The following is a 72,089-nucleotide window of genomic DNA, read 5'->3' on the forward strand; positions in this document are numbered from 1 at the left end:
GTAACATTGTGGATGAGGGTGACAACACAGATGAGGGTGACAACCTTGATTATGGTGACAACACAGATAAGGCTGACAACACAGAATAGGGTAACATTGTGGATGAGGCTGACAATGCAGATTACAGTGACATTGTGCTCCATAGATTGAGGTGACAATACAGATTAGTATAACAATGTGGATGAGGGTGACAAGGTGGATTAGGGTGACAACAAGCTCTGATATGGCAGTTGGATGGGGTCCCTGATCTGTGTGTTGTGGTGGTTTGTATCTGATCTATATCTATGACATCAGCACCAACCAATCACAGAAGACAACATGGTTAGAGAGCCCGGGCAGGTCTTGAGCAGTGTGGGAGAAGAATTTGTCACACACAAGATGGCTGCTTTCATACATATGATCAATGTTTTATTCTTCATGGATTCCAGCTGACACAGCCAGTGCCACTAAGAGGACTGACATTCCAGTGCAAGAAGGTGAGAATAGATATCTAATATTAGGTCTTATGTTAGAGTATAGTTCCACTTTAAATATAAAGTCAGGGGGAGAATCAAGGAGTTCAGAGTTCATGACAGCACTGGGTATCAGGGTAGGTTTACTGTGAAAATAGGCAGGGAGCTATCAAGCACATTAGCTTGCTTAGTGGGTGGAGTTACCGCCAGACACAGAAGTTTGGATCCCGATTCTAACAAAGTCTAATCCAAGTTCTCTATTCCATTTCATCTTTGCATTTAGATGTTTGCCTAAAACTCTGCTTTAGGCTCGAATGACACATATAACAAAATAAAAAGTGCAAATCAATGGCAGAAAAAATACAATAACGATACAAACTCATAAATGATAAATCGTTAAAAAAATGCTTTTTCTATTATATATTATTAAATGTATGGATAAGGGAAAACATATGCTCTGTTTTATTACTACCTATCTGTTGGTTAGAGTTTATTACTATTAATCTTTAAGGCACCAATTAGGTGTCATGGTAAGAAAAGGCAATTATGGGGTGAAAAAAGACTTGTATAACCCTAGAGTACATGCTGCCTAAATGTAAGACCTGGTTCTGGTGACAGGTTCACATTACTGCATTTCCAGACCAATAATGAAATTTAGAATTGCTTAGTAATCTTATATTTAAAACAATGATTAAAACTCAATTTTTACATATACTTTTATCATTTGTATCTATTATAATGCAGGTTCTAAACATTCTCTTATGTCAGCCTGCACATCTGAGCAGATTGCAGAAAAGTATGATTTTTATTATGCAGCCTTTGCAGAACATACAAGTAAATTCCTTTTAAATCAAACTAAAATAGCGTTTGTGAAATTACAACATAATAGTTTTTTTTACAATAGCCATATATCAAAGATGAATTGTGTGTTTTATTCTTTGAAGCAGAGTTGCCTCAAATACCTTTCAGCCTGTTAGAGGAAATCAGAGCAAGGTGCTCTCACGTCAATTATTTTTCATTCCATTAAACAGCCCTAGAGCAATATATTTACAGAAAAAGCATATGTCATTTTATTTCAGAAATATACCTTCATATAAGCTACCTGACATATAAAAAGTAAAAACCATGGTCATAATTATTGTATGTCTAGAGAAATGCAGAGTGAAAAAAATGGGCTTTGAGATCATGAGACTTAAACTAAGAATTACTAAAAAGTGGGGCATCATTTAAGAGAAATGACTTATAAAGAACCAATTAACATTATGACCTGGTTTCTTTGCATTCCTAAAACAGCTGATGTCAAACATCTAGAGCCTAAGAGTCTCAAACTATGGTGATGATTTACTGAAGAAATATTTTTTTTCCTTGGCCAAAGACCTCACTTAAAAAAACATTTATATACAGTGGTTTATCTGCACTACTGGCTGTAGCTGGATTTAGCTACATCTATATTCACATTATCATAGAAATTAATATGTGCAAAGGAAGAGCTGTAGGAGCTCACAGCAACCGATATTAGAATTTTAGTTCCACTTTCAAAATTTGGGATCGGGCAGGGGTTTATTGCAGAAAGGGACAGGCGATGATGATGTCCCAGTTTTACTTGACTGATCGCTGTCCAAAAAAGTCAACTGCCGATGTGCAGCGCAGCGTCAGATGCCAGTATACCAGGCACATCCTGGCTTCCCCGGCGGTTGCAAGGACTGAATGAACCCCTGTGTGCCTGCATGAAATATATGTCATTCGGGCTCCAACCAAGATATCTGAAGAGTAAAAGCAGGAAGAGAAATAGGAAGAAGATGGCAGTGCTAGCGATGGAACAGGGACAAGAAAGGTTTTTTTATTTATTTTCCCCTTGTCTGAGCATATTAGTTGTAATTAGTTTACATCCTAAAGCAATGAGTAAAAATCTAAAAAATATATTTTTTTTTCTGTGATGTCATAACTCTCTGCTGATTTTTGAAGGATAAAGTGACCTGTAAGAAGGAGTTAATGATACTAAACTACTCTATTTAATCTGATTTACTGATATGGCCTAGTATATGTATAGTTTTATGTGAAAAAAAGGCTGCAAGTCTGTTATTATTTTTTTCGGGCTGAGCCTATACATTAACTTTTGCATACATGTTTCTGGCATTTTTATCGTATGATATATGGGGTTATGTGGGGTGTAAATAGTTGAAAGTTGTAAAGGGAATTATGGGGATAGAAGCCACACTCCCATCAGTGAAATAATGTATCCAGTGAAGAAGGGTATACGTCCTTTTTGGGTAAATTACATAATTACCTATTATAGTAACTGAGCAGACATTTGAACACTCTGGTTCATTTCTCCTGAGCAACACCCCCAGCTAAGAATTTAGATGTTTCTAATTCCAAAAGCTGTTGTTTGCACATTTAGCCATATTTAGGGTTCAAAAATGTCATCATATAAAACTGATGGACTCACTCAAGGCAAGTGACTACTGGAAATAAGGCAGTTTATTTAATAATCATTCATCATAAACGTAATCACCATCACCACGTTTCATGTTCTAGTAACCATGCTGAGTGTTTACTCTGTGATTAGGTTTTCTGTACAGTTAAGCAACCTGCTGAACTTATTAAAGGATCTGTGACAAAACTTGTATTGAATAAATTCCCCTGTCTTAAAAGCTTTTAACTACAGTAAAGGTAAAAGCTAATAAAAACAGAGACAAACAATTTAAAGGATCCAAGTAGAGCTGAATAATTGCATCATGTGAAGTAAAACACAAGCACATAACTTTTTCCCCCATTTTTATGAGAACAAGCAGACACATATTTGTGTTAATTTGTGGCTGTCAAGCATGTAAAATGATAATTAGTATAATTGCCTTGCATAACAATTTTTGCTGAACTTGGGTGGAAACCAACATTGCCTGGAATACCTTTTTTTAAATATTGTGTAAAACATTTTTGTCTATTTTGTCTTACAAAATGAGGATAGCAACATGCTTCTGGTACAAAAGGATTGGGATAATTAGAATTGTAAAGTCAAGTTGAACTCTGCTTATGAAAATGCTGGTTCCTTGCTATCATTTTAATTTAGTGGCTTTAATAATTTTTAGGATTATTTAACCAAAACCTGGGTTATTGACCTCAAAACCCCCTAAAATAGTTTGCAGGTCTCTTGGAATGCCTGCTAAACCAATTAATTGCAGGTCAGTAGGAAAAAAAAAACCTCTTTGATTGATGGCCAGTGGAAGGAAAGCCCTCCTTCACAGTAATAGCAAGAATACCCCCTTTTAAACAACTACAGCGAAAACATAATTAGAGTCATGCAGCTGGCTCCACTAAGCCAATAGCCCCAGAACTATGCAGGCATCATCAAATGGGAGGGCAATTAGCCACAGTTAAAGAACCCCTAGAAACCTTTGTAGGAACCCTGGGGTTCCACAGAACCATGGTTGAGAATGACTGGTCAAGAAGGTTTGTGGCTGTTTAAAGAGTATAAAGAGTTTACTTTACATTCAACTAGTAAAAACGCAGCTTTTTTGGCAGCCTCAAAGGTAGTGACTCAAGGAGACATATGTAGGGAGGCTACCTGGTTTCCATTTTCAACATTCATAATAAATGATTGTAGTCCCTTGCAAGTTTTGGGAACAAAGCTATTGTTATGCCCATGCAGACTCCAAGTGTTTACCTAAAGCATTGTCTCTCCCAAGTCTCTAGTTATTTAGCATGCGTATACCAACTTGTTATATTACATTCAGGGTTATGCAATAACATTTAAATAGTAGTTAAAAGCTCCTTTCACATTGTATTGCATTTAAGTATATGCATTAACATAGAGTGTGTCATCACGCATTTATGTGTGTTGCAATGTGGTAAAAATAAACATTGTGGTGAGCTGGAGTGTGGGTGCATTAGGGTACATTTATATTATTTCATACAAAAGAACAGCACCATTGTTCATGTGTTACAGTAATATAATGGACAGAATTACCATGAATTTTACTAAACAATAGCAGAATGCATACCCCCCTCAGGACAGACCCTGCCCCACCAGTGAAAGACCCCCATCAGTGCAGTTTCTCTTCCAGTAACAGCCCCCCTCCCCTCAGTGTAGAACCCCGCCAATGACTTTAATACCTGTTTCACCACCTTTTAATGTGGGTCTGTATAAAATGCGTAGCCAGCCTGCTTCTCTATATCTGCCCATCCTGACATTCCACTATCATAAAAAGCCTTTCAGAAGCAGGGGCCCAGTTTCCATAGCTACCCATGTTCCTACAGCAATAGTTATATCCGATTGTCAGTTGGGTGATATCTAGCTTTGTTAGGAGATATGCAACATACATATAAAGCTTGATAACTGATCTCCGGTATACCATAGATTTTTATCCACTTTTTTTTTTTAATATTGTAAGTTTTGAAATTGGGGGGGGGGCATACAAATTAAAGGAATTAGGGTAGGGAACAAGGGAAGTGTTACCAACAAAATCAAGTCATAACAAATGAGTATAACAATAATGAGTATAAAAATAAATCCCATATGGATTGCAGGCTCAGGGCGGTGGGTGGGTTGTATCCCTGGAAACAATCAGCCCACTCCCTCATTGCAGGCTGAGACTTGCGATAGGAAAGTGGCCGGGTTCTGGCATTATGACGTCACTCAGGGGAAAGTTTCCTCCCCTTTGAGTGACACAGGACTAGTCCAGAGTCTGTAGATTTAGGGGTCTGCAAGCTCCAAAAGGTTGGGGACCACTGTAAGTAGTAGTAGTAGTTTTTGCTAAATAATTGGTATCCCTGGCTTCCAATATGTTCTCAAATTTAGCAACTTAATCTTGTAAAGTGTCTGTCAAGTATTCCATGTGATATATTTCTTGAACCCTGCCAAATAGTGCTTCTATAGATGGGGGTGCAGTTTGTTTCTGGGTTTTGGGAATGCATAAGGGAGAGGTAAACCTAAAAGATTGGGTCAAAATATCCAGGGAGGGTATGAAGGCAGGTGACCTTTAATAGAGCTGGTTGGTCTGTCGCCAAATGTTTGGATCAGGGAACAGTCCCACAAGATATGTTCCAGTGTGCCCCTGTTGGCCCACCAGTGTAGATTACCTTTGGGGAAGAGATGTGGAGCACTGCTGGGGTACCAGCAAAACAATATTTTGAAAATGTTCTCTTTATAGTTAGCACAAATACAGATTCAATTGGCTGAAAACCAAAGGTTCCATCATGTTTCCAACAGAACTCCCTGCCCAGGATCCTCTTACATGTTACCATGTACGGGAACTTAGTACCTGGGGTGCAACTGGCTGTGTGAAGTAGTTTATACACTAGGAGGAAATAAGGCCTTTGGAGTACAGACTGTCCCTAAAAAGGCTCTCAAAAGGGATAAGTGCATGAAAACCTGTGGTGGGACGGAGAGAAAGCGCATATTATTTAATTTGAAGGTAGGTGTAAAAATCAGACCAAGGTAGTTTGCATTTGTCTTGCAGTTCTAGGAATTAACTTTTTTTTTTCTATTGGGTGCATTATGTGTGGGAGTTGAAAAAGTTATCTCTCCAGGGCGATGTCATGTAGGAGGAAAGACTGTCTGGGATTTCAGGAGTAAGTACGATAGATATCATGGGAATATCTGGTGTAGTGAGGATAAATTTAACCTAGATTTCTTCCAGATGCTTTCATAGAAATGTGTAGGGGCAAGAAAGTCAAAGTCTGATAATGAGAGCAAGGAGCACCAAAACATCATATTCAGGTGAGCCGGTACTATTCATCTGTTCTCAAGCTACCACTAGACACATGGAGTATCCAGGGTAGACCAAGATGTCAGACACCGTAGATAGGTAGGTAGATAGTATTTATGTAAGTCTGGAACCCAAAGCTCTCTTAGCTCTTTAGGGGTACACATAGACACTTTTGCCAGGCGATGGTGTTTGTAGGCCCATATAAAACTGAGAATATCTACCTGAATTTTCTTGAGAATTTTCAGAGCGAAATTGGAAGCGTCTCAAAAAAATATAGTAGTTTTGGAAGTAGTGTCAGTTTTAATCCATCTATTTAATGCATCTCAAAAGTGTGAAAGAGAAATGTATGCAATTTTTATGTAGCTTACATTCCAGATGTGTGTACTCTTTGTTACCCTTATGATAATAGGTTTGTCTAGCCCAGCTTACTTTTCCCATAAACAGATCCTTAACCTGTGTTCTTATAGAGGTCACTTCACGCAGGAGAGAGAGTGAGGGGTTACGAATAAGCTCAGCCTCTGAGGCTCGCAACTTTTGTAGCAGAGCATCTCGTTGAGCTTTGGCATTCCACTTCAAAAGTGTAGCTAGTACTATGCAATGGCTTCGTATGACTGATTTGTGAGCCTTCCATAGGTTGGAGGTGTTTGAGACTGATCCTGTTTTTTCTTGAAAATAATGCTGTAACATAGAGCCAATAGGTATTTTGATATGTTCCTGTTTAAGGAGGAATTCATTTAAACGCTAATGACAGGTTCTGGGGGCAGAGGGGGAGAGGGAGAATTACATAGAGATGGGAGCGTGGTCCAACCAAGTGATTGGATATATAGATGTAGCAGTGCACAGTCATAAAAGTGGTTGATTTTACAAAGAAGTGGTCTAGATGTGTGCGAATCTTGTGAGGGACCGAATGGAAGGAAAGTTGTTTATCTGTGGGATGGTGTAGTTTCCAAGAGTCAAATAGGTGATGGCATTTGATTAGTTGGCAGAAGTTACCAGTGTGATCAAAATGTGTTTCTTGTAGAAATAAGACGTCCACTTCCATGCACTTAAACTCCCAGAGAGCCAGCTTCCTCTTATTATTTAGTTTAAAATATTTAGAGTCAAAATTCCCGATATTACATACAACCAACACTAGTGTAAACCTAAACCAGGCCCCTTGGGGAATTAGCCATGGTACAGGGTAGAGAGAGGCACATAATAGGGGACCATACCATAACGCTACCATGTAACAGACTTCAGGAGAGAAAAAAAGAAAACACAAAACAGCCCATAGGTAGGTCAGGAAACACTGTTCCACATTTGGTGGGAATGCCCAAGGATACACAGATTTTGGATTGCTGTGTTTCAGCTTGTATACACAGTGCTGGGAAGATCTACACCAAAAGACCCTAAGGCCACTTTACTAAATGTTAAACAGGAACACTGTATGTTTTCCCAATACTGCTTGTTACAATTCATTTTTACTGCAGCTAAACAGGTGTTGGCTAAGGCTTGATAACTGATCACAGTCAGACCAACGGTAACTCAAGTGAAACTGAAAATGTCCTGGTATCAAACCAATGAGAAAATGTCAGCTACCCTACATAACATATATTATACATTTCAGAAAATATGGAATGTGGATAACACATTATTTGCCACCTTATTTTTATTGGTCCCTATTAACAATTTATTTGGAGCATCTGCACCCTGACTTTTGCCTCACCCTAGCCGGACCCCCTCCTCCCCTTCCCTAGTTTCCCACCCCTCTGTGTAATGTCTGCATTTCTGTGCTTGTTAAAGTATACCATCAGGCACTGCCCTATATACCTCAGGTTACTTGCTGCTGACTGATGGACTATTGCCATAATTTACCTCTTCTTTATGTAGGGACATTATCTCACCGTCTATCAGTGACTCTGTTCTGGATCCATAATGTATATAGTCCGCCTGAGTAACTCCCCCAAATGTGATCGTTCCTGTTGGTTTTTGTATTGTTTTCAGTATTTTGTATTCTGCACAGTTTTTATATTTTGAGCATTGTATTTATGCGATTTATGTACTTTATTTCAAATGTTCTTTATTTTACGTCTCTCTATTCCTTGAAAAACTAATAAAACATTATTGAAACAGTTAAGCATAAAAAGGTAATAGCTAACACTTCAGAATAAGATTTAAAAAAGTGCCATTTCCATTCTTAAAATGGGTCAGACTCAAATTAGTGTGATCATAGCTAATTCCTTGGTGCAAATATAGACTTTTACAAGTAACTGGAAATATGCAAATCATTAAGTAGGTCAGTTGGCATGCAGAAGAGAATGCTTTACTTTCTACTTTTTTTTTCAAGCCATAAGTAAAGTTACTGTGAGATTTGATAATTAACTTTCTCTTTAAAAAAATAAAGCTGTAGAGGGGGTTTTGAAAGGATCTGTAAAGTATCTTGTAAAATGTTAACCTTCTTTTGGTTACTCCCTGGCCTGCCGCTTCCTGTTTTCTTCACCTCTGTATTGGCCTTCACTATTCTATTTCAAATGTTGATTTGAGATACCTTCTGAGACCCAGTCTGTGTGCACAGTATGGTCCTAACCAATGGGATCTACAGGCTGTCAAGTACAAGCACAAAATCTAAAGTAACTTATTCCAGGCTACCAGGTAAGAAAGCCCTCGAACAGCCAGGGTGTTTTGGGTGTCCTGGGTTTTCAGGTAAAAAAACAGCTTACATGCATAGCTAATGAGAATAGGAGAAGCAAAAAGAGTACTTTTACACAGCAATTAGGAAGACATGGCAGCTTATTATTACAGAATCCAGTTTTTAAGGTATAACTAAAGCCAATATGGACATGCTTTGGGAGACAATTGCTGCAGAACATGATATGTTCACTGGTGGTAATTTAAAGTATAATAAAACTAGGAGATTCACCTACGGTGAATGTTTACTGATTTAAAAAATGAAGGCACATTACATGAGACTATTACTGTAAGGAACTTACCCATCCTGCGAGCCCGCGGCGTCCCTGGGGATCCCAGCTGCAGAGGGAGACGCCGCTGTAGCAGGCAGCATGGCCGAGGCTCCTGCTCTGCTCGCAGCGTGTCTCTCTCTGCAGGCTGAGGGATCCGTCCTGGCCAAACTACTGTTCGGCCAGGCGGCATCCCTTGCATCTCTATGGACGTGGTTACAGAAACTCCTGTTCTCAGCACTCCTTTGGATGTGCAAAGTAGTGCACGTCCTAGGGGTGCTGTGGGAAGAGGTGCGCGCGCTACCCATGCCTGCCTCTTGTACCCCATGAGGGCGTGGCACTTGGCTGCCTTGCCGCGGGGCGGGACATAGTTAGTTTGAATTTAGGGGATTCAGTTACTGTCCAATCAAATGGTGCCAGGTGGCGCAAGGTCATTGGTCACTCTGGCCATTTAAGGAGATCCTGTGCTGTACACCTTTGCCCGCTATAAGCCTCTGTGAACACAGTGTGCTTGGGTGCGTCCTTGTATTGGTTTATGCTAATCCCATTTGTCATTTCCATAGCAACATGGTCTGAACCTGATTCTTGCCTGAACTCTGCCTGCCCTGACCTCGGATTGTTAATGACCATTCTTGTCTGCTGCCTGCCCAGACCTCGGATTGTTCCTGACCTGCCTTTGCCTTACCCTCCTGTACTTTGCTTATTTGGACTTAACCCTTGTCGTGTTTTATGACATAAATAAAACGTGATAGAAGGATATCTGGAGTTGGTTGTGGTTTGTGTGCCCAGGCACATTACAATTACAGCCTCCACATTTGTGCTATCTACATTCCTCTTAAAAATGATTCTGTCCTGACTTGTGATCAGAAATAAATTCATTTAAAGAAGAAAGGTTTTATATCACAGATAAACTAAGATAATATAAAATAAAGTTGTATGTGGCCCTCTGTCAAAATAGTTGAGCACCAAAGCTATAGACACATTCCTATATAGCAAGTTCCCCCATTAGAAGACTTTGATTTTTATACTCAATTTTTGTTCAAGGGAAAGGTTTGATCCCTTATCAGGTTGCTGCCTGTGTCTCTGTTGGCTTGAGTTAGAATTAGGCTTCAACTCTAGACTAAGGTTGCTAAAGCAACTTCGCATATACGATGAGAAAGGGGAATCAGTGGATCTTTTATACAGGTAGTAGGGGGAAGCAGGCGTGGGGAGAACTAAAATGGTGCACATAGTTTGCTTATGTCCAGCAATGAGCGTGTTTACAAAGCAGTAGATCAAAGGCGGGAAGATCTCTAATGGTTGTATGTAAAAATACATTTCATTTATTTATTGTATGCCTAAATAGATTTTTTTTTTAAAAATTTGCTTGGAGTTTAGCTTTAAACGGGCACTCGGCAGTCTTCATCAGAATTTAAGCAGAACTCAAGTGTAACTTTTGGAGAACTGGAAACTTTACAACTATAGCTAGCATTTACTATAAATAGCATCTATACTGTACATTTTTAGAGTAAATCCTTTGATTACCCTTAAATACAGCTAAATTCTAGACCATTCTAATAAGGTGGAGCTGTAGAACATTCTTCTAGCCTCCCTGGCGGTATGAATACTAAATATTTTTAAATGTAAAAGCGGTACATTTAAAAATACTTAGTATTTTAAACTTCCCGCCAGGTCCTGCCTCCCAGATGCACGGTCCCGCCCCCAGCCACACTCTCGCAAGCAGATGCCTGGCTGGCTTCTGCTTCCCCTGGCCTTGTGTCCCCAACGTTCACACGCCAGGGATGCAGATGCTGGCCGGGCATCGCCGGCTGGCATGGCCAGGGTAGGAAGATGCCGCAGGCACCGCTGGAGGACGCTGCTGGAATGTGGGAACCAGGTAGGACTTTTAAACTCCCTGGCAATTACACCCCGAGTGTGGCTCGGGGTTACACTCAAGAATACCGCCAGGAAGGCTAGTAACAGATTTCCAATCCCAATGTCTAACATACATTTTTAGTGCAAACAGGCAGCTCAGTCATACTAATGTATTAGTAGGAGGAAGAGGAGTAGGGAGCAGGTAAGCTCCAACAATCCCCGTATGGGTTGGAACCTTTCCTGTTTAAAATATCACAGCATTGAGCATATCGGAGGGAAACCTATCATTTTAGGGGACAGTCTCTTTAGGGTTACATTATAAGCCGCAAGAAAGCTGCTTGATGCTTGTTATATACAAATATAAATGTTGTTCAAAGCTGGTGCTCTTTCGACTATCATTTACATGTCAGGAACAAAGTCATGTCACCTGAGATGCTGTTCATTTTAACACAGTATTGTATGAGGGAAAGCTGACTCCAGACTAAGCACTTGTTCATTTTGAGTCACTCAGGTCAATATATTTTTTTTGCAGTGGAGACATCAGCCATGTTTTCCCTTATATTTGTTTTGATGCATGTATATGAGGTTTATTATGTATTCCCATCATCTCATCACCTCTCCCACCATCACATAGAAAACATGCACTGATTTCAGGAACTTGCATAATAAAAACATTAATTATTGAGTACACAGTAAATACTTTATATGCTTCGAAAATAATTATGACATTTTAAAAAATATTAAAACAACTTTTGTCCTATTTTCATAGTTCATAAGTTCATCCCAGAACCACACAAGAATGGTTAATTTCTGACTATAGAAGCGTTTAACAAATAAAAGGTTTCACATGACTTCTTTATTGAAGGAACAGAGAGCTGTTCTTTGTTTTTCTATCTGGATCATTCATAAGAGCTGTATCTATCAAGTGTCAGTAAAGTGATACCAGAAGTAAACAATGCAAGCTGCGTCACTGTTTGTTTTTCTGATGCCAATTTTACAAAGCATGTTGAACAATGACAATTCTGGAGCAAGACAAGCGGATGTATAATTCATAAAGTTATGTGTGATTCATCAGTGTGCATAATGGGGTAAAGGAGAAGGTACTGTGCAGCCCTGAAAGAATTAGTTAAAAAAAACCTTCATCAAAATAGAAAAAGAACATTATTAACAATTGCAACACAATTTTACCTTGCCAGTCTTTACAAATCCAATATTTTCATTCTTGAAAGATCGAGAGGCAATACTCCAAGCAAAGCATATTTTACATTTTTAAAAACCTGTTTATATTTGCTTTGACTTGTTTATTACCTCAATTATTTCTTGTTAACATAGCTGTTAATAAGCCCCAGGGATCTAGTACTGAAAGGCACAGCAACAGCGGCACTTCTGGCTCCATGCTGCATTGGAATGGGGTCTATGATAGACACCATCTCTGTGCTAAACTTAGTGAGTGGCAGTGCAGAGGGAGGGGGCAGAGACACAGAATTGGAACTGTTGTCTATCATAAAACCTATTCCATTGCAGCAGAGAGAGAAATGCAACTCCTGCTTAATAACAACTATTTCATAATAAAATTATTCAAGGATTGCACATTTAAAATGTAAAAAATGTTGTGCATGGAGTTGAGCTTTACATACATGACAGTTTTTAAACTATTTGGAAAGGCATAAGTGAAATGCCTGTGACTTGACCTACTGGGTGTGCAGATCCTCTGTGGTCAGGGTAAAGGGTTTACACTCTCTGTATTGTGTATTTTTTATTTTATTTGATATTATAGAGATTAAAAAAAATCTTGAACATTTAATGGTGTTGGTAACATCCATAGGTCATAGGTGGATAGGGACAGAGGTATGAATATTTGAAGTTAGTTCTTGTAGTTGGAGTATCCAAGGAGCCAGGAGTAACCTAGTCTGCATTTTAGGGATGCAAACTACTAATTTTTTCCGAAACAACATTTGTGGTTGTCCGTCTAAGACATTGGTATAGCTATGGAGTCCCTTATTGTAAATATTCTGATTAGTGTTCAATATCTGAACCATAAGGAAGAAAAAAAATATCCATATATTTTTCTCCTTTTAAACCATTATCCTTATAGATGTAGAAATGCCTGGGGTAGTCCTCTAACGAGTAAACTAGTCTCTATATTGTGTAATATTAAACATATTTTTGGAAATATAAACTTTCTTGTATAGTACAAATCTTGCGTACATAACAGAATCATGCAAAGAAAGGAAAATGAATATGTCAGTAAGTTTATTGATTCCAGGCAAACAGGTAAATTCATAATTTAAATACATACAGTATATGTTGTAAATTGTGGTCACTTCACTGTTTGATTTTAGAAGCCTTTTTTTTGTAGTCTGGAACTAAAGATACTTTACTAAAGTCACATAAGTGTATAAAAGAACCCAACAGGGCTCACCTCTGGTATAGCACCTTGGTCAGGTACCTTAACCTAACAGAATCAGGTTCCAGGTTCAATAACCTATTATCTGATTGAAACTAGTTCAAAGTCTAAGATGATGAGTTCCAACTCTGATGGGCCAGTACAGTGCCAAAGGCTTACACAGAGGGCTGTTAGAGGTTGCTACAGTAGATGGTGCTAAAGTATAGGCAGAAAAGTAATTGGGGTTCATGCAGGGGATCAATACCAGGAGTTTTGAAAACTGCACCTCAAATGTAAATGTAGAGCAGAATTGGAATTATTCACAAGTTCACAAGTCAAAGAAAGGTGATTGCAGGGCAGAGATAATTGAGCAAGCAATTTAAGAAAAAACAGTTTGCCCAGTTGATCCCACCATGTGATGTCAGGTCACCCTAGAGCAGGGAACTCACACTACTATTTCTGTTGAAGAAAACTAGGTGTTTTCACTTTGCAATCTAGGAGTAAACTAGTAAGTGATTTCTTAGACCACTTTATCAATTATTTGAGCAAATTGGGGTAATTGTCAAGACTAATCACCCTCTTTCATTAAACCCTAGTTCTAAATGAACTGTTGGAATTTACTGCAAGCCTGGACTCACATAAATCAATGTTCTCATACTTAAGCTACACTTCAACGGGATTTCTGATACAAAAAGACAGTAAAGCAAGAAAACATTTTTTACGAGTACTTATTTGATTTGGTAGGAATGGTAAATAGTTCTGTCCATTTTTTTTCTATGTGTGACCACACTGGGGAGGTTTTTTTGTAACTACCTTTTCCTGTGAAGCTCATACATAAAATTGGCAGAGCGATTGCCACTGGGACAAGAAGATACATATAGACACATAAAAACATAAACATGACAGTGGATTTAACCCTGCCCCACCAAAAAAATACATTTGGGGTTAACAACACTTGATATTTATCTAGAACTGTCTATAACATGTGGTAATAGATTTGAAATGTATTAGGAAAAGCATTGATTCATTCTGTTTTTCTGTGGTTAGCTTTGTACAATGGTAAAACAGCCCTTTTATGTTTGTGAACATAGGCATTGAGAATGCTCTAAATATAACTTTCTACCGGTTCATTCAAATATTTGCTTGTAGGATGATGAACTGAGTACAGTTCAGTACAGCACAGTATGGTTAATAGGGTGTTGAAAAGATGAAATACTTTTGGTAAATTATAGTTTGCAGATGTTCTTTTGAATTCTTTAATCTTTACTCAATCTGAACTCGGCAAGCATATTGTGAGTAAAAACCTAATACATTGTAAAGCCACTGTTTGGCTTTTAGAACTATAATGAATTTACATTTTCTCAAATGCTACATTAGATTTCACAGAATGTTCTAAGTGTTGTACATTCTATATTATAGAAATAAAAACACAGCTAGACATATTGTGCAATAAAACAGACATATTGTAGATACTGAAGATATTTCTATAATGTGTCAAATTTTATGACATAATGCAGCATCATATCCATTTGAGAAACATTTGTCTATAGTACCACTAATATTAATCTGCACCAAGATTCTTTTTCTCAGGTATGATAATAGAATACTGGAATTCTAACTGTTTCCTTCAAATGTGGCATTACACAAACACTGGATTTATTAGGTTGCAACCTATCAAATGATTTTGTCATGATCACTAAGACAGAAAAGCAAAAAACTTGTTTGGATGCAAAGAATCTACAAACAAAAGATACAAACCTTGGCCAATACAACAAATACACTATTACAAACCTAGTTACACATAAACAAAGGGTACATGCAATGTATGTTATAAAGGTATATGAGTTTATTCTTATTTAGCCATAACCTGGAAATTTTACACTTGGCTGTAATGAGTGATTATTTGAGTTACTGTTACCTTTCTATCAGCTCAAACCAGGCTGGCGATTCTCATCTTACCTCTGACATGAACAACTGGATATCTTGCCTTTTCTACACCTTTCCTTATAAACCCTAGAGTTCGTTGTGTGTGAAAATCCAAGAGGATCAGCAGTTTCTGAAAGAATCAGACCAGCCCACCTGTCACCAACAATATGCCATGCTCAAATTTAAGAAAAAAAATAATTTTAATGTTTGCTTTTAACCTCAGCAGGTCATCTTGATGGTGTCTACATGCCTAAATGTATTGAGCTGCTGCCATGTAATTAGCTGGTTAGATATTTGTCTTGAACATCAATTACGAGAATTTGCAGTTGAACAGGTGTACCTTATAAAGTAGCTGGTTATACAGGTAGAAAAACAAACTTTTTATGCATCAGTATACCTTTACATAAACTTATAAGCTGGAAAGTTGCAGAAATGTTATTGGTTTACATGTCAATTTTGTGTTTATGTGTAAAAATCTGGGTGGGGGGGTCCTTTCCTAATAACTATGCTTATGCTGGGGAGGGGGGTCCTTCCCTAACAACTATGCTTATGCTGGAAAGCCTCAGAAAGGGCCTGTGTCCCTGAAAAGGCCAACGACCCTTTGGTGTGGGTGTGTTGTGGGTGAGTTCCATACATTTCAAAAAAAGAGATAAATTAACTATTTAACTACAAAGAGCTTACCTTCTCTTTGTAATCATAACTTAGAGGATGGTGATGTATAGTTCAAAAAGAGAACTGGTTAGAGCTTGTAAAAAGTTACAAAAACAAACAAATTGTGGCAGGATCATCATATTTTTCTGAACTTTCAAGAACCATACTTAGGCTGGAAATACAACTCTAGGAACTAGTAAGCTTCTACTGGAATGTAAGGATAGTATTACACAACTAACGATGCCTGGTTTGAAATGTCAGCAATTGTCCATTTTTCTCAGGGAGAATGTATAGAAATAATGCCCCTCCAGGATTCATAGGCCAGTGTGATGAGATAAACATGGTGTCGCCCATTGCCAACATTTTCATTTGAAATTTTTGATTTGATATTTTCATTTGCCTTCCTGTCATATTGACCCTTTAGCTTCAATTACTTTTCTGAGCTAGCATTTTCGGAAGGCAATCTATCATCTTGTGCACTTTATCTACCTCATGTATAGGCAACTTTGAAATAATGACAGACTAGCGTTTTCCTGCATATCATGTATGCCAAACTCTCACTTTCCTCAGCGTAAAATAAAGGAATGAAGAAAAAGTCAACTATTAGCAGTATAAAGAAAGACAAAATGTATAGCAACAACTTTCTGTAGCACAGCTGGCAAAACTGCTGAGTCCACCCTTTAAGAAAGAAAATGTGTTCTTTGAATCTCACACCTTAGTGTATCTAAGATAAATAATATATGTATCTAAGATGGCTATATAGATAAAAAAAGTACAACTAGCTGGGTGGTTGTAATCCTAATGGATAGGCTAAAGCTGTAACTAGGTTTAAACCAAGGCTCACCAGAAAGGAAAGAGTTCTTTAGGAGACAGAATGGTCATGGCAGTGAAAAGGTGATCAGTAAATCAGACTTGAAGATCACAACTGCAAGACAAACTAAACAAAGGAAGCCTTTTTGATAATATACAGGTCGATCTCTGACTTATTAGACGTTCAGATGCATATTTGCAAGGTGCAATTGATAAATAGTGTTTGAGTGCATACAAAGGGAAGTGACAGGTCATAAAGGAGAGGTAGGGGGCATAGAAACAGGGGTAGTGAATGAGTAAGCCACAGTCAACCGTCTAATGGAGGACTACATCATACATGAACAACCTAGCTGTGGTCATCCCTGGGATAACTGGGCAGAATGTAGGGGGCAGACTAATGCTTTAGTGTACCTGATTCATGATTCATTCTTCAGATATTTAAAAGGATTTCAACAGACAAAACTAAGCTGTCTTAGGTTATTAGTTGACTTTTATTAAACCAATGAAATATGGTAACATTTTGTCATTCAACAAATAGCTAAATTATAAATGTTTTCTTACAGGAGTTGTTCAGACAGGAATGTTTTGCTGTCTACCATCTGTAAAGCATAGAAAGAGAACATTTAGATTAGGGATACAGAAGTGTATCCCCATTATATGCAACTTGTAGTATATCAGTCATATATAATTTGTAAAATACCTAACTATAGTATAACAAAGAATACATTTTCACTGACAGTGCATGACAGGTTCTCTTTCAGACATAGAATCTGATAATGTCCCATACTGTCCGTTTCAACGAGTTAAAAGTACAGTAATCTGATGTTGAGGAATGTGCTGTACCTTATTTAGATCATTTTTATTTCTTTTACTTACGTAAGGAACACAAGAGAACCAGATAAGACATATAAATGAAGTGTGACCTTAAGAGCTTCAAGGATTGTTCACACGGATTACTTTGTAGTGGCAATAAAGTCATCAGTAGTCAAAGCAAATAACCTCACATGACTTGCCACTGTGCAATGGAACTGAATCCATGCAAACAATTTTCTGCTGACTGTAGCAGTGCTTGAGATCTACAATTTGTATGTATATTACAGGGTAATATGTTGTATATAATTGTGCTCTAAATCAAATTTCATTCATTTTGTTAACACCAAATTTTTACACTTTACATAACAATGTCCTAGCATTAAAATCCCTGGTACACACATTAAAAATACTAGCAATACTTTAATTTTAAATACAAATTTCCAAACATCACATATACCAATATAACTTTTGTAAAGGCATAAATTGGGCAAATAAACAAATAAACAAGGGAGTTTTCAAATTACCCAGTACATTTTTGTCTTTGTTTACTTTTTCCATAACATAAAAAAAGGATCTTATCCCCTTAACTGGGGGATAAAGTCAATAGCAGCTTTCAATATTTCATTTTAAGCAAGTTGGGATGTCATTTTGAATGATGTAGATAGGTAAAGTGGGCTGTATGTAGGTACAGACATAAAATCATATTTAATATTTTTGACATTATCTTTCAATTAATGATTTTTGGTCAGCATTACCTTATCTTAACAAATGGCCAGTTGTTCAGTAAGAGAGACACTAGATGGATCTGCAAAAAAATCTGGATGCCAGTCATTTGTTCTTTTAAATGTCCAATGCTGTTGTGCCAAGGGAAGCAATAGTGATTGGCTGGGAAAACCCTCCCGGCAAATCAATTATTCTTTTGCTGGGAAAGGTCTAAAGTCATTCAGTACTATTTTATTAGATTAGTGATGAGCAAATCTGTTGAATTTCAGGTTCTGATTCAGGAAGAAATTCAACCAAAAAGTCAAAAAAGAGCCAGATTTTATATTTATTTTACAATTATGTCAATGAGAAACCATTTTCATGAAGGAATACTGGGTGAATGCGTAGGTATAAAAAGTGTACAAGTTGATGTACAATCTTAAAAAGATGTCTATGGTCTAAAAATAAATACATATTCTTGTTTTTAATGTTCTAGAACACAAACAATGAAACACACACACGATACCTGCACTGAGAGAAATATGTAGGACACGTAGTAAATTTGTCTCTTCCGTTTTCCTGCATATCCTTTTGCCTAAAAGAGAAATTATAACATTTTACAGTTTACATTTAAACACAACATCTCAGCTCACTCTCCCCCCATTCCCACAGCACCTGACAAGTGAGATTAGAAGGCTGCCAATGCATTTGGAAGAACATATAAGAATTTGTGTTAGAAAAAGACCTCTGTGCTTTGAATATGAATTTGAGTATGGATTTTTCATAGTGCCCCCAGCTAGATGTCAGTGAGGGCTTTTTATTCTTGCTGGTCCATAGTTTGACCGCAGTTGTAAAAAATCTTTTTGCTGTGTTGAAGAGATTTTAAAAATCTTTGCCTTATCAGTAAGAAGTACTGCACAATGAATGTGGTTTATTATTGCTTGTATTAAAATACTAATCTACCAGACAAGTCCATCATTTTTTAAAAAAAAATATATATATTATTAAAAGACAATTATTATAAAAATAATGCTCAGTTTTATAACAGGGAGTGACGGCACAAGATGGTAAATCTACAAATCTATGTTTTCATAAAAAATATAGTACTGTGTCAGTAATGTAATGTTTTTATTAAGCGTAATCTTTGGGTTTAATTGGAGATGAGGTTAAAGTTTAGGCATTCACTGGCACCAAACAGCTTATCTTAAAAAATGTTTTGTGAATGGTGAATGCCAGTCTAGTGGGGCACTGTCTGCTATTTACTTTAAAGGACTGGCCCCCTTTGCAGCTGATTCTAAAGTTTGCATATTTGGGTTTGTACCTAAAAATTTCAGCATGCTTCAAAGAACATTTGACAAACAGAATCCAGGCAAGTTCGCTCATCACTAATTGTGATAACAATAACATAGCTAGAAATACTTTATAATTAGTGGGTGGGTGTACTTTGTATGCTTCTATCTGCCTTTTGCCAATACAGAATAATGGTTTCTTAACCAGGGTATTGTGGGACTCCAGGGTTCCTCTAGAGTTAGCTAGGGGTTCTCTGAACAATATCAGTTTAAGTGACACCAATGATCTTTTCAGCTAATTGTAAGGGTGACATTCTTCCCCCTGGCCAGGAATGCAAGAGGCATTCTTCCCACTTACCACCATGCTAATGTTCAGTGAGCTGTTGATGTAGTATATATAGTATTGATAGTTCCCTAAGACCTGTCTTAGTTCCCTAAAGCTACGTACACACTTCCAATTATTATCATTGGAAAACGAACGACGAACGATCCTGCACGATATATACGAACGATCGTATAGCACCGATCCTGCACATAGAGATAACGACACTATCGTTCGTAGATATTGTACACACAATAGATACGATCGTTTAAGCGATAGAGGAACTATGTGCATGACAGGAAAGTGAACGAACGTTCGTTCATTACGCATGCTCTGAACATGGACGATCAACGAACGACCGTACACACGAACGATGTTCAACGATCGTCGTCCAATCCGATCCGCCGGTCCGGTCGTTCGTTTCCAACGAGTTTCCTCGTTCGTCGGCGTCGTTGGTTACTTTTTTACGAACGATTTTTTGCCCAATCGATCGTTCGTCGTTCGATTGGAACGATAAAAATTGGAAGTGTGTACACACCTTAAGACCTGTTTATTTAGTGCATCCCATGTTAAACACATTCACCAACAGCAGCCTCCTGTGTGTACATATTCTTGGTTATAATTGCCTTGAACAGACATGTTTATAGATCTGTGTCAACCAATACTGATAAACCCAGCCTTATACCCAAAATCTGTATATTTAATACAGGAGAGGGATTACAAACATAACTTATATTAGCATTAAACAACTAATTTGATTAGTAAAAAGATTAATTTCCCTTCCCCCATTTAAAATGAGCAGAATATTTTTAAAGATTCCAACACAACAAAGTCAAACAGTGCTACTTCATACACAGGTTATTACTTGCCAAAGGAGAAAGTGATAAATACATTTATTGGAAGTTCATTTATTATAAAAATGTTCTAGGGGAAAAAAAACATTGTGGGTTACAAATCCAGACTGTGCTGTGTTTTTAGTCATTCCATTCAGCCTGAACATGATAGGGTAAGCTAGAAATCCCCACCCTCCACAGAGTGAAGAAATTGCAGTGAGTAGTTTGGTTGCTATGCATGTTAATGACTTTGTACCCTGGGCTGTAAGATCTGTTTTAAAAGAGGACAAGCAAGCAAGGCGAAGCTTAGTGTGAAGGTGGAGAACAGGCAGTGAGGGCATCAGCACAGAAACACTGAACTCTTCACACAGACAGCACAGTCTAAAACTCATCTCCTATTAATAAGTAACAGAAAAGGAATTGATTGGGACATGAGACCCCTCCATGCAGCAATCCTATTATTTCTTCTAGCAATTTGCACACTCCAGGTGGAAGGTAAGTTTCCTATTTTCTCCTATACAGTCATTGGAATACAGAATACAATACTGCACAGTGAATATCTGCTAGTTACATTCTGCTAGAAATAATTGGAGACAAGGTAATATGTACCTTGTTATGCTTGACATAGGAGTGTATTTTTATGAAAAGCACTGGACCTTTTGCAAATGTTACAGAGCTGTTATATGGTAATATTTTATTAACATGTACACATAACTCTTTAACTTTGAGTTAGAATTTTACAAATAAGTTGAAGAAAATGTAACATTTTATTACTTAAACTATTGAAAAAAACTGTCTGATGAACCAGCAATCTATTAAAATTTTTGTTTAATGTTGAAGGCGTGATGTTAACATATGTACAAACATGCTAAAAAACTATTTATTATTAAATAAAGGCGCACACATATTTTGACATCTGTCTATTTCTGTGCATGATATAATCACATTTCTTGAGCTATTCTCATTTTTTTTCTCCTCCAGGGTCAAAATGCAAATGCTCACGAAAGGGTCCAAAAATTAGATTCTCAGATGTTCAGAAGCTGGAAATTAAACCAAGACATCCATACTGTGAGGAAAAGATGATCATGTATGTATTTACTTATTAACTCATATGTTGTATTTTTTAGTCAAGATAGGTAATATGTATATAAGTATTATTAAAAAATGTATTTATTTTCTACAAATCTTAAATGGAAATGGAGTGCTGTTTTTGTTACTCCTAATTTTCATGCAGACTTAAAAAAAGTTCATCAAAACTGTTTAGGTAAATAACCAATCCTGGCTAGAGTCTATGTTACATTTGTATATTAATATTGGATTTGTATGGATTGCAACTATACTTTTTAGAGAGCTGAAATATTTAAGTTCTGCTGTAAGAAAGATCTGGTAATGACTTTTGATTGCATGTATTGTATTATTCTTTGTGGATGACACAAGTAAATATGCAAATGTTTAGTTGAATAAAGAATTTGCAAATCACAGAGATCTCTTATTCAAATCTCATAGTGGCTACAACAGCTGAATTCCCTTAACATTTATGTTTCTGAATGTGCTCCAATCTTGGACATTTAGTTATTGAAACTAACGTAGATTGCTCTCTCTACACCATCAGCTTTGGTTTGACTGCCCCCATGAGTTGCATATTTTAGCTTGTTATCTTATTTTTACCCTACTAACCTTAAATTTCCTTATTGTGTCCAATTTATGCTTTTGCCTGCTATGTCAGGTAGATCAATGAAGATAAAGGGCCACCTGAATATTTATTAAATGGCCATTGCCAGGTTTACAGATTTATTTACAGTAGACTTGTGGATTGTTTAATGTTTTAGTGTTCTTCTCTATTTACAAGCTGCATAGCAAAATGCTTTACTGTGCATTTTGACTATGCTTTTATTCCTTTCTTGTAAGAAGTCAGTTTCCAAATAACATATATGTTTACATATTGACTTGATGGGTTTCAAAAAAGCTTTATTTTAAATAAATAATTTTAAATAAGTAGCATAGTGACATTGACAGTAAATTTTCTCACAGACATGATCATTTTACTTGCATGAGTCCTTGACATTCTGGGTTCCTGATTCATCTTCATCAGGTGTGGCATTTGACATGTTTCACATCATCCTAATCATTTGTGCTCATTGACTAATCCTATGTAAAGTCATCAAACCCAGGCAATTCTTTTACCTTAAAGGCTTAACCACACCAATACCAGCTGGTGAATTAACACACGCATTAACCCTATCAGGTACTTTCCCAACCCCAGCTTACCCCAGAGGCTTCCTTTTAGACAACATGAATGCCATTCACAAGACAAATAGTGAGGATCAGTAGTGGGTAGGATGGAAACCAAGCCTCACTATAAAGTACATTTAGGTCGCTATAGAATCGTTATTGAGCATCCAGGAAAAAAAAGTTCAGGGCTCTCAGTACTGCTGCTGTGGAAGATGGCTATATGCCCTGACACACACGTTGCAAGTACATTTAGCTGTTGTCATGTATGTCTTTAAACTCCATCCTTTCCATGGCTTTTGTCTAGCCCGGTACTCCGTAAGACTACTAGTCAATGATTTCTCTGCCTTCAGCCCAGTACTGATTGATAATCCAAAACCAGCTGATTAAATCAAAGTGACATTAGGGGGTGGTCATGTGACTGATGCTAAATAGGAATAAAAATGGCACTAAGAAGACAAATGTTCTAGACACTGACTTATTTGGATATGGCTTTATGCATAATTTAGGTAAAATGAGGAACTGAAATTCCCATTTCAACAGGAAAGCTGAGCAGAAAGTCAGCTGTGTGCTTTTTGTCCTTAAAGGCTAAACCCTAGCCTCCTTACCTTGATCAGTTACACAGCATCTTCCCCTGGTTGGAGTTTGGACACTTGTCAATGCATTTTCAATGTGTGCTTTTTCCGTTTCCTCTGTGATCGTCACCTCATTTCCAGGCTGATGGACTACAGTATCATCCAGCCCTCTCCTTCCCGTCCCCTGGCCTATTCCTATCCTCTGTTGCTTTGTTTGTCATTCAGCCCACATACACACCCACCCATAATCTATTTCATAAAATCATTCCTAAAGTAAGAGTAGGGACATGTTAGATGTGATGTCTGACCTTTCATGTCCACCCACATTTGTCAGGAAAGAAGGTAAAACAAGGAGAGTTTTTTTTTTTGCCTCTTTTTTATTAGGAATGGGAATCTTTTGTTAACTGAGTATAAAGCTAGAGAATGTTCAGCTTATTAAATGCCTTTTTAATAAACTAGTTTATGTTAAGGTGGTATTTTCTTAAAATTAAAATCAAATACTGTATAACAGCATAATTTGTATTCCTGGGCAGTTCAGCAACAAGTAGAAACTCGCACTCCTTTCTTTTACTGTTTAGGCAAGCACCTCTAATTTGTTTTGTGAACACCACCATCAGGCTGGAAAAGAAGTATTGCAGGGCTGTTACTATCAGAGAAATGGTACCAACACATCACCACTGCCATAGCATCACAAGCAAACTGGCTTTAAGCCTAAAACGCATATTCTCTGCCAAATGTTTATGTTCTACCCTTAGGGAAAGCAGTGGAAGCTTGTGACTCTATACAACTGTAAGTCTACTTTAACAGCACTTGCTGGATAGAGGCATCCATGAATAAAGTTAAAATATGCATCATTGTAATTGTACATTGCTAGTGGATCAAGCTCAGTACTAAATCCCCTTATTTGATATAAGCCATCCCTACATACCATGTCCCTGCAGAGGGAAAGCATCCTTACTGGCCAGTGAGACATTTAGGTTTGAAAGGGGTTGACAGATGGGTGAGTTGAGGTAATAAAAAAAGATCTTTAGAAGAAATATGAGATCTAGATCTGGGGAATGCACAAATGAGAGTTTTCTTTATAAGGTATGATCTTGTGTAATATCTTGTGTTTAGATAATATATAGTATCTTGTGATGTCTGGTCTTAAAGTGTACTTAGCCGTAATAGTGAACATCTCTTATAAACGTTTTGTTTATTTACTATACCAATGCAAGCATTTGTTATATATACTTGATAAATGCAATCAAAACCTATTGATCTTGTTAGAAATTCATAGTCATCAGAGTCATTCCATGTCCATATATTTCATGTGTTAATTTAAATGAACCTCTTACTTCTCGTCTTGGACGAAGAAGAGTGATTGAGTAGCATAATACACTGTCCAGAGTTGTCAACACTCCACAGAAAAATCCTATGGGTTTAAGTGCAGACTCTGGCCTATTGGTATTTTTCCTATAATATTTATAGGAAAAGCTTATAGTACTTTTCAGTGGGATAATACACAAGAAATGTTCATGTATTACAGTGATGAATTGCAAAATTTTATTTTGCTTTGACATACACCTGTATTTTCACTCCAAAAAGTTTAGAATGTTGGACATATTACTCTAATGAGATCTACTTTCATGTTTATAATGAATTATATCAGTTTACACTGGGAACTACAGCCATGCAAGCCAGATAAAATATCTCTTTGTGTAATAAACATACTTCACAAGTCTAAATTAAGCAGTTTATTGCATTGTTAAATGTGAATAACTTTAGTGATTAGACTTTATTTTGAGCTTTGGAGACACTGAAATCTCATGTGACTTTGAGCAATTGGTCAGGGACTACTACTAAGGAATTGAGTACTAAAGGGCACATCATTTATGCCAGTTTAGTAAACATCAATTCCCAACTAACAGCCATATGGATGAAGACAAATATAAAAATGTGAAGATCAGTCTGATCCATAACAGATTTTGCTATGCATAAGCTGCTTCCTTAATGTCTGGCGATGTGATCACTGATTGAGGCAACAGGGAAGCACAGATTTAGAAAATAAAGTAATTATTGCACAGCAGCTTTCTTTCCAGCAAGGAGAACATTGAGCAGAACAGGAGGGACATCACCAAATCTTACTTCAGACCTAAAAAAGCAGTTTCTTAGATTTGCAGTGCAGATACGTAGCTATGATGTTGTTGGCACAAGAACTATATGGCTAAATCATTTCAAGACAAAATCTAAATCCCTTGGGATCCACTTTACAACCCTTTAGATTTCCAAGAGAACAGCAAAATATTTTCTGTTAATAAATTCCACGTGCCCCAGCACACAAGCTCATTTAGAGCAATAAAAAAAATTGGACCAATGTGTGGCCAAAAATGTTCTGCTTTCAAAATCCCAGCTTCTATTTGCCTTCTGTTTTTATGTACAGACACTAAATTTGCTGGGGATGTTGGGGGGGGGGGGATCAGCGTAAAAGGGTTATGTCAGTGTATGCCCACCTGTCCCATTCTGTGTCAACCAATATCACTTTTGTCAGTGCACTGAAGTCTGTTTGCAAGTAAATATTTCAGTATGTGTTACCACAAGCCATGTCATTCTTTAATCTGTGTGTCAGTGACTAACAGACTGTGTTATAAGAAACAATAGATATTCTGCAAATAATTAAGAATGTTAGGATTCCTCCTGGTGTTCAGTGACCTTTTTAAATGGCCTGCAGCATTGTGCATTTACATGATCACGGAATTACTCAGTGAAACCTAATATACTTATAATGTGCTGCAGGGGGTACAATACCCCATATAATTCACCAAAATATTTTACTTTACACTTGCATGCAAAATACACTTTACACATTTTTGTCACATGTGTTTAAAGTTATATTTTAAAGAAAATCACATGTGTTTGTTGTAGTACAGTACACCGTTCAAGGCAGACATGTGGTCCCCAGAGGAACAGAATAAACTATATTTTTAGTTTGGCATGGCAACAATGATCTTGTTTTTTTTTTTTACAAATAAGCTGTTGGACACAACCTATTACAAAATGTTAACTATAAATAAAATGTAAAATTAAAAGAAAATAGGGCATGCAGGCATATAATTACAGTAGGATTTAATATCTAGATAATCTGCCAATTTATTAGTAAAGCGTAAAGTCATTGTCACATCTTGCACAGGAAAATAATCACAGTGCTGTTTACTTGCTTAATTGTTTTTTTTTTCTTTTTGTAGTTTTGCCAGATTTCCAAATGTTTAACTGTAGATGACCTACATTTTGTGAGGCACAGCTGGTACGCGTGCTTACTTAGTGTCTTATTAGAGCCAAGCCAAATATATTCTTCAATGAGAGCTTCTGGGAAAACATATAAAGCAATGATACTAAATCATTTTTCTAAACAATGCTAACATTTGCAGCTATTTTACAAAGGAATGAGATTTAGTTAATGCTGCACAAGCAATATACGAAAAGCATATGAGCGGTATCTGTTGCTTGGCAGAAGTGGTGAACAGCAGGGCCAATGTCCTGACCAACAGTGTAGGCGGTCACAAGCCAAATAAATGGAGCCGGCTGTTCTGGTTTAGGGCAAGGTCACCAGTGAACTTCTCACAGTAATTTTTCAGTTGACAAATCATGCAGAAAAAGTATTCATGTTGAACAGATAATCTTTACAGCATTATTGGAAAACAGTTTTCTCCTGTTACATTTAATTATTTAGAGAAGACTCTTCACACTGACAGATTCACAGACATGAAAGTGTCATGTGTTACACTTCCTTCAAAGTAAACCTTTACTCTAAAAGGTAATTGGCTTCTAGAAAGCTAACCTCATTTAAGAAGAACTAAACCCGAAAATGCAAAAAAAAAAAAAAAAATACTTCAATCTCACAGGGCAGTCTGATCGCTTCGGGGGTGTCCTGCATTGGGTCCTCCATCGTTCTTGCATTCGTCCTGGGGCACGCCATCTTCTCTTCTTCTTGTTCTTCATGCCTGAGATGTTTGGGCATGCACAGAAGGAGCGCCCAAGAGCCTCTTGGGATGTGTGACGTAGGTATCCTGGGAGGCTTTGCGCTCCCATTCATTCTCAACCACCTAGGCGATTGAGAATTAGGGGGCGGTGCTGCTCCGTTTTTTTTTAAAAGGTGTTGCATTTAAAAACAAAGACACATAATTTTTACTTAACATAAAAGGGTTTTCTACTCTTTTATGTAAAGTGAAATTTGTTTAGGTACACTTTAAGTAAATATATATTATACCAGGTATAGTAGGTAGGACTATTTACTGTTGTCTTAGAGACTCTTAGTTACTGTCTGTGGTAGAGAACCAAGGGTTTGTTCAAGGTTAAGGAACTGATACACCTAGTAAATGAGCAAAGAAAAGTTGGAAAAGGTAAATGTTTGAAATCAATATTATTTAAAGGATATATCTGACAGTTCCCCAACAGCCATATGACAGGTGAGCCACGACTCTGGCCAATGCACCCACCAGTGGGGTCAAGAGAAGGACCCCGCTTGGGGGGAAGCACCAGCCAGAGCCACGTACCATGTTTCCCAGAGACATTGCAAGGTTCAGGGTGGTGGCCGGGTTGTGTCTAGAGACCAGAGAGGCTCAGACCTGGGATGAGAAAGTGGACAAGTTCTGGCATCATGACGTCACTCTGGGGGGAAGTTTCTTCCCGTTTGAGTAACACACGGCTCCCCGCGCATGCGCAGTCCGGAGTCCATCTATTTAGTGGTCTGCGACCTGCAAAAGGTTGGGGACCACTGTTATAGTGTCAATCCAAAAAGAATTTGCTGGGCAAGAATGGACTCAATGCTATCTAGTTATTTGAAGACACATTTTCAGATCAATACAAAGAAGGAGGACATTTAAGTGGTTTATCCGCCTGCCACTGAGTGGGTGCCTATGTGCCACCAAGGTGGGATGTTTAGCTCATCTGAGGGTTCAGGGTCAGGAGTTACCTGATGCCACTGAAACTGATGTAAAAACCGAGCAAATAACATTACCACATGTGAAAAGAGAAAGCTGGTATGCATCATCTGAATGTCAGTCTCCAAATTCAGCTGTTTCAGTCAACTTTACTTGTTTGTCTGTGGAGCTTTGGCAGACACATAGGAATCAAAGGAAGTTATGTTTAGACCTGCACTGAGGACATCAGTTTCTCTGCAGCTCCTGCCATCTGATTCGCTGTGTTGGCTCACTGCCACCCCAGTTCTGCATGGTCCATGGTGGGCAAGATAGCACATGTTGGGTCCAGCCCAAGGTAGTGGTTTGGGGGGGGGTGAGGAATAGGTAATCACACCACAACCTCACAGCCTGCACAGAAAAGGAGGATACATTAGCCAGGAGGCAGCAAATGAGACAGGTAACAGATTGTTAAATAGTACATGGAGTATAAATGTGAGAGTTTTCTTCCTAAAGGGTTTTTAAAGAGTAGAATGTTTGATGTGTTCAGAAGAAGGTCATCTTCATTTTAAATATTGTTTGTTCTGATAATTTCTTAAAAAAATTTGTATTTATTAATAAATGCAAAAACCATTTTACACAAGCTAGTTTATTCAGGGCCTGCCTACCCACTTATGATTTAGAATGTTCAGTAAGGACATTCATACAGATCATAACTTTTTAAGGTATCCAAAGAGACTTTTTTAAGAAACCACATCTAATTGAAAATGTGATTTATGGGCTAAAAAGGCTGCCGGTAAAAGAAATGCACATATGGAAGTGAAAGCCAGCCGAGCTGAATTCAGGTGTCTGTATATCTGCACAGATATGTCTCTATTTACACTAATTTCCATGTTTCCTGTTTGTTCTTTTGTAACAGAGATATGTTGCTGAAAGGGACATTTCACCTTTATTGTCAGCACATTGTTTTTGGTTCACTTAACCTACTAAGTCTAAGACTGTAAGAATCACATTTTAGGTGACACAGAGATGTATAGCAAATAATAACATGCTATGAACTATTTCAAGGTAACCACAGTCATGTTTACTAACACCTGGATTTATAATGGGTTGTGTTTAAAATACTGTAATTTTAGATTTGTTAGAAGATTATTCTTTTCAAATAGTAGGTAAGCCCTAACAGTGAATTTCTTCTATGGCCAATTTGTCCTATTGAAGTATACAATTGAAAGCAAATTGTTATATCTGTTTGATAAGTGCATAAAACATACTGTACCTGTTGATTCTCACAGAAATTGTATTATCTGATGACAAAGTGTACAGGAAGTTCTTTTGTTATACTTTTACTTTTTCAATATATTTGCATAACCTGAAATTCAGTTTTAAGTAGTTCAATAAAGGAGGCATGTGTATAATTCTTTAAGTCCTATTATGCTTTGTATTTTTAAAACATTTTTTCATTAACCTAATACGAAACTTTCCTTTGCACATGAGCTTCTTGTAATAAAGGCTGGTCACTGCTGGTCTCACTTCTTCTGCTGGTTGACTAGTCTTTTATCTGGCTTTCTCTGCCCCCACCTTTAGTGTTTGTCTTCTGTTGTTGTTGGGCCTTCAGGATCTTCCCTCCCCCATACCCTGGCTTTCTTCATAGGCTATGTGCACCCCAGTAGTTTTGTCAGTGCAAAAGTTATGGGAAAATAGCTCGCTTTGCAAAAGCATTTAAGACAAAGTGGATTTATTTCCTTTATGGCTGATGGAAAATTTTGTGCAAAGTTCAGCCTTAAAATGGCAGAAGATATATTTATTATTATACTATAAATGTTATTATAATGCTTCTCAGTACAAACATCAAGAGCCATCTGGGGTGCTCTTACATACTTGTTTGTAAAATGATTGTTGCAGTTCGTTATAAAAACGTGAAATCAAACATGAAATACGGAATGCTGCATTTCCAGAAAAAGAGGTCTATGATGGCAAACTGCATGGCTGTAATGCTGATTCAGTTTCTCCAGTCCTTTTTGGGTTACAGACCCAAATAAAACATGACAATTACAAACTTTTGGCTTAACCCTAATTTGACTGGTTACATACTTGGTCAATATCTGCAGAGCAAGCATTTTCAGAATAGGATTGCCAATGACAACCTAAATACATCTCTCAGTATGGGTTTTCTTTACAACTTGCTAATTAACATACTTTAGCTTTGCATCATGTAGTAGTTTGAAAAATGTCATCCTTTTTTATGATTGATCATACCACACTAAGACTATCATCTTTTGCCCAAGGTATATTCAAGTCTGCTTCTAATCTTTTATTTAGGTCAACCTAAATATTTACCTGTTATACATGAATGTATTTTTGTGATTCCTAACATTCTTGCTAAATTTTTATTTAAAATAATACGTGAATGAAATACACTCTGAACAGAAAGTCTAGCTTGGTTAACTTGCCAGTTATCATGAAACAAAGCAAGGAGATAGCTAAAGAAGACTTCCTTGTTTTTTCATAGGCAATAATTCAAATCTCATTGTAGTGTTTATGGCTATCTATGTCCACACTGAGCTGATTTTATTTACTGTTTCAAAGACACAAGACCTTGGACCACTGTCACCCAAACAAGTATCCCAATTTGTTGATTTTGTTTCTGGTCCTGTTCTAATGACAGCGGTAAAAGGTTAGGTTTCCCAGCTATCACCAAGACAGAAAGTAAGCATGAATGCCATTAAAATAACATTCTCCCTATTACTTAACACTAGAAAAAGCTAAAGCCCTGTTTTACAGAGACTGCAAGAACCTAATACAAGGTCAAATGTCTTTACACTGCTTGCAAAAAAATATATTTTATGATGTATTAATGATTGCAGAGTTGTATTAGATTGTGTATTTGATATGTACCTAAAGTTTAGGTTTAGTGCATGCCAATGTTATCATGTTAAACTGCAGACATTTATAAAGCAGTATATGTGATTTTCATCAAACATTCACTGGTGATGAATCCCTTTAATTTAAAATAAATGTACCTGGAAAATGTACTACTTTAAAAATATGTCCCCAATTTTATTGCTAGTTAAACATTTGTGATTCCAAAGTTTGTATTTGCATAAAAATATATATATAATATTAATGACTACATATTTGTTTTACTTAAATCTTCTTTGTTCTTCTCTTTAGTGTGACCATGCATGTTTCCCGACTTAGAGGACAACAGTATTGCTTGCACCCTAAACTACACAGTACTAAGAAATTCCTTAAATGGTACACAATATGGAAAGAAAAGAGCAGGTACGAGTAGTAAAATGATTATCAAACCATAATGAAATATATATATATATATATATATATACACACACACACACACACACATATGCTATAATCATTTGAAAGAGCTTGTTTTGAATTTGATATGCCAAGTACTTGAAAGAAGATTAATGTATTTCCAGCTGTAAAAAAAATACCAGAATATAACTATCTGCCTTGAAGGTAGCAATTATACATGTTTTATGTTTCAAAACAAATGATTGCAAGCTTGACGTTGCCAGAAGAACTGAAAAATATATTCGATTTTTTTGGGCACCCCATATATAAAAAAATTGCTCATGCAATACCCTTAAGTGTATTAAGTATAGTAAGTCTGTATCAGTATTGTCTGTTGGATAAGGTGGGAGCTCTGTTTTATCACACCATTAGTCACGCAATAAAATACCCGCCTTTTAGGCTCCTTGCAAGTCCTGCATTATTCTTGAGTGTACCCAGGCTTTAAACTCAAACATGCATGCAAAGAACACACTATCTGACCAGTCTGTTCTGTATCCAAATAAAAACAGATATTGATCTATTCATGCATCATGTTTATACCATGTTTGTGCTATGTTCAGACTGGTGGTGAAGTAGCTGCGCAGTTACTGCTTCCTAACATCAAAAAATGAACCACTTCTTCTACATTACATATACCACTACCTATAAATGTAGCATCTTACCTGCGGCAGCCCAATAGAGAATGAATGGGGTAGCAGTAAGTGGTTCAGTCCTTTTGAGGCTCTGAAACATAACATCTCTGTGCCTGTGATAACAATAAATTCACATCATTTGATTTTCAATGGTGTGCTTGTAACATATGAATATTCCATAAGCTTGCAAATAATGGCACCATCTTTCAAATCACCAGTACAGCATTTGCTGAGTTCAGATTATATACACTTTTAGAAATGCATTGAATTATATCAAACTGAGCTATAATATATCCCTTTATTTTATTGGGGTATATATAAAATATTTAATGATAATGCTGCAAACACTAAATGAGAACACTATACTGTCAGGTTTCGATAAATACCAAGCTAGCTAGATGGTGTTATATATCTAGATTTACTAAGAAACACTTTGCTGTAATATGTATTTGAAGGAAGGGAAATAGAATTTAGCTGGATCTGCTACCCAAAGCTACTCAGACACTTTCCATGCTAACCTTGTCAGGAATGCGATAATGAGATGCATTTGACATCTATTAATAGAACCTTACAGCAGACATCATACTTTCTGCTTGAGGGCAGCAAGTTCTGATTAGACTAGAAAATTTATTCTAATTTTTTCTTTTTGGAAGCATATGCCAGTCCATCATTCAGCCCCAGCTGCGAGTATGGAAATTTCCCATGAGAATCCAGATTACTTGCATATACAGTAATAAAAAAATAAAAGGGTTGTTTGCATTAAACCTGAATCCGGGGGAATATGTAAAAAAAATGCTTTCTAATAGTAGTAGGCCTAATAGTTTTCAATATGTAAAGCTGCATTAAAAGAAACCCACAATGGTTTACTATGCAGTTGTGGTTGCGTTTAGCGAAAATGATGCCCTATGAGGATTAAGTACTGTGAGCTGCCTAAGGTGCTTACACAGGGGACACACGGCAATGGCCAGATAACAGGCAAGACGGTGGAATGCAAAACAAAAAAAACAGCCAAATAGTAGGTCTATGTTCTCAAAGAAAAGACAAATCAATGCCCATACATAAAAAATGGGAAATCCAAAGTCTCTGGGAATGTCCCTTGGCAACAGTCTTTGTGGAACTCTTTCTTTTTCAGCCTCCAGCTACATACAAAGAACACTAGGCATGCTAGGCTAAAATATTCACTTGTGCTCAGTCTGCACATGCAGAAAGAACCCAGACATTAACCAGATAGTCAGAAACCCTTCCTATCTCTTCTCTGACCAGCTCCAGGACTAGTTTTCCAGATTTCCAACATCACTATGGAAATCAAGCCAACCTTTTCTAGAACTTTTTTAACTGATAAAATGGTTGAATCTGGCTAAAATATAAACACCATTGCACACCCTTCCAATTAGGTACTATGACACGTTGTCACAGTAGCGATACCTAATATCTCTACAAACATGGTGGAAAGGTAGGATATTTTGAAACATGCAAACGGTTAGATATTTTTTTTAATACAGCATAGAATACTGTCCCTTAAATATATAATATAAGTATATAAAGTGAGGTCCAGGTTGGAAAACTATTGAATGGGGTAAAATTGAATGGTCTATAAGTTATACTTGTTCTGAAAATAGTTACATATAAAGCTTTAAAGGTTATGTTACTGGCCCTTTGGAAACGATTAGGTGACAATTTTAATATGTCATTTGACCATTTTTATACTGACCCTGATGGTTTGCATATTCACCAATTGAAAGAGATCATAGACTGACAACGCAAGAAAAATGGGCAGAACAAAAAAGTGGATTATTTACTACATTTTCTATGTACAAAAACCTTGTCCATTTTTCCAAACAATTTACCATTTTCTCTTACACAGGATTCTGACTGTGCAAGCGATTTTGAAACATTTATTGCAATAGTAACTCAGCCCAAGGAGGGCATCCAGTTATAGAACAGAATTCTGCCCCAACCTTCTAAATCTTGTAATGGCAAAGATTTTGTAGCGTCTGTAATTATTAGTTGTAAAATTTTCCTCAAATGTTAGTTTAACTGTCACAAACAAGTTTTGTTATCTTTTGTTTGTCACGTTAGGAGGAAAGGAAAAAACTCAAGGTACTTAGCCTATATTACTAGAAACTCTGATGAAGAGATAGAATAAATGGTTTCTATTATCTTCATACAACGTAAAGGAATTATTAGTTATTTCTCCCGACAAAAAAATTCTTTAAACAGTGACCCAGGATTTACATGTTTATGTTTATATGTAAATTTGAAATTATGTTAATCTCCTTATACCTACATTCAAAAGAATTAAAATAAATTGGTTTTATTTACAGGTAAATTTTTTATGAAAATATATAAAAAGAAAAACATTGTATTGCTAATCCTATTCTTAAAATAGAGGAGTATGTGTGACAAACTTGGTAATTATGAAATACTCCAGCAGATGCATATTTAAAGTTTTTAGACATTTATGGGCTTATTCTCCTAATGTTCTCTGTTTTTAATGAAAAAGTTGTTGACTTTTTTCCTAGCTTTTGCTGTGTTATTGCTCTTATTATGGTATTGTAATAACATAATAACAATTTGTTATTGTAATGAATGAATTTCATAATATTTTACATTCATCCTATATAACAGATCAGTTCTCAACCTTTGTCAAAGATACATTTTCTTTTTTTTACATTACAAAATATTAGTAATAAATTATTTTTCATTATATTTGTACAGGGTCTATGAAGACTAAGTATACTACAATGACTACATCAATCAATATGAAGAATGTCAAAGAGAGACAAACACCTTCTTTTCTGGTTTTCAGTTAGGGACTATATTTATGACTCCATAAATACTTGTTATGAGCTGTGTACTTTTACGTTTTGTAGCATGAAAACTCATAACTTACCATATTCCCATGAATTTAACTGTGTACCTAATTCTGAAAATGGAAATATTTTGTGTCATTATTTTATATGAGAAGTTGAGTGTGTCTGAGTTAAGGATTTAAAGTACGTATGAGCTTTATAAGTTCATTACCTTAAATAATTATAGATAAAGGGACTTAATTAGTTTTAGCATTGGCATTATAATTTTATTGTATATACTTCTTTTCTTTGTCCTTTTTACAAAAAAGAATAAAAATAAATAAAAAAACATTTAATGATTTATTTTTCTAAATGTCACAAAATGTGATCAGTTATTTCATACAATAATAATACTCTGATACATTTATTAGAAGGCAGTTAGTCACCATCAGAAATCCTCACCACAACAAGTATTAGAGCTTGATTAATTTGAGAAATCCGATTATACATTCTTAATGAATATGTGTTTGAAGATTGGTCTTATTTAAATAAAATTCTGCAGTTTATTTATAACAATTGCCTGACTTTCTCATCCATGTAATTTACCACAGGCCAGACAAATGTGCACACAGATATTTGGGCAAAAATATCCATAATGCCATTATATCCAAATGCCATTACTATCCAGCACACAGAAAGGGACAAACTAGCTTATTTCAAAGCGATAACGTTTAATTTTCTTATAAATTATTCATAAGTACACTTCTTCCTGCATGCATAGAACAACAAAACTTTTATTATAAATATATTTTAACATACATTTTTTATATAACGCTAGTGCTTTGTAAGTGTGATGGCACATAAGGGAAAAAAGCACTTTGCCACTTACACTGCTCATATTAAATAACTATTTTTGTAATAAAAAAAATTATGAATAATTCTGTTTAAAAATCATACTTCTAAATCATATAATTTAAAATTGTAGGTAACATATACCCAGAAGTTGCACCTCAAAATAATACTTATTAAAAATGCCATTTTAATTTTTTTTTCTATGTTTTTGTAATTTAAGTTTTTCAATATTGGCACTGTTTATAAAAGGTCAAAAGGGCTTCCTTTTTTAAAAGGAAGTATTGTATTCCCTACAGTGCTGCTTATTTATAAAATTGTTTCCAAACAACTCAAGTTTGGCTTAGTTTGACAATAAAATAATAAAGCAAAATCTATTATAAGCTAATTTATAAAGACTTTTTTTCCAATTTTTTACAGAGAGAATATCACTGCATTCTAAACCCAGTGAACCCATAGGCCTTAAAATTTTGTTTAATTTACCTCACATTTTGCTTTTACTAATTGTCACCCATCTTTCTTTACTGTTCTAAAAAATTAATAACTCATAATTAATAAATAACTAAAAAAGAATAACTTCAAATTCAATTCTTGTAACAAAAGTAAGTACTTTACACTTAATATATCATTTACATACAACATATACCCTGCATACAGAATCTCACATGAAACCAACTGTTAAAGCTTTGAATATGTTTGTAATGATTTTATTACTCTTACTCTTTATACAAAATTACTACGTTCAACTAATTACAGACAGTATTTCACTTAATATAAAACAATATGTATGCCTTTTCTTGAAGTAGAATTTAACCTAAAACATTTTTTTGTAGTTTTGGTATGGAGCAAAGAGTTTGATTTCCTGTTGGGGTATTAATTTTCATTGACACTGACTGGGGCATTTCTTTGCAACCCCAAACAAGTTAAAGTGAAAATCTCCAGAATTGAACGTTCTGGCATAAGGATGAGCAAACTAGGAAATGGCAAACTTTTTTTAATTTGCCTAACATATCATATTAATTTTTAGAGAATCGTAGAATGTATGAATATTGCTGAATTAAATTTATTCAGATCTGTTTTATGTGTAAAGTGTTACTTAGCTGAAAAGCTAAGCCATTGTTATTAATACATAAAATGATTCTCTACAAATTAGGCAGGTATGTATGAATATTTTTAGGCAAACCAAAAAATTTTGCAAAGCATCTGCCATGCAAATCAAATTGCATATACCTTATCAACAGCAATACACTTGGTTGTGTATCAAATATTCAGCGCAGATCTTCTTTAAAGGACATAGTTGGTTAGATGAATGTTTTACAATATTTAATGAAACTATGATGAGAAAAGGTTTGTTATCAATGTATGTACATTATCTATATATGTAATGTATTGTATGGCTAAATTATCTGGTTATTTAAATACATTAAGTTTGTAGAAAAAATGCATGTTTGACTGGATTCTTATTCATTTTTAAAATAAAGTGGGAAAAAAGCTGCCTTTCTTTGTGTGTGTTTTTTAACAACTTAACAATATTCTGACACATTTGCTACAATCTTAGATTGTATCACTGATCACTGAGGTATGCATCATGACAGCCCAATAATTGATATAGTTGTATAAGCTAAATGGACATTTTCAGATAATATTTCTGCAATTTCTAAAATTATGAGCACACAAGTTACAGCTTTCATTGCAATCACATTTGCATTGCTATACTCTCTCTTACACTTTCACATACGCACTCCATCCATAGTCTGATCTCTCTACAGGGGTTACCAGGTGATGAGAAATGACTTGATTTTCCAACAGCATACCTAATAGATTCAATCCACTTTTGAGACCCAATGTGCAGTATATAAATCTGGCTACTTGTTTATTACCAGTCTACAAATATGTAACTGTCCTCAGGAGGTCATAACTAGTGTTTGTTAAATAGTTCCAGTCAGAGTCCATTCTGACTGATTTGAGCTATTTTGACTTCGGATAGGAACTCCGTCTCTAAGCAGTCCAAGTTCGGATATCCAAAACATTGTAAAATCATCCAATCAAAGGTGCTGCATGGGTATGCCTTTTTCATCTTGTACAGAGAGCTGACATAGGTGGAGTTCTATAAAAAAGAGAACACGGCTAAACAAGGCCCCATTTTGTGTTGGTAAGAGAGGTAAGTGCTTGGACCAAATAGAGAGGCTTAAAAAAAATAATTTCCAGTTATATACAGCTATTTTGCTAAGTGTTAAATAATAAATTGTACCATTTTGTTCTCATATTTCTAAAGAAAAATAGGATTTTTTTTCAGTTACACTCATGCAATTTTTCCTATTGCTGCTAAGAACTTTCACCTGTTCTCTGACATTGTGAATGTTGAATTACACTTATTGTGCTAGTTTTAAAATATCATCTGGGTGAAATAGGCAATGGAAATTGCTCTTACATGAAACCAGCCACTGGTGGATCCTCAACTTTGTAAACTTTTTTTGTTTTTTTTGTTTTTTTTACTGTAAACTTTTTGGGTACGAATCAATAATTCACCAAACTATAGTAGCAGCCCCTCATGGACTGGTTGGCTAATCCATCAATTTAGTCCCAGCAGAGAGATAAAGATGGTGAAGGGGATTCATTAATCGGGTGCAAGGATATCTCTGCTTCCTTTTACAACACTCATAACCACTCTAATAAAACAGGTTCTCATTTCCCCATTCTGTTTGAAGGCCGTATTCCTGTCTTGTGCTGTGTGATGATGTACAACATATATCAAACTCAGTGTATCTTCAAGAGAGATGAGCAGATGAGGAGCATTGATATAGGCACAGTTGTTATTCACTGTTTTGGTTCTGTAGCTGTGTCTGGTGAAGACAGTAGTAGTGATGGTGGTAGCGGTGCTGGTGGCGGTGATAATGAAAACAGCAGGCAAACAAGAAGCACTTTGTTGATAAATGTTTGCATAATCTGTGTTAGGGTCAGACAACTATGATGATAGTGTTTTTTTATGTCCAATCCTGATAATGTATCTTTTGTGTGACATATGTAAACACAGGGTAAGCCAACCAGGCAAACACTTAACATCTCTAGAACATAAAGAAGCATCATCTATTTATGCCGGGGGAAACACTGTGTACAGCAAATCCTACCCCACAGCCACCTCAGGACAGCCTTTTTCGGTCCTCAGCTCCCCTTGACTCAGTCAGCTCTTTTGAAACCAGCAGCAGCACAACAATAGGTGGGACCAACTACAGCCTTGTGGACATGATTGCCAGTAACATCCATCCAGCATTCCCCAAAGTGCCAATTTACCTCTCGACCTAATGGATTACTAGCCCAGAAACTGAATGTTTGACCAGAACGGTCCAAGTATGCCTTCCAAGCGCTGTCTTGTCCACATAAATTGCCATATTAAAAAAAGTGTGTAATTATGTAAAGATTTATATAATTTATTTTGATTTAGAATTCTTTCAAAAAATGTTCTAATGCAGGGGTGTCAAACTCTGGAGCGTGGGCCAAAACTGGCCCGCAACATTCTTTTTTTTGGCCCCCAGGAGAATCCTAAATATGAATTTCAGCTGGCCCGCCACTGCATTGAAATAGCGTCGCTACTACGATTCCCGGCATCACTCACTTCTATAGACCCGCGGCCTCTCTGCCTATGCCTATGTTTTATAGATGGAGGGAATTGTAGTAGCAGTGTTATTTCAGTTAAGTGGGAGTTCCAGCCACTCATGCCACTAAGCCTTGCAGTGGACTGTTTACTTGAGGCAGGGAATTGTAGTAACAGTGCTATTTTAGTTGCAAGTTTGGCCCACGACATTGTCTAAATTATTAATTTTGGCCCACTGCGTATTTGAGTTTGACACCCCTGTTCTAATGCATGTGAAACAGCAATGAGTGTGGGACTGAATATTATCTACCTACTCTAAATTGCTATGAAATATAACCTTAGTAAAAAGCTATATGTGCCCAATGCACATGCAAAGTGCAGGGCTACAAGGGCTGCCACAAAAAGAATAATGCACTGTTTACTTACATTTTCCCCACTGTGTTTTTCCTCTAGACCTGAATTGCCAACACGACAATTGACATACACCAATGATGGTCTAATGCTGTTCACCTACAGTAGGAGCTATGACTAGCAAGTGGACCAAGATAAATTCACAAAGTGTTTTGTCTAATGTTTATTTTCGTCTGCCTGGGAAAATAACAAAAATGATGCTTGAAATGTTTTGCATGAAAATATTTTATCTGGTCAGTTATGTCTGCTATAGTCAAATAGACAGGAAAATGGAAAATTGTTGTCATACTTACCTGTATACTTACCTTTTTCCTTGTAATTTATCTGTAAAATCCTCCTGACAGCATGTTTCCCTCCCTTATCTTGTTGCAAGCTTGTTACAGAACACTTGCAGGGCAGAGTGAGGTTACTTTTATTGCTTTGGTAAAGTGGTTCTAAGGGGCGCAAGGGGCGGAGCTTACCATGTGTGCATGCTGTCAGGAGGAGTTTACAGGAAAGGAAAATTACAGGTAAGTATGACAATCATGCAATCAAAATAGTTTTTCTTTCTTTTTTGCCTTTAAACATAATTACAGTATTATAGTTGAATAGTGTTTCTGTATTCAAAACCTTTTTTTAAATGGAGAAGGATTTGAGCACTCTAAATGAACCTGACCATTGTATGAAATGATTGGCCCCAATGCTTTGCACGGCTGCCTATAAACATAAATATTAGATGATTATCAAATAGTGGTTGGAAATGCAAGCATCTAGCCCCTAGAAAATCTTTTTTCATATTATGAATGCAATAGATAATAAAAGCCTAAAGTACATGCTACATTTTCCTTAAAAATCATTATGGTTTGTTAATATTGAAGTTGATTTACTAAAGGCTGTTCGTTTCACACAGCTTTAAAGTCAATGTAAACTCAACTCATGAGTATACTCATCTGTCCCCATTCTGTCACAGGCAATACAACCTTCTTCCTTCTCTTACTCGTTCTAATCTTCAGGCACCTCCATTGGGAGGAATGGGGTCACATAATTTTCCAACAGGCACATCTCAGTGAAATTTGACAGGGAGGATGGCAATCATGCCAATGCCAAATTTTTAAAATGGAACATTAGTTACATTAGTAACATTTAAGTTACATTTCTTAGTCCTGTGGGTGAAGCTGTGCAGATTTGAATTATCCAGTAATTTTCATTTTTCTTGCAAATTATTGGGTATTCCGTCAGTAAGATAAAATTAGCTTTGCATACTTTTCTAGCATATTAACTGATTATCTTTTTAAAATTGTGCTTTTTTGTTCTTATGTATTTAAATTGCACTACTGTATTGGCAAAGTGAATGAGAAGGAATAAGAATGGACTAAGCCAGCATTACAAAAGTTATGTAATTTATGACCTATGATTGATGCAAAAAAAAATATCTACTACATACAAGGTACTATAAATATAATTTGTACATTCTGGACACTGTGGTAACAGAAGTATTGTGCTTCTGCCTTTTTGTATCCTTCAACTTTCCTTTAAGCTGGCTGTATGAGAACATACTGCCTGCTGGTTATGCTATTGTTAGGAAGTTTGAAGCCCATAAATAGCAAACAGACACATAGATGGCCTATGTAGTTACCTGGGGAAGTAAAGGTAGTGGCAATGGTAATATAACTGGAAGTGCAAGTACAGACAGTGGGCTGGTGAGACACAGTAAGAACACAATTTGAAACACCAATATTTTATTGCACTTGCTTTTTATACAAATGTATTCAAGCAATATAGATTAAATGTTGCAGATATGATCTAAATTAGCTGCAAATATGCCAAGCAGGTGTTGCAAGCTGGAGCCTGTTGAACACTTCTTATGCTAGTTTATAGATTGGGATTTTTAGACCAATTATTCTTGCATTAGTAATCCTGAAACTTGCTGCATACATGTTTTTATCTCTCTATCTCAGATAAGTGGTTGTCCCCCAAATAATATACATTTTTGAAACCTTGTCCTTGTTCAGTAAAAGTATACTTAAATTAGTTTTAGTGCACAAAAACATCATAGAATCCTTTTTTTCTTTGGAAAACATTTAGGCACTTGAGTAGAGTAAATTGATAGCAATGGACCTGGGAAAAAGTACAGATTGTGCTTGATCTGATCTGATCTGGGAACTCCAAACCTGGAAGTGCACAGAGCTGAGCTTTTTTGGGTTTATTTCTCACATACTGAAGAGAACTCTTTGAGAAATTTGGTTATCAGGAATGTAATTTCATGTAACATATCACCAGCACACAACGTGAGTTTGTGATGCATTGATCAAATGGCATCTAAATGTGGTTTCAAGGCCAGAATGGAAAAAAATGTCTAGTTCCATGAATAATTGGAAAGGGAGGTAAGCTATAGCTGCTAAATATTGCATTTGGTTGGTGATATAGTGTAAAGATCCAGGAAAGGTACCTACCAGCCCCCTCCCCATAAAAAGCCTGTGTTTCCTGCTGCCATTTTATCGGTGTCCCAGAGAATGAACTGTCATTATGTTAATGTACCCAACAGTCCTTTGTAGGAATACCCTTTTTGTCTGCAATATCGACCATTGTAGTTACTGTAACTCCTAAACCTCCCTTTGTAATCTTTTTTTGTGCTTTAACTGGAGCTTTGATACTTTTGTAACATTTCTTCTTTTTGGGATTGCTAGGGCCTTTCCTATTTGTTATTGTGTGAGACAAAATATTGTCACTGCTATGTGGATGCATCATTACGGTAGCGTTATCACCCATAAAAATACAGACAGGCCTAGAAGAAGACACATATGCTCTTTACACAGAGATAGCTGGGGAGTAAGAAGGTTCTGCAGCTGAAAACAGTGATCCAGCTGCACCTTCTGGAGGCATATTTATCAATTATTGAATTTTCTGTATGAATTAAAATTGCATTTCTATATCCTCCTTCTTTTCCCCTTACTATTTTTTTTTTGTTTATATTTTTTTCTTTACAATGCATATACATAAAGTTCATTTTAATGCATGCCATAAAGTTTATTTCAATGCATGACATAAAACACTTAAATATGTGTACAATTGTATGATATGTAGGTCATGTATGATTTATAATACATAAATTATATATAATATAAATACAATATACATATATAGAGCAGATTAGGGCATATATTGCCTGTGTTTACTGTTATTTTCTGAAGTTATTTTCTGAAATTAGAAATGATGTATTATGCATAGGTTGGCCACCTAAGCTCATGTTTTGCCAGTAAGGCCAGTAAATACCAACAGGTAGCGACCCTTAGGGCACAGCAACCTCATGGCCAGTCTTAAAATAGCTAACTTCCCTTAAATGGCTATTCTGTGCCCATTGCCTTTATTCTAAATCTCCCTATTGGCTGATAAAGCTTACATGTGCAGCTATATTTTGTTACTTCTGAATGCTTAGAAAAAAAATCTGCTTACCACTTATGTAGGTCAACATTCTTAAGTTTTCAGCCTAATTGGTATGACAGGGAATGCACCTTCAGTGCGGGAGGTTTATACCACTTGTGTCAATGTAGCAACAATCAGCTCTTAGTATGAATGTATGTTTTTCCCTGTGTTTGGGTGGGCTTCCCCCACGAATACCATTTCCTTTTACATCCCAAAAATATACTGGTCGGTTAAGCTTCTTTAAGGAAAAGTGACATGACTATGGACCTTGTAGGGGGTTGCAAATTATGTTGGCACTGAAAAAATCCTGCTCCCACCCTAAAAGTTTTTGGGTCCTCCTTATAAACCATGTGTGTGTGTGTTCTGCCCATGCTTTTTTCAATTTTCTATTATCAATGTCCTGCTACCTTTTTTCTCTTGTCAACAATTAGACCACAATTTTCCACCTCTCACTTCCTAAAAGTCCCAGATTGGATTACTTCCTCTCCTTTCTCCCCAGTTATGTAGTCATCTGCTGCTCCGCCTTCCCTCTCAAAGTTACATAGCTAGTTGTTACTGCTACCTTGCCTCTAACCTCAGCCACGGTCATCTTCTGATCTTTCTCGCTACAAGCTCTTTATAAAAATCAGGCTTTATCCCATTCCATTAGGCATCCTTTACCCTTCCACCTCCCACAACAAACAGATTCCATCAACCCATCCATTAGCAAAGCTCTACTTTAAAAAAGAAAAAAAAAACTACTGTAAGATGGACAGGGTAAAAATAAAGCACAAGATCGACTTTTTTTTTTTTTTTACCTTGTGAAGTACATATGCAACCATCAAAATCATTTTTTAACTAAATAATTTGGCCTCCTGTTTTCCACTTAAACACAGTTTTGTTTTATTTGCTCCAGCTGTTCTCAATGTGTCTCCCTCAAGACATCTTGGATACCATGTAGAAATCTGTTTAAAATAGTCATGTCTGAAAAACAAATTTCCACGCTGGCATCAGCAGCTGAATCTGAACACTTATTGTCTGTATTTGATATTTTTGCAACAGTCTTTGTGTTAACGGACAACAGATATTTATAATCCACTAAAAAATTATAGCAACTGACAGTTGACAGTTGATTTGCTTAGTGTTACCAAACTGCATTCCAGTGGACCTAAAGACAACGCACATTTTTATTTGCTGTATTAGTATTTATTTAATTTTTCGTTGACTTACATTTTTTTAACTCTACCTTTATTTTCCTATCAAAATATAGAATTTTTTAAGAAAATATATACAAAATAATTAAAGAAAACTCAGCCATGTCGTCAATAATTGTGTTTAGCTCTATGAGCTTTGTTTTCTAAAAATTCTGAATAAAAACCTTGGACAAACATTTATTATATCAACACTCACTGTAAAATGGATCCTCTCTGCTTTGATTACACCATTTTCCAATTTGTATAGCTTATGAAAAACTATCCTACTAATATGTTTAATGTCTCCATGAGCACACAAATGAAAATAACATACTTCTTGTTCTCTTCATTGCGTTTATTCATTGCAGGGTTATCTAATGCCAGGCAGATCAGCCATGCATTGTCTTACCACTGATTCACATTGGTAGTGATTTCATTTTTCTGTTCAAGCTCTTTGTTTTCCTTTGTCATCATATGTATTGAGTTATCTTACCTTTCTGCATTCTCAGGGAACAGGTTAAAAAAGGTCTCTTTAAAGAAAAGAAGGGAAAAATAGCAGATTAAAAGCTTATCATGGATGGGCAGAGTATGCCAGGCTTACACAGCTGTGCCACAAAACCTGATAATGGCTGTATTCAACCCACCCATTTCTAGCACTCCATCATTTTGCATTACATTCATTTAACAATTCAACTATCAAGTTCTGTGTTGATCATATCAAATAGCTTACAGTAGCAGCTGTGTAAATTATAATTACAGAAGGCTTAATTATAGTTTTGTTTGTCTTCTGTAAACTGCAGAAAACAATAAGAAAATGGATAGAGGTTTTATGAACATGCAAATAGAAAGCAGTCTTTTAGTCTTTTAAGCCTAAATCTGAAATTCAAGATAAACAACAGTATTTTACAGTATTTTAATGAAGTGTTTTATAGCAGATTTAAATGTACATAGCAGGAAAAAGGCAAATATTTTGCGCTATATACTACCTACTGACTTTATATGACTGTCTTTTTATAGGTGCCTTACATAGACAATGCTTGAATTTGGATGAGGTCTGATTTACTAAAGCTTTCCAAGAGGATATACTTTCATCAGGACTGAAAACATGTGCTAACAAATATCAAATGACTTTTATTAAAAACATTATCCAGGTTTGCTGGATCACCCAGATTTACTGGTGAATGTATATCCTCTCCAGTCTTCTGGAGCTTTAATAAATCAAGCCCAGGGAGTCCAGCATTTGTAATACATAGATACAGTATATATTACAGACAGAACAAATCTTACAGGTCCTTTTTCAGAGTCTTATCCAGATGTCCAGAGTCAATAGGAATAGTCAAGAACATATGAAAATTGCCTAAATCTGTGGATGTGGCCAAGTTTAGGTTTATTCCCTTAAATCCAAACATTAATGAATACATGTATAAACAATTTACACAATCAATTCAATACTGTGTGTTTATTTGTTTTGTGTGAAATAAGATATGTGGAAAATATGTTTGAAAGGTAACCAGGGATGAGTAGATGTACTTTTATTGTACATGATGGGATATTACAGGGAACCGGGACTGCAGCTAGGATGCAGAACACAGTTTATAAGATACAAGTCCCAAAAACAAAACAGCTTATTTTTATTTAAGATGAAATTTAAACTCATTTTACATCATTTTGTAATTGGAGTTCACAGCTCTACATCCCAAGATGTACAGACCTCCACAGCCTAGTTCATAAATAGTTTAATAGATCAATAAGCAGCTTTCAGGCTGGAGAAATTCAGCTTCTCGGCACAGATCTCAATTCCACACTTGTTTCCAGCTTGCTTACTACAATTCCACATCAACCTCCTGTCTGGCTGGAGCCAAATTCGGGTATGTACCTTGGGGGAATGAGAAGACCCATCCCAGACCGTCCATTCCATTCCAGGCTCCAAAGACCTAAAACAACAACCTAACAAACAGCAAACCTATGTTGCCTCCTGTTAATTGTTGACTCCTTTCCCAACACACCCTGTGGACCTGATTTATGAAAGCTCTCCAAGGCTGGAGAGAATACACTTTCAGAAGTGAACTGGGTGATCCAAAAAACATGGAATGGATTTTTAAAAATCATTTGCTATTTGTTAGCAAATGTTTTGAACCCTGGACCAGATCCATTCCAGGTTTGCTGGATCACCCAGCTTCACTGATGAAAGTGTATTCTCTCCAGCCTTGGAGAGCTTTCGTAAATCAGGGTCTATGTTTGTAAAGAGCCCATACTCTATATAAGGGGACATATAAATCCCCCTCCAGTCTCATCTTGCTATCTCATGGCAGTTATTTAACATGCGTATATCAGAGAATCAAATATTACACAGATCAGGTGGTCTGGCAGTGGATTTGGGTGGCAGGAGATTACAATGGGATGTTAACTACCAAAAGCTCAGGTTCCTTCTTGTAACGTGAATCAGTAACTTGACCGAGTATTGAAAAGATACAGGTTCACTTTAAACATTCCTCTAGGCAGCTACAAGCAATTGATCACCCCTGGTTCTTTAAAAAGCATTTATCCTTGGAATCTAGAGAAATAATGTTTTAGACATGCATATGATTTTTTTAATTTATTGCTACATATGACCATATGGTGGTTTTGGTTGCTAATTTTCCAGGCTATTATTTTTCAATCACAGCAAAATATGTGAAAGTCACATGAATTAAAATGATCCTAAAATAGTATGCCTTGAAATGGAAGAAGTCAATTAGTGTGACAGCTTTTTGATTCCTTCATAATTAGCAGTTTATAATTTCTAAAATACTTGGGTAATTATTTTGAGGACTATTTTGGGTCATTTATTGCACAAAGTGATTTGTAAAGAATATCAGAGTTAAAGTTTTTTAAAAATAAAAAATAAATAAACCATGAGTGACTACATTCTAATCTACAAATACAGAAAAACACCCCTAAAACTAACTTTACTGCCCTGTGGACCTGAAGAGACCTCTGGTAGTAAAAGCGAAAATTGTTTCTCAATATGACCAGTTCTATTGAATCCAGATTCACATCACATCCAGGCTTGAACTGGCCTGCAAGCGGGGGTGTAGTGGGGCGGGCACAAGTGGGAACTTTTTTCGGGAATGAACACGCGTGCCCACTCTTATTTTCTAAAGAATTTTTTGGTGGTTTGTAGCTCTGGCTGGTCTGCCCCCCTGCGGGTTCAGGAGAAGGACCCCGTTGGGGGAGCACCGGCCAGAGCCACGGACCATGTCTCCTGTATGGAAATGCAGGCTCAGGGCGCTGGGCGGGTTGTCTCTCTGAACACAACCCGCCCACTCTTTCATCGCTGGTCTGAGTGGGGAGGGGGGTTCTAGTATCATGACTTCACTCTGGGGGAGTTTTCTTAATTTACAGTACCGTGCTCCCTCTTATTTTTTTACGACTACACCCCTGAGAGCTGTGTATGTGGTCCACTGCCAGCCAGTATTCTTGTACCACACAAGCATTCACCAGCAATGTCATCAGGACATGATAGGTGCAGAATTGTGAAGTAACATGCATTTAGGTCAACTGCCTCCAGTGGTCCATCCAGTGCCTATAAAAAAAGCTTGGGAGATGGGAGAATACCTGCTGTGACTGCGTGATTGCCATGTGGCCATTGCAACACACAAGCAGCAGGCAAGGAAGCAGTCATCTTGACTAAACTTTACCTACACAACATCAAGTAATTGTAATATAAGGACTGCCTTTAAGGTAAATATTTGCTTAAACAGTGCTGCCTTACTTTATCTTGTTTTTTTTTCTTTATAACGTGTTACTCATTTATTGTAAAAAAAGATCAAAGGCAACTATTTTTTTCTTTTACAAGGAACGGACTGGACATTGTGTATTGACAATAACGACAAGCTAGTATGGGTACTTTTACACAGTTATGTTATTATTGTGGTCTAATAGCACCAACACGGGTTTAATATTGTCTTATAACTAGGGATGGTCTTATTTGTAGAAAGTCGATTAGGTACAAACAGTCATCCAAAATTTGATTTGACTTTTGGGACTGCTGCATTTAATGTGTAAAAATTAGGTTTGATATTTACTTTATGTCAAGATTCAGTAGAATCAAGTGGGTGGGGTCTAAATGGTGGCATACAGACCCCTGCAAAGACTGACAGGTGATAAGGAAAACTGGCCAAAAAAAAAAAATATTGTTTTTTTTTCAGGACTTACAGGATCAAGGACACATGACAGTAATGTGAGACTATAAATCATAAATTTAAAGCAGAACTATCATTTATAAAAAATAACACTTCCCTTAATAGATTGAAAACCATTAATGCCCCTGTGGTCCTAGTCGAGTCGCTCTTGCGCCATCTCATCTTCCTTCTTCCCAGCGTGGACTGGACACCATCTTCTTCCACCAGGGACATAACGTGATCTCACACTGCACAGGAGCAAGATAGGGTGACGTGCCTTCCTGTAATTGTAAAAAAATCTCACTGGCACATTTTTTGAGCAGCCCACAGCCTCCTAGAATATGTGATATATGTATACCAGAAGGCCGTGGGTTTTCCTTTAGTCTTCACCACCGCTGCAGTAAAGACAGAAGTTGAGGTGTCCTCCCCTTTGAATTGAAAGAAAGAATTAAAAAAAAACTATTTTATACATATAACAGGGTTAGCTACCCTATTATATAAGTAAAAAATTTGACTGCTTTCAAATAGAATCCATTCAGAGTATAGTGCATTACAAAATAGAATTAGACTCAAGTAGAAATAAAAATAGTATCAGGCCTACCTTCTTCAGGGAAAAGTCTTACTGCAGTGTCCCATGTATTTGCTGAAAACAAAGATTTAGGAATGGGGCAAAACACTTTATATATCAGTCAAGGGGTTTATTAGCATCAGACTTTTACTCATTAGGATCCCCTTGTTTGCAAAAACAATAGGTTTTCGTCTTAAGTCAAATCAGAAACATTTTTTGTAAATATGGCATTTCTCAAGTTTTACTTACTATTGTATTGCATTGGGCCTGGATGGAAGTTGTAGCTTCCAAGAATAAGATATAAATAAACATACCATGGATGTTATGGAGGTTATCTCACAAATGTAGATAATAAAACTATATTAACTATATATTATGTAGATATTAAAACCAATATGAAAACTAGCAATTTTCAATTTTGACCACCCATGTTGTAAAGAATGAAAAAATGAGTTAAGAATGATACATCTGCTTGTTAACTATGTATGTGCAATCTAAATGTATGAGAAGGGGTAAGAGCTCCTCCTAATGGCAGCAAATTTATTACAATTTCCTCTTCACAGAAATAATTGTTGGTAAATGACACAGTCTAACCAAGGATCTATAAATTATGGTATAAAAATGTATATAACATACCTTGTCAGGTGCAAAACAAAGTAGCTATGTTGGTTGCTTTTATATGAATGCTACATTATTGGCTAGCATTGTATGCTCCGTATTTATATATTTGTGTGTGGTTTTGCAAGATATTTCACCCTACAACATGAAAGATTTAAAACAGTCTTGGAAATTGTGATATTTTTATGAACTTTTTAAGAATTTGCAACAAAATTAGAAAAAAAAATTAAAACATTTTCAGTACTCTTTTCAGATTTCTTTCCCAGACCCAAGTATAATATCACATGCCTTTCACAGCTCCATTTCCCCATTTTTGTTGCTATTCCCAGTCAAATGGAAGCTAAGCAAGATGGAAAAGTGATGTCCTCCAGCCAGCAGCGTTGTCCTATCCAGATCTTTTCTCCTAGTAAATGGACACCAAGCATGATGTAACAATGTGATGTCCTCCAATAGCATACAGTCTCCCATACCCAATGCCAACTTGAGGTTAGCCTGCACTAAAAACGATGTATCACAATGATGTACTTTAGCGGAAGTTCTATTTTTCTAATCATACATCCTCCTACTAATCATGTCATCCCAAGGTCAACAGGGTTGAAGAAATATGTCACACTAATGTCCTTCAGCAGAAGTAACCCCTTCTGCCTTTTTTAGGTTAACTAGTGCAACCAGTTATGTAACAGAATTGTCCTCTACTCATTGGATTTTCAGCATGGAATCTCTGTGTAAGGCAAGAATGAAATTCCTTACTAAATTGAGCAAAAAAATTAATTCAATAGGTATTTTTCACATGGACGTCAGCCCGCTTAACAGCAGCAGGTACATCAAGTGTTTACAAAATATTTGTTATTCTTTTTGCAAGCTTTTAGCAACTTCAGCAACTTTTAGCAAATTTTAGCTTTAATAAACCTCTTCAGTTCCATTTTAAGAATGTTAAACACAGATCCTAATAAAAGTCCATGCTGTTATTTTAAAGAAGCTACTAAAGGCTACAAGCAAGCTTCAAATAGTGCTAAAACTTAAGCCTGCTCACCTTTTTAAAGGGGGCCTGTACTTCTATTATTCTATACTATTATATTCTAATATTCTCCTACAAACTAGAGCGGAATTGAAATTTAAAAGCTTCAACAAAAGGTAATGCTTTTAACAACTTGCTGTACACATACCTTTCATAAATGCTGAAGTCCATGTGAATAATGCCTTATAGCAGAGGTAGGCAAAGTCTGGCCTTTAGGCTGCATACAGCCTAGCCAGTATTTCAGTCCAGCCTAACGCCCCCCCTAGTTATTTATTGTTGGTTTCGGCATAATTGAATTGTCGCGTTATCGTGAGTTCCCGCAATATCATCGAGTTCTCGCGCAGGAACCCCAATTACTATGCCTAAAGAGCAGCAACAACGTGTGACTACCAGTCTCCGAAAGGTTGACTTTCTGCATTATGCATCACATCTAACTGTGGATGCGATCAACAATAGTAAATTCCGGGGATGATGCCAGCGGCGATTTCCCACTGGCATCACCCCCTGAGATTTACAATAGCTCCTCCGGGTGATGCGAGCAGCTTCGTTGGTGGTTTCAGTGGAGTGAGCGGGGCAGGGACATCCCCATTGCATGATGCGGTGGAGTGATGGATTGTGGGGGCCGGAAATTTTAAAGCAGATTACTATGTAATCTGCTTTTAAATTTTTTTTTACAGTAAAATTCACAACAAAACACAAAATAAAAGTATAAAAACACATTTTAGTGCACCAAGCATCACTGCCCAGTGCCCTGATTTACATTTTGCCCACTATTAGCCCTGATCTTGATCTGACCTTTTGATGACTTATAAATCACTTCCTGAATGTATCATTTCATCACTTTGTCTTTGACCTTGATTGTTCCTGACTGATTGCTGGAGACCACATGGCATCCAAAAGGCATCTCGCCGGCGCAAGCATTGTTTTGGAGGAATTTGAAAGCAGTGATAGCGATTTGGAGTCCCTCGTGGAATCAAGCAATAGTGATTCACCAGGAAATTTGTCATCAGACAGAGAAAGTGAACTGAGCAACGATTCTGAGGTCAGTGCTGTGCACACATGGCATCCTATTGACCTTAAAGCAGACCAGGCAGCACCGCCAAGATTTCCATTCACCGGTGCACCTGGAATGAAAATTGAGGCTGAATGCGACGACCCCCTGGCATACCTGAAGTTGTTTTTGACCGATGAACTTATTGAAAAAATTTTTGCGAAGACAAACAGGTAAGCCGCTCTTGTGTTTGCTAACTTTTTGAAACATTTTTATGCCAACATGTGTGCTGGTCTGTGCTAACTTTTTGAAATTTTTGCTAATTTTTTTTTATGCAAACATTTATGCTGCTCTGTGTTTGCTAACTTTTTAACACTTTTTTTATGCCAACATGTATGCTGTTCTATATTTGCTAACTTTTTAAAATGTTTTGCTAATTTTTTTTTCATGTAAACACATATGCTACTCTGTGTTTGCTAACATATTACTTGCAACCTTCACACTATAAAAAAACATATAGAACATATCATAAAGTACCTATTTTATGCAGGTACGCTGGACAACAACAAGGTGCTCCACACCTGAGCTTTGCAAGAAGCAGAAAGTGGGAACCTAAGGATGACATTTGGCTGCTTTTGGGCTTCGTGATCCTGCAAGGAGTTGTGGGCAAACCCATGCAGAAGTGGTAATGGTGAAAGATTAAAATGATTGCCACTGCATTCTTTGGCACAATCATGCTAGAATACTGCTTTTCCCTCATCATGAAGTACCTGCACTTCGTAAACAATGAAGAATTTGATGAGACTACCCATCCTGCACCAAAACTGAAGAAAATTTGGGAAGTGTCTCAGATGATTCTACAAAATTTCCAGCAAACCTTTGTGCCAGAAAGAGATGTTAGCATTGATGAAAGTCTAATGGCTTTAAAGGGGAGGCTCAGCTTGGTGCATAATGTGTCAAAGAGGGCACGATTTGCCGTGAAAACGTATATGCTGTGCGAATCCTCATCTGGCTACATTTGGAATACGGTACTGTACACTGGAAAAGGGACACAGTTAAACCCCAGATACAGCCATTATGGATTGGCAACATCTTCAGTACTATCCCTCATTGAGCCATTGCTAAGTCAGGGCTATTTTGTCACAACTGACAATTTCTACACATCTCCTGAGCTTTATGAGTTTTGTCTGCGACACAGAACAGATGCGTATGGAACCGTTGTGGCCAGCCAGGGCAACCTGTCATCAATGTTTGCAAAAGGGAAGCTGAAGACAGGAGAAATTGTTGCCTGGCAGAAAGGCAAGATGATGGCCCTGAGATGGCGTGACAAGAAAGATGTATGCCTTATGAGTACTGTCCATGATGCCTCCACCGTTCTAATACACACAAAACGTGGGAAAGAAGTGATGAAGCCATAGGTGGTGATTGACTACAACAACACCATGGGAGGTGTCAACAGAGCTGACCAAGCCATGACATTCTACCCAGCGATGAGGAAACAGCAAAGGAAGTACTACAAGAAGATTTTCATGGCATCTAGTTGAGCAGTGCCTATGGAATGCCTACATTCTGTACAGAAAAAATTGTCAGAGGCCTAAGAATCATTCAGACTTCATTTTGCAAGTTTCCGAATCCATTGTCAAGAACCACCAAACACCATCAGTGGCTATGAATAGACCTGGTTGTCGTGCTTCCATCGTCGTTGACCGGTCGTCAATTCACTGAATACATCCCACCAACCCAGAAGAAGGCAGCACCTACAGGGATGTGAGTGGTTAGCTGCTCAAAGACCGATGACAGAAGAAGGAAGAAACACAAAGAAACCAGGTTCTACTGTCCTAACTGTGATGTTGGACTTTGTGCAGCACCCTGCTTCAAAATTTTCCACACCCGGAATGTCTACTAAAAATTTAAATATTTTTTTTTTCTAAAATCTGCATTTAACCACCTGGGCTAACGTTACACTGATGTCTAGATTTCTGTTCCAAAAGCGTTACACTGTTTTTCATGAAATTTTTTTTTTTAAATTGTAGACCTGTAACTTACGGAAATATGTTTGAACAGGGTTCTAGATACAAAAATCAGCTTAAACAAGAATACATAAATAAATGAAAAATACTGAAAATGCGATAATTTGGTATACTGTATAGCAATATATTTTTCTAAAACACCTCCCTAGTGTCCGTCACATACCTATAGACAAAACCACATAAATATATTTTCTATTATTTTGTGTTGGATTGGATACAGGACTTTGTATTCAATCCAATACAAAATGAGAACAAAATTCAAACTCTCATTTTGTATTGGATTGAATACAAACTCCTGTATCCAATCCAATACAAAATGAGAGTTTGAATTTACCAATTACATGCTTTGTATTTATTTTGAATTATTTTGTATTGGATTGGATACAGGAGTTTGTATTCAATCAAATACAAAATGTGTTTGAATGACTTTCAATTTGAATTTCCCGCACACGCGCCGACGTCATCGCTGAGGGACACGTACACGCTACAGACGCAGAAGAAGCCGGCCGGCTTCTTCTTCTCCACCGGCCGGCTTCCTCTCGGAGAAGGCACCCGACGCTGGAACATGACAATGGCTTTGCCACCTACCCAAATGCCATTGGTCGGAATCTGACCATTTCTAATCTGTTCTGACTTTTTTTTTTTTTTTTGGTTAAAGGCTTGTCATTTTCAGACTTTATTCAGACATCTGTAGTGAATAAAGTATAACTGACCTACTGAAAAAAGAGTGGAGATACGCTACTAGGTGAAATTTCTGAAAAACCTAACCAATGCTAGTGCAATAGTTGTTGTTTTTTTAAATAATTATCCACATCTACTATCTAAAGGGTGGCACTTCACAAGAGCCAACCTTAAATTACTTCAAATAATAAAAAAAGATTCAAGAGCTATGGGTATCTTAGCCCCCAAACCAAAACCACACAATGGTTTAGTGTCAATGCACACAATCAGGGACTTAAATAATTACCCACAAAGGGTGGCATCTAACAAGCGCCAACCTTTAATTACTTCAAATAATAAAAAAAGATTCAAGAGATTTGGGTATCTTAGCCCCCAATCTAAAAACCACACAATGGTATAGTGTCAATGCACACTAGCAGGGACTTTAAAGCCTGAATTCCTGAGTGAAAGTGTAGGGAATGCTAACAGTGTGCGAACAAAAGCTGGTTGTTAGTAGTGTCATTAAATACTATAATGAGCTTTATTTTTGTAGTGGGATACATTTTAAGATGTTACCTCCATGTGTTCACAGTCATGAGACTCCACCGTCCCTTTTAAAACTACCCTTTCTTCTGAAATAGCAAAAACTTCACTGCTCTCTCTTTTTCCAGAAAGGATCAAATAGTTATCTGCAGTTACTGCTAACACAGCATCCTAACACTCCACTTCTGCAAAACCACCTGACCCATAGACTTGCTTATTGTACTCTGACTGCTGTTAGATACAGATGAAATCCTCAGACCCATTGTCAGACCACCAGCTTAAAGTCTAACAATGGGTCTGAGGATTTCAACCTGGTACTCTGGCAGTCAGAGTCTCTGCAGCCCTCCAAGGATTTGCCCCCACTCAGATTATCACACCTACCCAATTCCAAACTAGTCATGCTGGATGATGTTGCAGCCAGCATAACATTTAACACAACATCTCCATACTTTTTAACGTCCGTTACATACTCAGTGTAAACTGCTCTAATATGTAATGGGAATAGGGCGCCAATGGTTAACCTGCCAATTCTGGTGTTCTCTGGCAAATGGGCAAATGCCAGTGGAGCTCTACAGTACTTTGCTGTGTGCAGGGGTCCTATTAAGGAACCACACCACAAAGATTAGCTATCTGGAAGCTTTCTTGTAGGGATCTGGCAGTGCACCTCCTGTTTCTCCTCTCACGAAGATGCAGATGCTGTTGCTGCTACAGCACTCTCCCCTTTCCTTGTGTAAAGGTCTATCTTCTGGTTTCTGCTGCATGTTCTTGAGACTGCTTAGAAACGCTGCAAACCTTCTTGTGATAACATGTATGGATGTGCCATTATGGAGGGTCTTGACTACCTATGCAAGCTGAGTAGGCTGCATGTATGACATAATGCAACAGTGCAGTACCAGTAGTTACAAGGACAATAGCAAAATGCGAAAATCTACAAGAGGAAAAAAAAGTAGAGAGAATTTGTCTGTGGTAAAATCATTCCTTCTCTAGGGGTTGGCTTGCTGTTACCCCTCTAATCCACCTGTTGCTTTTATTTGCATCAAAGCAAGTGAAATTAATTCACAATCACTCTATAATTTCTTTCTTTACAAACAAAACACTATATACTTATATAAAGTAGCCATTTCCTCAAAGAAATTAGCACTTTAAATACTTGCTACAATATATGTAGTCTTATATTGGGGCCTATATAAGCATTCTATATACCGAAAAGCAATATAATTGGGTGAACATACTGTCTAAATGTTCATTGCAAAAATAAAATCTGCTTATCTAGTTTGTCAAGCTTTTTAATCTTCATTTTTTGTTTTTTTTAAAGCTGGTAGTTTGCAAAGGACTCACAAAAAAATTCACACAAAGTTTTACCAAAAGAAAAAGAATACTTATTATACTGGAATTTTCCAGTCTGATTCAATTAAAATTTACTGTTCCTTTTTTAAAAGATGTTCATCTCTGTGTATAAATGCTTCTTTCAACTGTACCCTACCTTTCAAGGATTTTAAAGCGGAACTAAACTTAAATAAGAAAACTTGTGAGCAGACAGCATCATGATTGCAAAAGAGAGAGGTGATTTTACGTCTAGAATAAAATACATTTATCTGCCTGTTCAGCTCAATGTACAATGTTAGGTATCCTGGAAAACCCACGACTGCTGGGAATTATTATATTTCCATGTGTGGGGGAGGTACATCATTACGGCTTGGCCAATCAAGATGGCCAATGATTTGCAACCCAGGTTAGGATGTTAGCATCTGCAAAGAAGTAAAGAGAAGTGAGTTTAATTAAAAAAATGTGATCAGGAAGCGACATGATCCTTTCTGCAAAAAACAAACTGATGTTTTACAGTTTTTTACTGGTTATGCTATTGGAGTCCCTAATTGATTTAATTCACTAAAAAATTCCTATGTAGCAATTTAAGAAGTGATTTTTTCTAATCTGTATTTTTTTTTTGTTGTTTTTATTTTTTTGCAAGAAGAATCCAAGAAGTTTTATACAGCTGATTTTACCACATGCACAATGAAATTACCAACGGATGTTAAGGCTTATTTAAATAAGTAATTAAAATTAGAATCCTAACATATTTCTAAATTATGTCATTCCTCTGGCAGGTGTTCACTGTTGTTTTCTATGGATTGTCTATTAAGAAGAATAGAGAACTGAACCATATTTTGTGGATGAAAAATAAAACAAAATTTGAATTCCTCTTGAAGCCAGATCACTGAGAAAGGCAATACTACTTAGTATTCATTGGTCAATTAATTGCCACAGTATGCAAATATTTTTTTTCAGGTTTTCCAGTGAAACGTGTAATAAGATTCACTGTAAAAAAGATAAATACATCGGAAATAGACTTCTTTTGTAATAAAAATGATGTGGCAAATACAAATAAATCAAGCTTCTCTTTGTAGCTTTTGGTTTTCTAAAGAAACATAATTTCTTGCCAATTTGTACCCACAAGATGTCCTTAGACTGGGTTTTGTTGAGTTGCTAAGTTGTAAATTGGCTACATCTAACTATTTAACATTCAAAGAATACAAGTTGTGTGTGAATGGCAGATTTAAACAGACATTCTTTTCAGGTAGTTGGCAGTATTCTGGATTTTAATGTGTGAATGAAGGTCTCAATGTGTTCATTTCCACACATACCATGTTTCTCAAAACAAAATCAGGACTCGTTGTATTTGTATAATGGGCTTTCTGGGTAAGAGTTTAACCTGTATGCCATCCATCCTTTTTGGCTCTGTTTATGCAGGGCTGTTTTTTGGTTGTTACAACCAAACATTCTATTGTATCCAGGAAGCTACTGTGTATCAAATCTCAGAAACACTTTACAGGGATTACATAAAGGCATTTACAGAATGTAATGCAGGTTACTAGAAAGAAAAACACTGAGTTGAAACTAAAACTACTAATATGTACTAAATGCTAAGGCTTTCTAGGGAACATGTAGAAATGCAAATGTCCCTAATAAAGAAAAAAATCATGTCATTTGAACAGTCAGGAAAAGGGAAGGGTATAGAGGCAAACTCTTCTCTAATAGTTTTGGTTTTAAACCAGCCCTATTAAATCATACATTTATAATTTCAAGAAAGGAGAGATACAGAGAAGGCTTTTTAGGTTTGCAAATTAAGTTGAGATAAAAAATATATATCAAGGAATATATACATAAGCTTTTAACATTCTCAAGAATAACAGTTGTAATATGGATGATGATAATTAAATTATTTTTGTTATCTTAATTCGTGATTTAAAATAGTATTGCAGTCTCTGATCCAGACACTTTTCGTCGATAGGCTTGCTCAGGGGATTGTTTAGAGGCACCTAATAAATAGATGATCACTTGACCCATGTGGCCGACTAGGTAGTCTCTGAATCCAAACAGAGAACTAGCAGGCAGTAAGGCAGGAAATGCATTGAGAACCCAGAACCATGAGTGTTCAATGGGGGGCTGCCTGCAGCAATGGAGGCTGCCAGCAGCCACTGGCAGATTGGGTCAGATGAGGTTATTTAACAAATCTGGCATTCCAACTCGAGCTAGCTCATCTTTCAGTTTTTCAGACAGGCCCATGCAAAATTGGTGTTTCAAGGTAATATCATTCCACTGAGTGTCAACACAATGGCAAAAGTCTGTGACATATTCTTTTACCGGCCTATGACCCTGGCAGAGGTGGCATAGTACCAATTCAGCAGTAGCTGCTCGGGAGGTGGGGTCATTATAAAGCTCTGCTAGCATTTCAGAAAGAGAATCTACATAAGCTAGAATGCACAAGTTTGAGGTTCTCCTTGGGGCAAGAAAATGACTGAGCCAACCTTGGTACATTCCTCAGTGAAGGTTCTGAAGGGAGAAATAAAGGAGACACAAAAGGCCCGAAACTGGCCTTGATCTTCAAAGAAGCATGCAGGCAAAGGTAAATATTAGAATATTTAAGTAAAAATCATCCAATAACATATCTGGTGTGTGGCAAAAGTAAGTGAATTGTACTCTCAGTCTATGGTGTGTGACCCTCTCGTGCAAAGATCACTGCAACTAAAAATTTGCAGTACCTGTTGATTAGTCCTGGCTATTTATCCATAAAGAACAGCTTCAGCTTGTTAGGATCACCCTACTAATAGGAGAGGCAGGATCATTCAGGGCACAGAGTCTCAGCGGCACCAGAGCACCACACAAGGGTTGATGGGCTGGTTATGCTGATGACTACCAAGCTCTTTGCTGCTGGGTCATGGGGTGTACAGACAACAAGCAAAGACTCAGGTGTAGCCAGGGAGTGCTTCACAGGCAGCACAATATCAATAACCATACAGGAGTTGAGGCAAGGTGTCCTCAATAGCCCGACAGGAGGTCAAGGCATTGTCAGTAATTGCTCCTGGGCACTTGGTAAAGTGCTGTTATGTGCCTAGGAGCATCAAACTGAACTGCACATTAACACATTTGCTTGTAATACCTTGCTATTTGATATTAGCCTTACAGTTCGAAATATAACTTGGCAAAGGTAAATTACTGCCTGTGACTTTTACAAGTTAGATTTTGTGATATCACTGGTGTGCTCTTACTTGCTCTTATTGAACAGGATCTGCGAACACCCATTTTTCGTTTTTTCTATTCATTGGGCCTGATTTATTAAAACTCTCCAAGGCTGGAGAGGATACACTTTCCATAGTGAAGCTGGGTTAGCCAGCAAACCTGGAATGGATTTTCTAAAAAGTAATTTGCAATTTGTTGGTAAATGTTTTCAATCCTAGACCAGAACCATTCCAGGTTTGCTGGTAAAAGTGATATCACTGATAAAAGTGTATCTTCTCCAGCCTGTATCTTCTCCAGAGAGCTTTAATAAATCCGTAGATACCTGCTCTGCTGCTGCTGGTTTATTGCACAGATCTATAGATCACACTATACAAATACAATATCACACACTTTTTATTCCTACAAGCTGCCTCCCATTGCTGCTGAGCAAGTCAAATCTTTACTCATCACATTGCACATAAACTACTTCAGTTGAATTAGAAAAAGTCTGCACATATAAACGTTTTATATCTCTTACATACCAATCAATCCAAAGTAATTTATTCCATGAATATCTTTTTATTTGGAGACTTTGATAATGTTGAGTGTTTACTTTTTGTGTGGCAAGTTTTCATAACAAAAAATAGTTTATTTCTGCCTCCTAGTGCATGTGTAAAGCACTACATGTAACACACCATTTCTTTTCAAAATAAATCATAAATATAGACAAACAACTAGAAACAATTACAACTTAAACCAATCATTTCCAACACCATACATTGTTATCCAAAGCAGTTTACCAGTCTTTGCTGGATATCATTCTGGAAAGCTGAGTTACTATATCTTTGTTTGAAGAGGAATCATATGTTAACATTCTAGAACAGTTTTTCCTTCCGTAAAGAACCCTTGAAATAACATAATAAGGAACCCATGCTAGAAAGTAATATACCCACAGCTTATAACACATAGGTGTGACCAATAAGTTGAAAACACTTTAAACAAAAGAATAGATAATGTGTATGTAGCAAATTTTACCCCCAGGACAGAAAATTCTGTTACCAACCAACTACAACCACCTATTTTCTGTAGTGTTTTTGAGAAAAATATTACATAGAGAAAAGTAAATTAGTATACAGTAAAAATGATGTCCACTAACATTGTTCAGTGTAGAAGTAACTGGTTACATTAGTAGAAATACCCCCCTTGCATTTTGGCCAGTATAGATGGGAGATTGGTCACTGCTAAAGGAAAATCTTAGCTTAAATCTTAGCTTTCAATGTACCCTGGTTGAGAAACACTGGCATAAGCCATAGGTGTTCAAATATAGTACTAAAGTATAAATGTAATGCAGTTCTGCATTGACAATACAGTATATCAGCACTTAGTATTATGGCCTTACTGTGCATAAAGTTTCTTTTTTTGTATCATTTTGTATTGATTTTTTATGCAAACTATCCTTAAGTAAACTTTATGATTATCTATTACAGTAAACCTACTACAGTACAGTAGCTTAACCTACTACAGTACCTTCTATAGTTACCTACTATAATACTTTTTGTATTATTATAAAATTAATATACACAATGTTTTCATTTAGATCATTAGTCTACATGGCCTGCTTCTCTAGTGTTTAACCTGAGTCTTTAAACTCCCATGTTTGAAATTCCTATTCATTGCAATGGGTCAGTCCACACCAGAGCTGTAAAGAAAACTCATCCTGCATAATTAAAAAATTACAAGGGCCAAAAATGCATTCCAAATGGCAAAACAAATGTTCAAAACACCCATAAAGTCTTCAAAATGCTCCATGTGCCACTATAGACATTAATGGGGCATTTATGTGGTGTTTTGGGGTATTTTCTTTTATTCTTACTTTCTCTGCCACATATCTTATTTTAAAAAATTTTTAGAAATGCATTTAAAACTAATGTGTAGACTTAAATTCTTACTACTCAACACTCAAGTCAATTCATAAATGAAAATGTATCCCCAAACAACTAACCAAATAGGAAACAGATACATTGTAACAGAACAGTGTTCAATGTTAAACATAAGGCTCACTATTGTCATTCAGTAGTCCTCAAATTACTATTCCTGACTGCAAACAGCTTGCTCTAAATAACTTTTAGAAACTAAGTGACTCTGTAGATTTAGTCAAGAATAGTTATTTGAGCACATCATTATCAGTTAAAATGTCAAAGAATGAAACAAACATGGTATTGTTTCTATTCCAATAACACATTGAAATTACAACCTATTGGTAATTTCCACAATCCACTACAAATGTTTATTCACTTCATACCATGATTGGTTCTTCTACACACTTTTTTATGATTATTATTAATAAACAATATTTATATAGTGCCAACATATTACGCAGCTTTGTACATTAAACAGGGGAGGACCCTGCTCTGCATTACAGGGAGTGGGGGTAGCTCTAAAAAAGTCTTGGAGATGTTCATGTGTAAGGAACCCTACAGCTCCCTATGTTGCCTGCTGGTGGCACTGTGGTTAGGCATGCCTGGCATGTGCTTCCACAGGCAACCAGCAGCTGGCTTTCTGCAGATTCACCTCTTGGTTTGGCAACACCTGTGACTCATAATTAGCAGGCCTACATATTCTGCCTTCACAAGCCTCCCATTGCCATAGCATTGGACATGAAATCTTGTACAAAAATCCTTGCTAATGCTCTGGCCACATGCTCTTTGTAATCTTACTCTTGCTATTATTGCCCTTGTATATATTTGTAAATAGTTGCTGTCACTGTATTTTTATGGGTTGTTGCACTAATTACTATTTACTGTGTTTTTAAACACATCACTTATAATAAATGCACTAAAGTATCCCTGATTTGTGGCTTTATAGTGTATGTTGCCAGTGCTGGTCTCCCTCCTGTCCCTGTTGGTAGAAACCCTGACATAATGCTAAGGCCACACTGACCAGGGCATCTACACTAAATTGCTTTTTACCTGGTTGATCTGTACATGCTTTTTTTCTGGAGGTGCACTGTTGAACTTTTTTTTTTGACTATCTTAAAAAAGTATTTTTTTTAATGTGTTTTCCTAAAGTGGTGAATAGAGGGAATTTGCTATAATGTTGAGCAACTAACCCTGTCTACCAGTTTATTAGATACCCCTGTTGTAATTTGTAACCAGTGACAGTAGCACTAGCAACTGTACCTCCAAATATAAATCAGTGGCCCAAAGCAACAACCAATGACTTTATTCCTCTGCCTACGTACCTATAACATGGATGCTGCTTTAGCAGCTGCAATTGCTCCTTACATAAAGCATATTGCTGAGTTGCAAAAGTTGGTGGCTATTTACGAAGAACAATTTTCTGAACTACAAATAGTAGTTAATTATAGACAAGAGGTGATCCATGAGCTACACGCACAGTTACAGGATCTTCACTCCCAAGATGGTTCTGCTCCCCAACTCTACTGCTGAGCTTCCAGAGGTCCTGCTCTCCGCCTCTGCAACTGAGCTTTCAGAGGTCCTGCTGCCCGACTCTACTGCTGAGCTTCCAGAGGTCCTGCTCCCCGACTCAGCTGCTGAGCTTCCAGAGGTCCTGCTCCTCGACTCTGCTGCTGCTGAGCTTCCAGAGGTCCTGCTCCCCGACTCTCTGCTGCTGAGCTTCCAGGAGGTCCTGCTTCCCAAATCTGATGCTGCTGGGCTTCTGCCCCCCATCTCTGCTGCTGAGCTTCCAGGAGGTCCTGCTTCCCAAATCTGATGCTGAGCTTTCAGAGATCCTGTTTCTGGACTCTGCTGCTGCTGAGCTTCATGAGGTCTTGCTCCCTGATTCTGATTCTGTTGATGCTGAGCTTCCAGGGGGGCTTGCTCCCTGACTCTGATCCTGAGCTTCAGAAGTTCTGCTCCCAGTCCGTGCTGCTGAGCTTCCAGAGGTCCTGCCCCCTGACTCTGCTGCTGCTGAGCTTCCAGGGATCCTGTTCCTGGACTCTGTTGTTGCTGAGCTTCCAAAAATCCTGCTCCTTTATTCTGCTGCTGCTGAGCTTCCAGAGGTCCTGGTCCCTGACTCTGCTGATGTTGAGCTTGCAAAGGTCCTGCTCCCCATCTCTGCTGCAGCTGAGCTTCCAGAGATCCTGACTCTGCTCCTGCTGCTGCTGCTGAGCTTCCAGAGGTCCTGCTCCCGGACTCTGCTGCTACTGAAATTTCCAGAGGTCCTGCTCCTGGACTCTGCTGCTGCTGAATTTTCCAGAGGTCCTTCTCCCCGTCTCTGCTGCTGCTGAGCTTACAGAGGTCCTGCAACCGAACTTTGCTGCTGCTGAGCTTACAGAGGTCCTTATCCCAGACTGCTGCTGCTGAGCTTCCAGAGGTCCTCCTTCCTGACCCTGCTGCTGCTGAGCTTCAAGAGGTCCTGCTCCCTGTCACTTTTGCTGCTGTGCTTCCAGAGGTCCTGCTCTCTAACAATGTTGCTGCTGAGCTTTATCAGGTCCTGCTCCCCTTCTCTGCCACTGCTGAGCTTCAAGGGGTCCTGCTCAAAAACTCTGCTGCTGATGAGCTACTAGAGATCCTGCTTGCCAACTCTGCTGCTGCTGAGCTTCCAGAGGTCCTGCTCCTCGACTCTGCTGCTGATGAGCTACCAGAGTTCCTGCTTGCCAACTCTGCTGCTGTTGCTGAGTTTCCAGAGATCCTGCTCCCCGAATCTCCTGCTGTTGCTAAGCTTCCAGAGGTCCTGCTCCCTGACTCTGCTGCTGCTGAGCTTCCAGAGGCCCTGCTGCCTGAATCTGCTGCTGCTTCTGAGCTTCTGGAAGTCCTGCTCCCTGTCTGTGATTCTGAGCTTCCAGAGGTCCTGCTCCCCGACTCTGCTGATGAGCTTCCAGAGATCCTGCTTGCCAACTCTGCTGCTGCTGAGCTTCCAGAGATCCTGCTCCCCGACTCTGCTGCTAAGCTTCCAGAGGTCCTGCTCCCTGACTCTGCTGCTGCTGAGCTTACAGAGGTCCTGCAACCGAACCGCAGCTTCCCGACACTGCTGCTGCTTCTGAGCTTCCATCCTGCTGCTCAAATTTGCTGCTGCTGAGCTTCCAGGGGTGCTGCTCCCCAACTCTGCTGCTGCTGAGCTTCCAGAGGTCCTGCTTCCCGACTCTGCTGCTGCTGCTAGGCTTCCAGAGGTTGTTCTCCCCGACTTGGCTGCTGAGTTTCCCGAGGTCCTTCTCCCCGACTCCTCTGCTGAATTTCCAAAGGTCCTGCTCCCTGACTCTGCTGCTATGTTTTCAGAGGTCCTGCTACCCGACTCTGCTGCTACTGAGCTTTCAGAGGTCCTTCTCCCAAACTTTGCTGCTGCGGAGCTTTCAGAGGTCCTACTCCCAGACTGCTGCTGCTGAGCTTCCAGAGATCCTGCTCCCCGGCTCAGCTGCTGAGCTTCCAGAGGCCCTGGTCCTCGACTCTGCTGAGCTTCCCATCTCTGATGCTGCTGCTAAGCTTCCAGAGATCCTGCTCCCCGACTCTGCTGGTGAGCTTCCAGAGGTCCAGTTCCCCGACTCTGCTGCTGCTGAGCTTCAAGAGGTTCTTTTCCCTGACTCTGCTGCTGCTTCTGATGAGCGTCCAGAAGTCATGCTCCCCATCTCTGCTGCTGAGCTTCCAGAAGTCCTGCTCCCCGACTCTGCTGCTGCTGAGCTTCCAGAGTTCCTGCTCCACGTCGTTGCTGCTGCTGAGCTTCCAGAGGTCCTGCTCTCAGACTCTGCTGCTGCTTAGCTTTCAGAGGTCTTTGTCCCCGACTATGCTGCTAAGTTTCCAGAGGTCCTTCTCCCCGACTCAGCTGCTGAGCTTCCAGAGTTCCTGCTGCTCAAATTTGCTGCTGCTGAGCTTCCAGGGGTGCTGCTCCATGACTCTGCTGCTGCTAAGCTTCCAGGGGTGTAGCTCCCCAACTCTGCTGCTGCTGAGCTTCCAGAAGTCATGCTCCCCGTCTCTGCTGCTGAGCTTCCAGAAGTCCTGCTCCCCGACTCTGCTGCTGCTGAGCTTCCAGAGGTCCTACTCCACGTCGTTGCTGCTGCTGAGCTTCCAGAGATCCTGCTGCCAAACTCTGCTGCTTCTCAGCTTCCAGAGGTCCTGCTCCAAAACTCTGCTGGTGCTGAGCCTCTAGAGGTCCTGCTCCCAAACTCTGCTGCTGCTGAGCTTCCAGACATCCTGCTCCCCGACTCAGCTGCTGAGCTTCCAGAGACCCTAGTCCCCGACTCTGCTGAGCTCCCCGTCTCTGATGCTGATGCTAAGCTTCCAGAGTTCCTGCTCCCCGACTCTGCTGGTGAGCTTCCAGAGGTCCAGCTCTCCGACTCTGCTGCTGCTGAGCTTCAAGAGGTTCTGCTCCCTGACTCCACTGCTGCTTCTGATGAGCTTCCATAAGTCATGCTCCCCGTTTCTGCTGCTGAGCTTCCAGAAGTCCTGCTCCCTGACTCTGCTGCTTCTGCTAGGCTTCCAGAGGTTGTTCTCCCCGACTTGGCTGCTGAGTTTCCAGAGGTCCTTCTCCCCGACTCCTCTGCTGAATTTCCCGAGGTCCTGCTCCCTGACTCTGCTGCTATGTTTTCAGAGGTCCTGCTACCTGACTCTGCTGCTACTGAGCTTCCAGAGGTCCTTCTCCCCGACTTTGCTGCTGCTGAGCTTTCAGAGGTCCTACTCCCAGGCTGCTGCTGCTGAGCTTCCAGGGATCCTGCTCCCCGACTCAGCTGCTGAGCTTCCAGAGGCCCTGGTCCCCGACTCTGCTGGGCTTCCCGTTTCGGATGCTGCTGCTAAGCTTCCAGAGTTCCTGCTCCCCGACTCTGCTGCTGAGCTTCCAGAGGTCCAGTTCTCCGACTCTGCTGCTTCTGAGCTTCAAGAGGTTCTGCTCCCTGACTCTGCTGCTGCTTCTGATGAGCTTCCATAAATCATGCTCCCCGTTTCTGCTGCTGAGCTTCCAGAAGTCCTGCTCCCTGACTCTGTTGCTGCTGAGCTTCTAGAGGTCCTGCTCCATGTCGTTGCTGCTGCTGAGCTTCCAGAGATCCTGCTGCCAAACTCTGCTGCTGCTCAGCTTTCAGAGGTCCTGCTCCCGAATTCTGCTGTTGCTTAACTTTCAGAGATTCTGCTTACACACTCTGCTGCTGCTGAGTTTCCAGAGATCCTGCTCCCCAACTCAGCTGCTGAGCTTCCAGAGGCCCTGTCCCTGACTCTGCTGCTGCTGCTGAGCTTCCAGAGGTCCTGCTTCCCGTCTCTGATGCTGCTGCTAAGCTTCCAGAGGTCTAGCTCCCCAACTCTGCTGCTGAGCTTCCAGAGGTCCAGTTCCCTGACTCTGCTTCTGTTGAGCTTCCAGAGGTTCTGCTCCCTGACTCTGCTGCTTCTTTTGATGAGCTTCCAGAAGTCATGCTCTCCGTCTCTGCTGATGAGCTTCCAGAAGTCCTGCTCCCCGACTCTGCTGCTGCTGAGCTTTATGAGGTCCTGCTGCCAAACTCTGCTGCTGCTCAGCTTCCAGAGGTCCTGCTCGCGAATTCTGCTGCTGCTTAGCTTCCAGAGATCCTGCTTGCAAACTCTGCTGCTGCTGAGCTTCCAGATATCCTGCTCCCCCACTCTCCTGCTGCTGTACTTCCAGAGGCCCTGGTCCCCGACTCTGCTGCTGCTGAGCTTCCAGAGGTCCTACCCCCTGACTCTGCTGCTGCTGAGCTTCCATAGTTCCTGCTACCTGACTCTTCTGCTACTGAGCTTTCAGAGGTCCTGTGTAGTGTTGGTGTTTCGAATTTGGGTTGTCCGTATATTTGACATGATGGTGGCTGTTCTAATTTGGATGGACCCGGCCCGAAAAACTGAGGATTTCGACGACGCAAATTTGTGTGTAAAAAAAAAATTATGGTATAGTCGTTTATTGAATGTGTGTTCAATGTGTGTTTTTTTTTACAGGTTATCCAACAATGACAGGACTTTTCCCACAGCTGCACTGCCGTGGGAATCTTTCTGTCAGTGTGGGATCCCCGGGCACTAGAGGTTAAATGGGGACAAGTCTCCCCATTCATCACCTCCAGTGCTCTGTGATTGGCTGAGGAAAGGTAAGCCCTTAATTAACCTCTAGTGCCTCGGATCACACACTGTTCTCATTGAGAAAATCCCTGGCACTAGAGGTTAATTGGGGACAAGTCTACCCATTCAAAACCTCTACTGCTCTCTAACTGGCTGAGGATACCCTTCCTCAGCCAATCAGGGAGCACTATCACTAATCCTCGATAGAGTTTCTCTATCCAGGAACACAGGACTAGTGTTGGTCGAATAGCTCACTATTCGATTCGGCAGCTATTCACTCGAATATAGCAAAAAAATTTGGGTGGTCGAATGTCAAAGTCGAACACCAATAAAGTCAATGGGAGGAAAAATTTGGGTTTTTTTCAGCACTGTGTAGAGCTTCTGCAGCCTCCAGATGTAAAAAGATACAATATAAAAAGGATACATAAAAAGATACATTGTAAAAAGATACATTGTAAAAGGATACATAAAAAGATACATTATAAAAAGATACATAACACTATTACATACCCCTGTACTTCACATGAAGATTAAAGAGCACCTGTCAAATCAATTTTAGGCTAAAACTAGGTACACACTTCCAATAATTATTGTTAGAAAATGAACAATTACGACCGATCAACGATTATGCACAATCATACTTGAACAATCATATTGTGCACAATTCTGTACATGCTGTAACAATATGATCGTTCATATATAATCCACCAACAGTGTCCACACACTAGATACAATCGTTTGAACGATGCAGGGAGGGACATGTAAAGGAGAAAGTGTACCGCAGAAACATGCACAATCACTGAACGACATGATACTGTACACACGATAGATAGTGAAAGATCGTCGGCCAATCAGATCCACCGTGGCGGTCGTTCATTTCCAATGACAATCCTCGTTCGTCAGCATCCTTGGTCACTGATTGCTCTGCTCCCTGACTTGCTGAGGAAAGGGAAATCCTGATGATGCCTTTGCTGTCATCAGGCTTTCCCTTTCCTCAGGGAGCAGAGCAATCAGCGGAGCTTTACTATGCTGACAGCTCTGCTTCCCTGATCGTTCCTGCAGCCCTAGAGGAGCTGTGACATGTATTCTGTATATGTAATACATGTCACAGCTCCTCTAGCGCTGCGGGAGTAATCAGGGGAGCAGAGCTGTCAGCCTAGTAAAGCTTCGCTGATTGCTCTGCTCCCTAATTGGCTGAGGAAAGGGAAACCCTGATGATTCTTGAGCTGTCATCAGGGTTTCCCATTTCTCAGCCAATCACAGAGCAGTAGAGGTAATGAATGGAGATGGTATCTCCATTCAACCTCTATTGCCCTCGTATTGCCTGCGGTTACAGCTAATTGAAGGCACCTGCTTTCAATTAGCTGTGACCGCAAAGTTACCACGGTCCAGGAATCCCACAATGACATTATGATTCATAATGTCATTGTCGGATAACCTGTAAAAAATAAAAAAAGAACAAGTTTAAAATAAAAACACATACGAAATAAATAATTTAAGAAAAATCTTTATTTTTTTTAAAACCTTTTTTTTTTTTTTTTTCGAATTTTTGCTGTCGAATCCCGTGTTTTTCGGGTCGGGTCTACCCGAATTCGAACAGCCATATTCGGGTCGAATATAGGGAGAACCCGAATTCGAACATCAACACTACACAGGACTCCTGGACTCCTGTGTTCTTGGCTAGAGAAACTCTATTTTTGAACATATACAACTAGTAAAGGGCTGCAAGAGCAATCAGGGGAGCGGATCTGTCAGCTCTGCTCCCCTGATTGCTCTTGCAGTTCTTCACAGTCCTTAAAAATAACCCGAATTTTACCACCATTGACTTTTATGGTGTTCGAATTCAATCGAGTAGCTGTCAAATCGAATAGTGAGATATTCGACCAACACTAGTGCTGTGCCCCAACTCTGCTGCTGAGCTTTCAGAGGTCTGGGCCCCGATTCTGCTGCTGAGCTTTGAGAGGTCCCGTGCCACGACTCTGCTGCTGAGCTTTCAGAGGTCCTGTGCCCCATCTCTGCTGCTGCTGCTGCTGTGCTTCCAGAGGTCCTGTGCCCCCACAGTGACTTGCCCAAAACTCTGTTGTCTGATAGTTTGCTTTGGACTCTGTCTTCTCCCCCTGGGAACTGACTCTCTCTACCTGTGCCATTTGCTCCAGGTTACTGCGGTCCCAGTTTTGGTTCCATTTTGAGTGGTACAAAGGACAACACAAAAGTTGGTTATTTCAATTATGTAGATATCCCTACCCCTCTGGACTTGTCTGCGCCCTCAGGAGGTATACTGTGCCCTTGGGAGTTTTGAGAGACCCTATAGGTTTTTGCAGCACCTTAAGGGGCCTCAGGGTTCTGCCCAGCCTGTTATACAGTCCAGTGAATTGGGCCACAGAGTTTGCTATAAGATCTGACAGTGGGTCATTCCTTGTTAAGGGCCCTGGTGGCAGGGTTCCAGAGCCTATCTTTCACCCCGACTGTAGTCCTATCTATAATACAGGTAGTCCCCAAGTTAAGGACATATGACATATGGACTCCTAGATATGAACAGGGCTTCCTTGCTCGTTCGTGTGTAGGATGGAGGCTTAATAGGGGGGCAGTTTGCATGACTTGCAGAACAAATCTTTTGCTAAACACAGCTGAGACTGAGCTTTTTTTGCAACATCTTGTACCTCTTTAATGACCAAGACAAACTCTGCATTTTTTTCTTTTTGCATGTCAAAGCACACCTCCAGGAGTTATTGAATGTCTAGACTTCATAGAGTTTTTTTTTTGCTTTGTTAATGAGTAACTCAAAGTGAGGATTTTACACAGTAACTGACACCACGCTGCCTAATAATATGTTGAGAAAAACTCCTGTCCTAATTGAATTTTATAAATATGTACCTGTACCTCTTCCAAGAACACACCTACAGTCACTATCTTGTATGTAACATGGGGATCACCTGTACTGAGAACCCCAGTCTTGCATATTCCCATAAGGTAATGGGGACCAGCATCTGGGTTTCTAAGTCAGCCTCAGATCCTGGCACTGGGATACTCTCGAGCTTCATAAATGACCATAATGGCCAATAATCCAACTATAGCCTCATTGCCCTTGGTGTCAGAACAGCTGTCAGTAAAATGTGAGACCCTCCTGGCAGAGAAACAAATTCTGCAAATTTGTCTGACCTTTTGCATTTTGGTTCCTACTGCTTGTAGTTTTTGGATCATACCAGTTGATAGTCGGCTTGCTTGGAGTTTAAAACCAGTCATGTACATTAACTTACCTTTTATAAAAATCAACTTATCTTGACTGATTGTAGCATCCAGAGGCTGCTCCTAAAATGGGAGGAACTGTCAGGAACCTGCAGCTCCCTATGTTGCCTGCTGGTGGCACTGATGTTAGGCATGCCTTGCATGTGCATCCACAGGCAACCAGCAGGTGGCTTACTACAGTTTCACCTCCTGGTTTGGCAACACCTGTGGCTCATAATTAGCAGGCCTATATATGCCCTTGTATATATTTGTAAATAGTTGTTGTCACTATGTTTATGGGTTATTGCACTATTCACTGTTTGCTGAGTTTCTAAATGCATCATTTCCAAAAAAATGCACTTAAGGTATCCCTAATTTTTGGATTTATAGTGTTTGCTGGCAGTGCTGGTCTCCCTCCTGTCCTTGTTGGTAGAAATCCTGATAGCATGTGACTAAGATATGCGTGAAGAAGTCATTCGTAGGTTATTGCAGAAGGGAAGAGAGCAGTAAGGGGAGTATTTTTCAATCCAGGCTAGTCTAGAGATCTAGATCTCCTCTACAAATAGAGGAGAGGAGTGGCGGGAAGGATGGATAAGGCTGGCGGCAGAATTCATGATTGATTAAAGAGGAGTGAGTTGGAATAATGGAAAACCATTAATAATAAAAATTATATTATAGGTTTAAATTTAGGCATTACTGCCTGTCATGGTTTAACCTCTTTTTTTCTGCTTGCAATGATTACATTTCTAGCTAGTTAAGCAGAGTGCTTGATGTCTTTATATGTCTTACCTTTTCTTGAGTAGACTGTTATGGGAGATCAGCAGCTCAAGCTGCCAAAAAAGAACTAAATGAGACTAAAATACTAAAAATGTGTGCTTTGCAATCTTTGCATTACAAAGTGAATGTTTACTTAGTTTTGTGAACAAGGCGAATCTGTGTTCACTTCAGTCATCCAGTCATGTACAAGAATCACATACAAGCAAGAATCTTGTTTTTAATATTTTTTTTAATCCAATTTAGTGCTATATTTAAGGTTGAGTTATTCATTATTTAAGGCTGAGTGCTCCATTAAAAACAGCAAAACAGCTTAGGCAGTGTGTAAATAATACTGTCTCACCTTATGAATGGAAATGCAAATATTCATAACAAAATTTTGCAAAAATAAAAGTGCATATCACATGTTCTAAGAAAGATGCACTTAAATACATATATTGTAAAATACTACTACTAATA

General features: G+C 38.2%; 1 protein-coding gene and 1 long non-coding RNA gene across 2 annotated transcripts; one reads left to right on the forward strand and one right to left on the reverse strand.

The window, feature by feature from the left end:
• Positions 1–17,193: 17,193 nt before the first annotated feature.
• Positions 17,194–23,685, reverse strand: LOC140323552 (uncharacterized). Its single transcript, XR_011919399.1, has 3 exons — positions 23,520–23,685; positions 18,765–18,833; positions 17,194–17,322 (listed from the first exon to the last, which is right to left on the reverse strand). It is a non-coding gene; the product is annotated as an uncharacterized lncRNA (long non-coding RNA).
• Positions 20,918–37,463, forward strand: CXCL14 (C-X-C motif chemokine ligand 14). Its single transcript, XM_072400730.1, has 4 exons — positions 20,918–21,177; positions 21,664–21,769; positions 31,553–31,663; positions 35,047–37,463. The coding sequence occupies exons 1-4, from the start codon at positions 21,114–21,116 to the stop codon at positions 35,060–35,062; spliced, it is 297 nt and encodes a 98-aa protein (XP_072256831.1). The 5' UTR covers positions 20,918–21,113; the 3' UTR covers positions 35,063–37,463.
• The last annotated feature ends 34,626 nt before the right edge of the window (positions 37,464–72,089 follow it).

The sequence above is a fragment of the Pyxicephalus adspersus genome, chromosome 2 (genome assembly GCF_032062135.1).
Source record: "Pyxicephalus adspersus chromosome 2, UCB_Pads_2.0, whole genome shotgun sequence".
Taxonomy (NCBI): Eukaryota; Metazoa; Chordata; class Amphibia; order Anura; family Pyxicephalidae; genus Pyxicephalus; species Pyxicephalus adspersus.

Excerpts from the sequence above, each read along its gene's own strand:
- CXCL14 (XM_072400730.1), top strand. The coding sequence starts at position 21,114 with ATGAGACCCCTCCATGCAGCAATCCTATTATTTCTTCTAGCAATTTGC. Across the intron at positions 21,178-21,663 it reads TTGCACACTCCAGGTGGAAG|GGTCAAAATGCAAATGCTCA; the intron begins GTAAGTTTCCTA and ends TTTCTCCTCCAG. Across the intron at positions 21,770-31,552 it reads TGTGAGGAAAAGATGATCAT|TGTGACCATGCATGTTTCCC; the intron begins GTATGTATTTAC and ends TCTTCTCTTTAG.